General features: G+C 46.6%; 1 protein-coding gene across 1 annotated transcript; it reads right to left on the minus strand.

The window, feature by feature from the left end:
• Positions 1-541: 541 nt before the first annotated feature.
• Positions 542-36,003, minus strand: LOC146009518 (uncharacterized). The gene is made up of 4 exons (XM_083149960.1): positions 35,920-36,003; positions 14,650-14,728; positions 8,232-8,402; positions 542-4,188 (listed from the first exon to the last, which is right to left on the minus strand). The coding sequence occupies exons 1-4, from the start codon at positions 36,001-36,003 to the stop codon at positions 542-544; spliced, it is 3,981 nt and encodes a 1,326-aa protein (XP_083006086.1).
• Between the last annotated feature and the right edge of the window lie 36,086 nt (positions 36,004-72,089).

The raw sequence follows: 72,089 nt of genomic DNA on the forward strand, positions 1-72,089 counted from the left end.
CATGCATTGCAACCAGTGCTCTCCCAGCTTCATCATCTGGCAACCCCTACTCTCCTCACTGAACGCAACAGAATATCAACCAGCAGCAGTGGACAGACTAAAAAACACACTGCAAGGCTAGAAAATCCTGCTGGCAGCCAGGGGTAGGGACAGACTCAGTAAGAAACCATTTTAAACCATTTAATACTAAAACATTTTTTCCAAAGGTGCCATATACATAATATAATAAGCATACATCAAAAGCGCTCTTTTAACCCAATGTTTAACTATACAAGCTGCTATACAAACACAACAGCGCAGATATAGCAAACTATTTTCAGTAATTGAATGAAACCATAAGGTATATTTTATGGAAAGTATACTTCTTCCCACTAAATGTAAATGCAGTGGTTCTGTAATGTACATAATGTAAGGTACATCTGAATGACCACTTCTTAATGGTCTCTTCTCCAAGTATGATCTATTCTGTAGCATTTTCTGCTCCAACTAGATGTCTGCTCCATTGACCAATCAGTACAGTATGTGTTCCTTTTTATTTACCTTACTTGAAAAATAAACGGACCGCATCCTTTACTTTTTTCCCAAATGATTTTTCAGTATGGTTTTCCTGCCCATCAGGCAGCACCTCCTCTCCTTTCTGGATCTTCTCTAACAACTCTGCCTGATCTCTAACCTCCAGCAATGACTTGATTCTCTCATGATATCCTGCTTTGGCTTCTTGTTCCTCGCTCTGTATCATCAGGTCAATGTATTCAGTGGTTGACAGAGGGTTGGGTCTTAGAGCAATATCACGGAGGCGCTTCAGGCTCTTTGAGGACTTGTTAATAAGGTCATACACTGCTTGTTTCACAATAAAATATTCCATGTTTAGTTCTTTGAACAACTTTTCTGCAGTCATCACCTCTCCAGAAGCGGCTTCATAATTTTTCTTCAGCTCATCATAGGTTTTTTTTTCTGTTCTACTCACATAATCCCACTTATACTTTTGATTGAAATGCACACTCCAGACACATTTACCTGGGCACATTTTGCAGTATCCATTATGCATAGCAGCACAGCCATGTTTTTGTGAGTCATCAGGAATCATGCATGGGAAGTGACAGGTAAAATGACATTGCTGGCAGTTGGTTATGTAGGCACCTGTTATGTCTTTCTGTATAGGGATAGTTTTGGTGACCTCATACTCAAAGTCTTTATTAGCATCCATACGGTCCTTGTTCTGCTGCAGAGCTTCCTTGGTCTTTGTTATGTCATTCAGTTTCATTAGCCCAGCCTTAATCTGTGGATGCAAGGTCTGCAACATAATCTCAAGCTGTTTCCGTTCCCTGAGGACTTCCTTGGTCAGAGTTAGACTTCTGGTTTCTATTTTACACAGATCACTGAAAAATGACCTCATACTTTCTGCTCCCATGGTCCAAAACATCTCATTAAAACTCATGTTACTGGCCTTATTGTTGGAAAAAAGAGCTGAGTTGTTGAACTTGAAGTGAACAGGGTCACTATCTCCATTCAATGGACAGGGGACATCAGCAGTTATTATGGCCTCCAGTACTGGAGGTCTCTCACCATCTGAAAAGTTGATCAGGATCACGATGTTATCTCTGATATCTTTCCCAAAGATAGAAAAAATTGCACTAAAAATATATCTCTGGGTGTGCGTCAGCCGAGCCAGAGATGCCTGAACTACAAAGCACACAGCGTCTATCTGGTCAATGCCATTGTCTGCTGTAAAAAATGCATGGATGTCCTCTGTGATCTTCTTGTCCTGTGCTATTCCTCGTGTGTCTCCAAACCCTGGTGTGTCTATCACGGTGAGGGTATACGGGATTTGGTAGCCATTTTCATGGTTCATTTTGTAGGCTGTAACTACAGAGGTTTGGCTGTGAGCTTGAGATTTATTTGTAACCTCGTGGACAAGTTGGAACCTAAAGTCATCTTTCCAGTCCACACCCAAGATGTAGTTGGCCATCCCATTGATCAGGGTTGTTTTCCCTGTTCCTGTGGCTCCTACTAATAGAATCACTTTATTTGGTTTCTGTAGGTTTTCTTTTCCCAGAGTGTACTTACGGTATCCAGAGTCAGACAGATCCATGCTCAGCTGGTATAGAGAAGGCTTTCCATTTTCCCTTTCCTTTAGTAGAATGCTGCTTTCTTTCTTTTTTATTTTTAGATTAGTGGAGTTTTCTTTTGTTGTCATCACTACAATCTCATCACTGGGAGCACTGTCACCAGAGTCACCACATATGGCCGACACACGTATTATGTAGGATGTCATTGGGTTAAGCCCCTCAATAGTACAAGTTGCTTCTTTCCTTCCTGATCTATATTCCAGCCACCCCACTGCTTCCTTTTCAGCCTCCACCTTGTATTCTACTTTATACTCAGTTATTGTGGCTCCATCTCCGATTATAGTTGGTTCCTTGACATGTAATATAATATAAGTCGTGTCAGCAGTGACCACTTTGACTACTGGTGGACTAGTGGGAAGTGTTGTCTCATCTTCTGTAGCATCACTGGTGGTGCTGAGTCCTGGGTTACACACTGTGGAGTATCTGAGTTTATACTTTGTATTAGGAGTCAGTCCTGGAACTGTGACCTTCCGGTCTTTATTCTTTGTTGTACAATGTGACCAGTTCTCCTCCTCAGAAGATCTATACTCTATGTGGTAACCTTCTATGAACTCTTTCCCAAATTCTGCAGGACTGAGGATGAGCTCTATACTATCATGGGTCCTACCACTGATAATGGGGGGGTTAGGTTTAGTTGGAGGCTTAAATGTTGCACTCACTAATTCCCCACCTTCATACAGATAAATAGAAACTACAGGACTGCCCTGGTCTGGGACAGACGAGACAATAAATTGAGTTTCCAAATTAGATGCATTAGTTGAAGAAAATTCCTGAAATGCTCTCACACATCTTCTGGCCTTCATAGAGATATCTTTGTCCTTGAACCACGGTGAGATGTTTTTACTCTCATAGACAGTGTGTCCAGATGTTTGGAGCCAATTCCCTATATCAGAAATATACTTCTCCTCCTCATTTAATGATGTGAAATTATAACACACAACATAGTCAATCCTAGGGTCAGATATTAGTCTGGTCATTTCACTCTCCGTTGGTAATACTTTGATGTTGGGCAGAACTAACAGATAGGCGCTCACAGTATCCATCTCCTGCTGTTTCCTGCTCAAAAACTGTGCAATGTGGACCTTTCCAAATGGAGATTGTTTTACTTTTGTTAAAATGTCAGCAAGTGCGGCTTCCTCCGATCCCCCACCACGGATAGAGGGGAGGGTCTGTGCAAGCTGCTTCTGAAATGTGAGGGTAAATTGATCACACAGCTCTCTGAACAGTAAGATTTTATTCTTTAGATCCGGAAAGGTCTCAGCAGCCGGATGTCTCATCAGATCATTACAATGCATGGTAACGTCTATCATTTGCTCTATCACCTTTTCTGTCTTGTATACAAGATTTGCACTAATTTCTCGAACCAATTGGGCGGCTTTGCTGTCCAGTTTTCCCAGTGGATACAGCCAGACTTTCACAGGTACGGCCCTTTCTCCGTTATCTCCCAGTAGCTTTGGGAGGTCAGTATAAATTTTTACAGCATCTTCATATGTCACCGGATTTCTGTCCAGGGAAAAGTCTCCATGAAACTTACAGCTAAACGTTTTAACATCTTCCTTTTCTTTATCATTCATCTTCAGATCTCCCTTTCCTTCAATTGAAATTAGAGGTATTTTTTTAATCATGACCTGGAGATTTCCTTGTATATCCTGAGTGCTCTCTGATTTAGACACCTCACGGTCAAATATAAAGAAGGCTTGAGCACCGTACAATATACCAGTGACCACATGGGTGGCCGTCCCTTTGTCAAACACATCATGGTAGGTCATGTTCTGGACACCTAAATGGTCCATGCTCAGCTGCTCAAACCTTGTGGTTCTTGTGTATTTCAGAGTGACTCTGGCTTGGTTCTTAGATGTTTTTGTGTCATTTAGGTAACTGGCAGATCCACCAACTTCTATCAGACCAGAGAGGAAACTGGCTTTCAAAGATGCTGAGATATTCAGAGCTGACGACTTATCAGAAACCGTGTCTGATGCTATACATTCAAAGGCTGTATTATCTTGAGATGTTGATGCCACATATTTTCCTAATGTCTCACGGTTCCATAGGGTGACACCTGTATAATAACAAAATATATACACTTATACTGTGATGAATCTTCGTAAACCTTTTGGTGTAACAAACTTGCTCAACAAAGAAAACAACTATTTTGAAATTGATTGTGGTAGAGACCTAATTCCTGAACCAAGCTCAAATATAGAATATGTATCTTTTTCTCAACCTGTTTTACTGATTTGATGGCTATACTTCCATCTTACAGTCTGCATCTAAAGCAGTGGTCCCCAAACTGTGTGCCATAGCACCCAGGGGTGCCTCAGGACACGTCCAGGGGTGCCTTGGGTTGGTGAACCAGAATAATTTATATTACTGTATGTATGGGCAATGTAACAGGAAAAACCGGTGCTGGTGGCTGCCAATCATAACATATAAGTACAAACAGAAGCAAATCCTGTCCCTTACCACATAATTGTGATATAGAAACGCAATGGACTTTTAATTTGAATAAACTAAAAGAGGCGCCAATGAGTACTGCAAATATTATCTCTACCCCTTTGTTTAATGTGTGGGCTGCATCTCCAAAATACTAAGGTACTGTTTCCTTAGTGAATGCATAGCTAGTACAGAAAACAAAATTAGGAGCGCTTCCCACAAAAAGTCAACGTATTGTTTTAAAAAAAATTAAAAGATTGGGTACTTGTGTAGTTTCACGGCACCCGATATATCGGATGCGATATTGGCCGATATATCGGATGTGAATTGTCTAGTGTGTCACTTCAGCGCCCCGTGCTACTTGGATTGGTTCTGGGTTCCAGTCCTACACTGTGGTAACTATTACTTCATCGATCTACAAACCTTTACACTGCAAGTGAATATACCCTTTGAAGTAGACAGTGAATGGATTGCCACAATAGTTACACAAGGAGTTACAAAATAATCAAACTACTTTGTATCAATTATTCTATTGACTGTTCTTTCTTTTTTTTGGTTTCCTCCCACAATCCAAGAATATACTGGTAGGGTAATTGGCTCCCAACAAAATTAACCCTAGAATGTCTGTGTGTGCGTGTACATGTGGTAGGGAATATAGATTGTAAGCTCCACTGGGGCAGGGACTGATGTGAATGTTCAAATATTCTCTGTACAGCGCTTCGGAATATGTGTGCGCTATATAAGAAACTTCTAATAAATAAAAAAAATGTATGTGTATCTCTAGGAGGTCATATTGTTGAAATTTAATAACTTTATTACTATGAATTTCACATCATTAAAACAATCTTTTAATTTTTTTGAAACAATAATTGGACTTGATTGATTGATCCCATTTGTTCATTTAATTTGGCCTAGGGGTGCCTTGAAAACAGTTTGATGCTCTAGGGTGCCATGATAAAATTTTGGGAATCACTTATCTAAAGTCCTCATAAGCATGGAGATATTTCAGCTTACATTTGTACTAGATTTGGACTTTGGAGTTGATCCCTCAATCTGTTACTTCAAAGAATGCCGCATATATGAAGTAACTTACTATCAATTCTGCACTGACCTGCTGTACCAGGAACATCTGCCCCTCCCCACTTTCAGAGTTCACCCGTTCTAATTACATCTCATAAACCATCTACTATGTCACACCTTTTACTAATTGGTGGCTGTGGACTCTAACCTCTTGAGTTCCCCTCCAGTTTGCACCTGTATATCATGTTCAAGCCCAATTGTTCCTCACTAACTACTTCTTTATCTATTATAGTCTTCATGTTTTTACATGAGCACCTCCTCTTCACTCATATCAGTAACCCTTTGTAATACTATGCTCCTTCTTCAGGTTGTCCATGAGATATCGCCCAACCCAGGTCCTTCAGACATCTTGCCACCCTTGTTTACCTACACTCTTCCTTCTTCCTCCTTCCCTGTGCTTTTGGAATACCAGATCTGTCTACAATAAACTAGCCTCCATTACTCTTCATCTTCAACTTATTTAACCTCTTTGCTGTGTCTGAAAGCTATCTCTCCTCTGCTGACACCACATCTCCTGGAACTCTCTTTATAAGACTCACTTTCTTAGACACCACCAGAGTCAGAGCCTGACAAGGCAGCTGCATGGCCATTCTACCCTCTCCCTGTTTCACCTTCCAGATCATTTCTAATAGCCCCCTCACTTTTCCAATCCATGAGTTAATTCTATTAATTTCTTCTGTTCACCTTTGCATTGATCTACCATACTTGTTTCTTCCTCCTTGTTCTTAAATAATTTAGCATCCTTGATAACCCTCTTCCTATTCTGAATTACCCTCCCTTATTGGTTGGATATATCTTCTTAAATGTTCTGGCAGATGGGACATACCATATGGCCTGGGAAGGCAAGAGGAGCATAAAAGCCAACAGGAAACACAAAGTGTACCCTCGCGGGCTTGCTTGCCACACTTTGGGCCCGGCCTTCACTTGCCATCTGGTTACTAAAGGCAACCGGTGGTGGTGTGGAAGGTTATATTGATGTTCCACTGACCTTGCTGCTGCCACTGCACATGGTATGTTCCATCGGTCATGTGATCTAAACTATATTGACAGCCTGGAATCTAGCTGCTACGCTCCCTTATCTTATGTAAACAGCCATCTCCATGTAGACCTGTTACTTGATTAAGTTCTTCTGATTTGCAGGAACAAATGTAGCTTTAACCTTGGCCTCTGCCCCTTCAAAACCTATTTTCAACCTATAGCGCTCCCTTTTTGTTCAGAAACGTAATTAAAGTGGCAATTTTTATAACCAGTGGGTTTTCAAAGCTGACAATTATCAGCATCTTTGGCCACTGGATATAAAACAGCAATATCAATAAATGTGCCATAAAACAGGCCTGATTTAGCGTTGTTTCTCCTCTGCTCCGGATTTTTTAGGTGTCCTGCTTGGCTCCAACTTTTCTTTGGTTACCTCCAACCCATCCATTCCTCAAGCTTGCATAATGTTCATTATTAGGGCCGTCCTTACCAATGACACTACCAAAACTCTTATCCACGCTATAATTATTTCCTGCCTCGCCTAGTGCAAATTCCTGCTCTTTGGCCTCGCTTTCACCAATCCCTCCTTCCACCAATATATCCTCAGTGGTGCAGCACTGCCTTCCATACTTGCCAAACTCTAGACTGGCTCCAAAATCCAATTTCTAGCCCTAACTTATAAAATCCATCAGCTACTCCAACCCACAATAAGAGGGAAATACATGGGGAGCATGATTGGGTCAAATCTCGGATTGTTGTGTGATTATTGGTGAGAAGTTGAGGTGATGGTCATTGGGAGAGCGGAGATGACTTTGGAGACATAGGGGAAAATTTCCGAAGATGGGAGTTTTCATCTCCGCTCTCCCAATGACCATCACCTCAACTTCTCACCAATAATCACACAACGATCTGTCCGCCGAGACTTGACCCAATCATGCTCCCATGTATGGGATACACTCGTGTCCAATCAGGATCTTCACCAGTTTGCAAGGAGATTGCATCTTCATTAAAAACCTTGTTTGTCCTGGCCTATAATTCACCCCAGCACCATCAGATGTATCAAATCTTCTACATATATAACAGAGTTGTTGCCCATAGTGATCAATCATATTATGTCATTATACAGACTGTGCTAGAGGTATGATATCTAGGTATTAGCTGAGTGGTTGCTATGGGCAACTAATCCCCTTTAGTTCTATAGTAGGCTTGATACTGTACATCTCCCATTGTAACTAGCTCAGCTCTGTGCCCACATTCACTTTTTCAACCCCTTTTGTCTCAGCTTTTCCTCCACCATTAGATTGTAAGCTCTCATGAACAGGGACCTTTCTCTGTCTTCCTAATGCTCCGCTTATGATGTATTTGGGGTTATTTATTCCTGACTACTAGGTGTAAAACAAAATATATAGTACCCAGTTCTCCTACCCCATTGTTGGTTTGCTGTTTGCTGCTGCTTGTAATGCCATCGCCTTTATAAAGGTCAGCACCAGGACCAAAACATTGGCATGCTATTGTTTTGATTGGATTCTGGACTCATACTTTCAGGAGAAGACTGGTGAATTCTGTTTTTCCCTTTGGGGTTTTCTGGGTATATATATATATATATATATTTACCTGGGATGAGCTTATCATCACGACAATCATACAGCATCCCAAGGGAGAACGGACGTCCAAGAGCCGTAATCTCCATGGCCTGTGTATCCGCTGTTCTGTCTGAGTGTCCAGAACCTAAAGGCATTGATTGATTGGTATTCGGATTCATGGCCATTTCTAGGAGCCAGGCACCTAAATATCAAAGATATACAGAAGAAAGCATTATATGGATATATCATAAGAAATATTTGTAGACTGCAGTGGCGCAGGCAGGTGGGGTTTCTGAGTACCCAGAACCCCACCCAGGAGTCTTAGGGCCCAAGGCTGAAAGCTGAGGGTCTCCTCTTTTCATGGGTACAAGAATTTTAAAAATCGGCCCTTGGGAACCGGAGATATCTGACTTCAAAGCAGTGGTCCCCATCCAAGCCTGTTAATTGCTCTTCCCAGTCAGGTATTTCAGGTTCTGTCTGACTAAAGCCCTGTACACACGGGGCGATATATTGCCGAGCGATATATCACTCACGCTGAGCGATATATCGATCAATGTCCCGTTTGCATCAGCGACCAGAGATGGTCACTGATGAAAAAGAAACTGCCAGAGAGCCCGGCAGTGGAAATCAGCTACGGGTAGAAACCGGGAGCGCGCATCTGGCGATTTATCGCCGGTGCACACTCTCATCGCTGCCAATATGGTCGCTCAGCGACCATATTTCCAGCGATATTTGCTATACTCGCCCCCGTGTGTACGCACCATTAGAGTTTTTCTGGGGGTATATTCCAAAAGCTGGGACTCTCCCCTTTGATGGACACTAGAAGCTTGTCTCTACTGTTCCCAGAACCAGAGATATCAGCCTTCCAGCAGCTGGTTACTGCTACAGCTCCACACACCTGGTATGTAGTTTTATATACTCGTTGGCAGATTGCTCTGCCTCCTGAACTCTGATCCCCTAGTCCTCAGTACCATTTGGTAGGTGGAATTCTCTAGTTTTTAATTCCAAAATCTAAGAAATCTATTCCGGGAACTGAAGATATCTGCAGTCAAGCAAACTGTCCTCCCACCAGAAAATTATGAATAATAAGCCCACTCCACTATACACCTCTCCTCTGCATATTAAACATCCTCTACCACCCTGGAAGTTATGTATCAGGGCCCCTTCATTCAGCCCAATGCCCCCTTCTCCCATGCCATCTCCCACCATCGGTGCAGTAAAAGGGTAATTAGTGGAAATTACTGATCCAGGCCCTACATGCTGAGCGGTTGATATAATTCCCCCTACCACCCGCAGGACATCAAAGCTTCCCCCACCCCTACCACTGGAGGATCAGTAGTGGCCCCAATGCATTGCTATGACCAGCGGTCTACACTGCTGTTGACGCCTCTGTATGTATATATATATATATATGTGTGTGTGTGTGAGTATATATATAAATATATATATATATATATAGAAGGAGCTGGTGCGGCATGTCCTTAACCTGATGGCTCCGTGAGTTTTTTTGCTTCTACGATTTATGTCTGAGTGCCGCACCAGCTCCTTCTGTGTTATCCCCCATCGTGAAGGCACCAGCAAAGTATTGCAATTTCATTGGGAGTGCCTGACTAGTACTTTGTTATATATATATATATATATATATATATATATATATATATATATATATATATCTCCTATATATTTGGCTACATCTGTCACTCAAAGTGGGTGTCTGTGTCTATAACGCTCTGTTCCTGGACTTTCCTCTTAATGTGTGATTGCCTTCATCTGTGCTGAACACCTTTCTGAGAAATTAACCTGTTTAAAACAGGTGATGGCAATCATACATTAAGGGGAAGTCTAGAAACAGAGCATTGTGTCCCTCCTGGAGAGGGTCATGTTGGGAGGTATGTGACAGAGAACCAGCCCAGTGAGCCCACAGACAGTGCCAGACACCACTGCCTTCCCATGTTGCCCAGCACTGCTACTCCACAGCCACCAGGTGAGCGCCCCCCTCCCGCGATTTGCGGCAAAACCTCCCCCCCCCTCCCGCGATTCGCGGCAAAAACACCCGCTCCCCCGCGAACCCCCCTTACCGCGATTCGCAGCAAAAACACCACTGCGACCCCCCCCTCCCGCGATTCGCTGCAAAAAGAACCCCCCCGCGACCCCCCCTTGCACGATTGGCGGCACCCCCCCTGCGACCCCCCTCCCGCGATTCGCGGCACCCCCCCCCCCGCAATTCGCAGCAGCCCCAGGATTAAATGGCACATGCAAAACACTGACATGGCTATGGTCGACAATGAAAAAGGTTGACATGAGTTTTTGAAGATTTATTTTTAATTTTTTTAATTTTTTCATATTCATTGTCATGTGTCGACATGGACACCAATGAAGTGGCACACTTATGTCAACATTTACATGTGTTGACCTTTCTGTGTTGATTTTTTCTTGTGGCGATTCGCGTCACACCCCCCCCGCAAACCCCCCTCCCGCGATTCGCGGCACCCCCCGTGACCCCCCACCTCCCGCAATTCGCGGCAACCCCCCACCGGAACCCCTGTGAACCCCGCCCTCCCGCGATTCGCGGCACCCACCCCCGCGACCCCCCCTCCCGCAATTCGCGGCACCCCCCCGTGATTCGCGGCAGCTCCAGAATTAAATTGCACATGGAAAACACTGACATGGCTATGGTCGACAATGAAAAAGGTTGACATGAGTTTTTGAAGTTTTTTTGTAATTTTTTGAATATTTTCATATTCATTCTCATGTGTCGACATGGACACCAATGAAGTGCCACACTTATGTCAACATTTACATGTGTTAACCTTTCTGTGTTGATTTTTTTCTTGTGGCGATTCGCGTCACACCCCCCGCAACCCCCCCTCCGGCGATTTGCGGCACCCCCCCCGCGACCCCCCCCTCCCGCAATTCGCGGCAACCCCCCACCGGAACCCCCATGAACCCCGCTCTCCCGCGATTCGCGGCACCCACCCCCCGCAACCCCACCCCCCCCTCCCGCAAATCGCGGCACCCCCCGCAATTCGCGGCAGCCCAAGGATTAAATGGCACATGCAAAACACTGGCACGGCTATGGTCGACAATGAAAAAGGTTGACATGAGTTTTTGAAGTTTTTTTGTCATTTTTTGAATATTTTCATATTCATTCTCATGTGTCGACATGGACACCAATGAAGTGCCACACTTATGTCAACATTTACATGTGTTGACCTTTCTGTGTTGATTTTTTCTTGTGGCGATTTGCGTCACACCCCCCCCACAACCCCCACTCCCGCGATTCACGGCACAAACACACACACCTCCCCCGCGATTCTCGGCACCCCACCCCGTGACCCCCCCTCCCGTGATTCACGGCACACCCCCGCGACCCCCCCTCCCATGATTCGCCGCAACCCCCGCCCCGTAACCCCCCCTCCCGCGATTCGAGGCACCCACCCCCGCGACCCCCCCTCCCGCAATTCGCGGCACCCCCCCGCGATTCGCGGCAGCTCCAGAATTAAATTGCACATGGAAAACACTGACATGGCTATGGTCAACAATGAAAACGGTTGACATGAGTTTTTGAAGTTTTTTTTTTCATTTTTTGAATGTTTTCATATTCATTCTCATGTGTCGACATGGACACCAATGAAGTGCCACACTTATGTCAACATTTACATGTGTTGACCTTTCTGTGTTGATTTTTTCTTGTGGCGATTCGCGTCACACTCCCCCCCCCCCCCGCAACCCCCACTCCCGCGATTCACGGCACACACACACCCCCCTGCGATTCTCGGCACCCCACCCCATGACCCCCCCTCCCGTGGATTCACGGCACACCCCCCGCGACCCCCCCTACCATGATTCGCCGCAACCCCCCTCCCGCGATTTGCGGCAACCCACCCCGCGACCCCCCTCCCGCGATTCTCTGCAATCCCTCCCCTCCCGTGATTCGCAGCATCCACCCCCCCACAACCCCCCCCCCTCCTGCAATTCGCGGCACCCCCCGCGACCCCCCCTCCTGCAATTCGCGGCACCCTCCACGACCCCCCCTCCCGCGATTCGCGGACACCTAAGTTGCAATACAGGGCATCTTTCATACAATTCTAACCATATTTCTCATATACAAACGTTCACAAATTAAGGGGGCGCAGCCCCTTACGACGGTGTGAAGAGCGCCCGTAGGGCGCGATGAATCACCTAGTATATATATATAAAGTGTAACAGGGCAACGTTAACCTTATAAAAGAGACAGCAGATGCTCCATCCTAAAATCAACGCAGTTTCTCGGTGAGTACCGCCCACTCCCCACCAATGCATGGGCAAATGGGGAACAGCAGCCTACTAACCCGTTAGTCGCCCTCCTTTGCTTCTCACCATACTTTAGCACTCTCCAATTTCTTACTTCTCGCCTTTTTTTATTCCAATAACACTCTCATCTCCTCACCGAAGGATTCGGCTAGACCCTGCACTGACCTAGTGTCAACAGGGCACCCTATTCCCAATGAGAAGAAAGCAGATGTTATAACTTTACCTCTCTCTCACATTTCCTATAGTCCAGTAGACAACTATTTTTACCCATTGTCTTATTAGAGGGTCACTACAACCCGAGCAAATACAACTGGGCTTTTACTACTTGCTTTTCAATTTCTTAATTTCCTCTATAATGGACATAGGCTGCCACTGCTACATTTTGTCTGCACTGTGTAACGCCGACCTCCACAATAGTTGTTGAGGTCTAACCCACATTCCATTATAAGAATTTCTGATGTGACCATATTACAAATATAACATTTTGCTAATGTTTTGAGACTTAACAGTGTTCAATGTGCTATCACCAACTGAGAAGACCTCTGTACCAATACCCAAATTTACGGGCTAAATTTATACAGTACTCATTATCTCAGATTTCAGGTGGTAGCAAAGTGCATCTCTAACTACTATCAGCTACCCAATGCTGGATGAACTCATTTGAGTTTTGTCCTTGATGCACTCCAAATTTATTTGTTTTTGTGTTGTTTGTCAATTTGTCAAAAAACAAGTTTTTCATAGATAAATAATAAAAGTTATGTTTTAAATATTGTAACCATTATATAAATCTAAGAAATCTTTTTCTCTAAGCGTGGCCCCAAACAAAGGAGAGTACTTTTTTCTTCCTTTCATTAATTCTATGCACCTCCACAAATGTGATATTCCTTCCTTAATTGTACCAATCAATATTTCACCTTTTATTGTGAATTCAACACTAATTTAACAGAAATTACTTGATACGTCTTATACTAGATACTAGATTGAGTAAGTGCTACTTGTGCGTGGGTTCTCCACCCCAGTCCCCTTTCCCCAATCTTAGAAACCAGTGGGATCCAGGCACATCCCATCCATTGTTCGGAGGAGTCTGGCCAGAAATGGTCTTCATAAAAGAATTGTACCCAAAAAAGTCATATCTTAAACGTGGAAATAAGGCCAAGCTAAGCAACTATGCATGAAAACATAGGAACTGGGGTGCAGAAAATGGCATCAGGTGCTGTGGACAGGTGAGTCAAAATTTTAAGGGCTGAAGAGCAGCAAATAATGTCTGCAGGTAACACATGGTGGAGTCTACTTGGAAGATTTGGGATTTGGTCATCATTAATGGTGTCCTCAATGCTGAGAAATACAGGCAGGTACTTATCTATTATGCAATACCATCAGGGAGGTGTCTGATTTGTTACAACTTTATTCTGCAGCAGGATAACCACCCCAAACATACAGCCAATGTCATTAAGAACTATCTTCAGCATAATGAAGAACTAGGAGTCCTGGAAGTGATGGCATGGGATTAGATGACGAGACAGAAGGATCTGAGAAAGCTACATCCACAGAAGTACTGGGGCTAGTTCTCCAAGATGTTTTGAACAACTTTCCTGCCGAGTTCCTTCAAAATGTGCAAGTACCTAGAAGAACTTACTGTTTTGAAAATAAAGGTGGTCACACCAAATATTACTGTGATTTTGATTTCTCTTCTGTTCCTTCACTTTGCATTTTGTTAATTGATAAAAATAAAATATTAATACCTCTATTTTTGAAAGCATTCTGGTAAAGTATTCTCAATTTAGAAGCACATAACTTCCACAGTATGATCACAGCCCTGTCACAGTATGCCTCCCCCAGCACCTTCAATACCCCTTAGCACCTTCAGTATTCTTCTCAGCACCTTCAGCACCCTCCAGCACCTTCAGTACCCCTGCAGCACCATCATACCCCCAGGACCATCGGTACCTCCTAGCACCTTCAGTACTCTTTCCGGCACCTTCATTCCCCCACCCCCATTTAGCACCTTCAGTACCCCCCCCAGCACTTTTGGTATCCCTCCAGCACCTTCAGTACCCTTGCAGCACCATCAGTACTCCCCCCCAGTACATTTAATGGCCCCCGGCACCATCAGTACCTTCAGTGCCCCCTAGTACCTTTAGTACTTTCTCCATTACCTTTTAGTACTCCCCAAGCACCTTCTGTACCCTCCAGCTTCTTCAGTTCCCCCAGCACCTTCAGTAATCCTTCTAGCATCTACAGTAACACGTCTAACACCTTCAGTACTTCCCTAGCACCCCCAAGAACCTTCAATAACCTGCCTAGAACCTTAAGTAACCATCTAGCATTTCTAGTAACCCATCAAGTCACTTCAGTACTTCCACAGGACCCCCTAACACCTTCAGTACTCCACAGCCCCTTTTGCACCTCTCTAGCACCTTCAATAACCACTAACACCCTCTATAAATCCCCCAGCAGCTTTAGTGCCTAAAGAACCTTCTGTAGTCCCCTCAGAACATTCAGTACCCACAAAACCTTCAATAACCCCACCCCCCCAGCACCTTAAGGACCCCCCAGCACCTTCAGTACTCACCCAGCAGCTTCTGTACTCCACAAAGCACCTTCAGTTATCCCCAGCACGTTCAGTACCTGTCTACCACCTTCAGTACCCCAAGCAGCTTCAGTACTCCCCCAGCACCTTCTGTACTCCAACAAGCACCTTCAGTACCCCACACCACCTTCAGTACTGTCCCCAGCACCTTCAGTACTCCCTGAATACCTTCAGTACCCCACAGCGCCTTCAGTACTGTCCCCAGCACCTTCACTACTCCCTGAATACCTTCAGTACCCCACAGCACCTTCAGTATTGTCCCCAGCAACTACAGTACTTATCTATCACCTTCCATACATCCCTAGCACCTTGAGTAATCCCACAGCACCTTCAGTATTATGCCAGCACCTTCAGTAAACCCTCTAGTATCTTCAGTGCTCCCATAGCAACTTCAGTATACCCCCAGGACCTTCTGTACTCCCTCAATACCTTCAGTACCCCACAGCACCTTCAGTACCAATATTTCACCTTCAGTATTATGCCAGCACCTTCAGTACCCCCTCCCCATTACCTTCAGTGCTCCCATAGCAACTACAGTACTCCCCAATCGCTTTCTGTACTCCCTCCATCACTTTAATGACCCCCCCCCCCCCTCAACACCTACAGTAACCCCAGCACCTTCTGTACCCATATAGCATCATCATTATCCTACCAGCCCTTTTGGTACATCCTCAGCACCTTTAATACCACTCTGGCACCTTCAGTACTCCTTCAGCACCTTCATTAATCCCCCAGCACCTTTAGTACCTCCTAGCACATTTGTTACTCCCCTAGCAACTTTAGTACTCCCACAGCACCGGCAGTACCCATTGCGACCTTTGCGCGGCGTAGCCGAGCGTCAAAAAGAGGGCGTGGCCTCATAGGAAGGATTGGCATCACAAAAAGGGGTGTGGTATTACACTTTAGACCATACACAGTAATGCCCATTACACATTTTAGCAAACTCCGTAATACCCATTACATATAAAGCCACACACCGTAATGCCAATTGCACATAAGGCCACACACCATAATGCCCATTACACATTGTAAAGAGAGGAGGTGGGGGACCCGCACCAAATACTTTAATAGGAATTTGCAATTTGTGGGTGGAAAGACTGTCAGTCAGGAGGGAACTTAAGCATATATATTTCCCTGCTGGCTTAGGGTGCTGTCTACTGATTTAGATATACAGTAGGAGCAAGTTTCATCTTTGCTCCTTTGGCCAGAACAATAGAATAGCCATGGCTAGAAATGGCCAAAGGAGCAAATATGAAACTTGCCCCTACTGTATATCGTACACAATAAGATAAAAGGAAAGAAATCAGTTTATTCAGACGCACTCCTCACCCACATAGTCTTGAATGACTTAAAAACAACAATGTATCATACCTAAAGAGGTGTATATTTTATTAATGTATATTCAACTCTATAGCTAGCAGGCCATCAATTTAATTTATATTTAATCATTTTATTAATTATATATGACCTGGTAATCTATTCCCTGTGTCAGGGATTAATAGTAAAACCTATAAAATTCAACATTTTATAACTTGCCACACAAAAGGGGTTGTATATGTCTTGCAATGCGAGTGCGGGTTAGCATATGTCGGAAAGACATCCCGGCAGATGAAAGCCCGCCTTGCAGAGCACGTATATAACATTAAAAAAGGTTTGATGACACATACTGTGTCGGCTCATTTTAAAAATATTCATGCCTGTAACCCATGCAAATTATCAGGTTTTTGGGGAATTGACCAGATTTCGCCAAATTGGAGATCAAATGACATGGATAATCGTTTATCAAGAACAGAAATGAGGTGGATTCATCGTTTGGGTACCCTGGTACCACAGGGACTCAACGGTGAGTTCGAACTCAAACCGTTTTTGATTTAAAAACATGGTCGCTTTTCTCCTATTCCTTTTTTTCTGTTTTTTATATTTGTTTTTATATTCATTGTATTTTATATATGTTGACATTTTTTGTCTTTTACTTTTAGAACCGCAAAAGAAAATGTCTCTTTAAATCTCTGTTTAAATGCACACTATGCCTAGATGCGAAAGCAAGATGGCGGTAGCATCAAAGCATACAGACATTCATTATTGGCTTGACTGACACGCATACCAGTGGAGCGCACATAACATCGTGCTTCCGCGTTCCATAGAAATCTGGACCATGACACGCACGGCCATCTTGCTTCCGCTGGATATTACATCATGCCGTTAGAACGCCTGTTGTATACCGGGACTTTTCACTAATTGCGGGACTATTTAAGAGGGTATTATTCCCTCTGAAAATCACACTCCTGAGGAAGGATTCTATCTGAAACGCGTTGAGTGTTACATCGGAGGTGCCACGGAGGACAGAAGACGCTGGCTATCGCAGAACCTTGAGTGCCGCTGAACCCCTGCTCCGGACGGGAGATTGGTTGGACTCTTTTGGACCTGCCTGTTAATCATCTTTGCCGTGCTGCTTTTGCCCCTGTGGAATACCACCCATGCTGTTTTTATTGTCTGCAGATTGTAAGTGGACATCTGTATTAAAAATTTCTTTTAATCAAGGATAACCTGCACTATTTGTGTACTCTGCTTTGTCACCCCTGTCATACTATCCGTGTGGAGGGGTGTATTCTCATTACAGGTTACCTGAATGCTGACACCTATTTAAGAATGTGTCCAAATCAATGGTGATATAAAAACCTATTGTTTTACTTGTTGGTTATACACTAAGCGCTGTTACTAGTCACCATTTGTCTTCTACTTTAGGGATTAATATGGCGAAAATTGTTAAAAAAAAGTATGGAGAAAAAGAAAATTCGGGTACTTGTGTATTATCACGGTACCCGTCGGGGGTTGGTCACATGCCTTAAGTTAAGGTACTTAAGGCATGCGACCGACGCGATGGACCCGATTTTCTGTCATTTTCCAGCTTAATTGCCGGTAAAAGAGAAAATCGTGTTGATTGCGTTGGTTGCGGCCGTTATAAGGGGCCGCGACGCGACCAACACGATTTTCCCATAGAGAATAATGTTAAAGTGAAAATCGGGTTGATGAAGTCGGTCGCGGCCCATTATAATGGGCCGTAATGCGATCAACGCGATTTCACATAGGTGACAATGTGAAATGGGCCAATGTAGTCCAAATCACATTGGATATGTGTATAAATATGTTTAATGCCCCCCCCCCCATTGTTAACGCCACCGTACTATTAACGCCAAGCGTGGCGAGCGCAGCGAGCCCGCGAGGGGCGGCAGTACGCGTCCTCCGACCTTTTCATACCCCTACTATCCACGTCGGCGTGGAGTTGAGAATAGAAAGTGAGGCGAGCGCAGCGAGCCACCGAGCCCGAAGCGCGTCGAGCGCAGCGAGCCCCGCGAGGGGACACGTATACCTGTAAAGTTATGCGCGTCCCCTCGCGGGGCTCGCTGCGCTCGCCATGCTTCGGGCTCGGTGGCTCGCTGCGCTCGCCACACTTTCTATTCTCGACTCCACGCTGACGTGGATAGTAGGGGTATGAAAAGGTCGGAGGACGCGTACCGCTGCGCTCGCCACGCTTCGGGTTGGCGTCAATAGTACGGTGGCGTTAACAATGGGGAGATTTCAAACATGAGGGGGGCTTTTGGATGCAAATGGGGGGTTTGGGGCATTTTTACATTGAAACCTATGTAAAATCGGGTCTCAGGGACCATTTTACATTGATTTTAATGTAAAAATCGCTCTCGGTCGCGTCAGTCGCATCGCATGCAATTTGGTTGGCATGCGATGCGATTGACGCGTTTTTTTCCGACCCGATGAATGCGATCCAAATCGCGGGCGCCGTGATAATACACAAGTACCAAAATTCGAAAGATTAAAATTAGTCCCTGTATTAGTTTCAATTTACATTAGGAGGGCTTTGTTACAGTGGCGTCACTACCCAGGTGCGGGGTGTGCGGGCCGCACCGGGTGTCACCAGTCTCTAGGGTGACACCCAGTGCTCTGAGTCTCTGTCTCGGGCCCCATCCCTGGCTTAGTCAGTCACTCTCAGTGACAGACAGCCAGGCCAGGGCAGCGAGCGGCGCATAGACCGGGAGGGGGGAGGGAGCCGGGACTACAAGTCCCAGCATTCTCAGCACCAGCACGTCTATCTAGCAGCAGCACCTGACCCGGGCCGCACGGCGCAGTGCACACACAGCAGGGGGAGAGGGGGCGGGTCGGCATAGCATGATGTGCACTGCGCATCATGCTATGCCGACCCGCCCCGCTCTCCCCCTGTTGTGTGTGCGGTGCGGTGCGCCGGCCCGGGCGAATTACGAAGGACGGCTGGCGGCGGCGTAGAGCGGGTGCCTCCCCCCTACTGTGTGGGGATTGGCCACCCCAGGGGACGGAGGGAAGCACCTTGTTTGGGCGCGCACTGCGCAGCAGGACCACTGTGACACTCAAGGGGGGAGAGGGTGGGCGCAGCCTCATCGAATCCGCGGCCAGCGCCATTTTAGGTTGCGGCCGTTGCGCAGCGCACTGGCACACACTGTGTCTGCTGGATTACTGGCTGAAATTGAATACCTGAAAAATCCACTTCGAACGAACCCAACCCATTCCCAACGGTTGCAGTGCAGCAGGTGAGGCTTCTGGCACTGTGGGGGCGTATATAGGGGCAGTATATATATATATATATATATATATATATATATATATATATATATACATATATGTTACTGGAATGCTGTGTACTCTATATCTGTAACTGGATGGAATACTCATTGTACTTACTACATCTGTCACTGTAATGCTGTCTATTGTTTATCTGTAAATTACAGATAATTGCTATGCTCTTTGCATTGTATTTGTATTATATCTCATTTGAATGCTCTATGTATTGTGTGTTTGCCATTGGAAGGCTCTGGCTTCTGGCACTGTGGGGGCATACAGTATGATATCAGAGTCTGTCTGGCACTATGGGGCATATGTGAGTGAAATGGCCCAATGGGCATCATGGTGTCGGGTATATGTCTGGCACTGTGGGGGCATATCTGGCACTGTGGGGCCGGGGCATACAATATAAATGTCTGGCACTATGGGGGCATGGTGTGGGGTGTAATGGGCAGCATTATGGTATGGGGAGTATTGTGTATTAAATAATTACCATCACAGTGTGGGGTGTAATGGGCATCATGGTGTGCAGTGTAATGGGCATCACGGTGTGGGGTGTAATGGGCATCATGGTGTGCAGTGTAATGGGCATCACGGTGTGGGGAGCATTGGGTAATTGCCATCACAGTGTGGGGTGTAATGAGTATCAAGGTTTGCGGCATAATGTGTAATTAGCATCACAGAGTGCGGTGTATCGTGTAATTAGCATTGCGGTGTGGGTCTTAATGTGTAACTGGCATCACGTGTGCAGCATTATGTGTAATTGGCATTACCTCATGTGTAATGGGTATAGTTCGCTAAAATGTGCAATCTGCAGGTACACAATACAATCATGGTACAGACCACTCCCCCTTCTGATAGGCCACACCCCCAATTTTCCAGCGCGCCAGAGGCGCGCACAAGCATCCCTTCTCCGTCTTCCAGAAAGTTGGCGGGGGGGGGGGGTGACACCATGAGTTCCTAAACCGGGTGACACCAACCCTAGTGACGCCACTGCTTTGTTATGCCCTATCAAATTATGCGTGCCAATGTGAGTAATCTTACATAGACGTTATATGCCGCGCAAAGGTCGCGCGCAAAGGACGCAAAGGGTACTGACGGTGCTTTGGGAGAACTAAAGTTGCTAGGGGGATAACAAATGTGCTAGGAGGTACTAAAGTAATCTTACATAGACGTTAAATGCTGCACCACTCCTGCATTATGCTGTGTGCTCAGGGGTTTCTTTTGTCTGTGACATGTCTGTTACTGTACCACCAACATTCTCTGTATTATGTGCATTGTTTTTTACTGTCTGTAAGCGCCTTGAGTCCTGCTGGAGAAAGAGCGCTATATAAATTTTACTTACTTACTATATTGCGTCAATCAAAGAAATGTATTTCAGCCAGGTTCTCAGATCATATAATGATTCCGGGTTTCTCTGTAGTATTATCCGTTAACGTGAATAGTATATACTCTTCACATTTGCAACATTTGTATCTCTGTGTCTATACTCAGCAGAGATATATTGTAGCTATTGCATAAATGTGTCTAATTCAGATGTAGGTGTATCCTGTGATCATTTTTGCTTGTATGATTATGTCACAGTGGGTAAAAAATATATTGCAATTTGGTTTGTGGCTATTACCACACTGCATCCATACTATAATATTACCTCCGTGTCTGGTATGCACGAGGAGGATACACACTTATTCACATATACACAGATATTATTAGTGCATATAAGCACAGGTCTGATCTAGTAACAGTAATTCAGTACCTCACGCTATGCATGCTATTATCCCCCCATAGGTGGGGTGTATTCGCATACAGTAATCAGAACGCTGATAGGAAGTGTGTGTGCGTTCAGCCTATCACCCTTCCCTCTGTGTCTGCTTTTTAATAATATATAATGCGTTGTCCAGTGGCAAACACAGGATTTTCAGAAGGGGGTTTCCAGAGGGGTGGAGCAAAGCATGGAGATGGACACTTAGGTGACCCAGTATATGCCGGGTCAGTTAAAGTATTATAGATAGACCAAATTTATATAAATAATAGTAATAATAATATTAAAAAAAATACAGGGGCGTCAACAGCAGTGTAGACCCCTGGGCATAGCAATGTATTGGGGCCCCTACCGATCCTCCAGTGGTAGGGGTGGGGGAAGCTTTGAATGTCCCCCGGGTGGTAGGAGGTATTATATCAACCGCTCAGCATGTAGGGCCTGGATCAGTAATTTCCACTAATTACCCCTTTACTGCACAGATGGTGGGAGATGGGGTGGGAGAAGGGGGTATTGGGCTGAATGAAGGGGCCCTGATACATAACTTCCAGGGTGGTAGAGAATGTTTAATATGGAGAGGAGGGGTGTATAGTGGAGTGGGCTTATTATTCATAATTTTCTGGTGGGAGGACAACTTGCTTGACTGCAGATACAGTGGCGTAACTACATTTTGGGCGCCCCCCCGCCATTAAAGGGAGGGCGCCCAGCTACTCACCCACCGCTCCCCCAGGTAGCCGTAAATGCAGGTGGGGGGGACGGACGCTGCGGGGGACACAGAGGCGGCAATTACTTACAGCTGAGCCGGGCAGGGGGAGCCGGGAGCTGTCAGTACGGAAGGAAAAAAAAAAAAGCCCATACAATGAATGGGCAGCCTGTGATTGGCTGAGCGCTCTCTCAGCCAGTCAGCAATTGGCTGAGAGAGCGCTCAGCAGCCAATCAGAGGCTGCCCATTCATTGTATGGGCTTTTTTTTCTTCTTCAGTACAGACAGCTCCCGGCTCCCCCTGCCCGGCTCAGCTGTAAGTAATTGCCGCAGCTGTGTCCCCCGCAGTGTCCGTCCCCCCAGCCGCCTCGCAGCGTCCCCCCCACCTGCACAGGTAAAGACTGGGGATGGTGCGGCGGGGTGTAACGTAACTATAGCACCGCAGCCCCCGGCGCCCGCACATGCATAGCCCCCCCCCCCCCGCGGTCGCGGGGGCTGCGGTGCTATAGTTACACCCCTGTGCAGATAGCTTTAGTTCCCGGAAATAGATTTCTTAGATTGTAATGGAATTAAAAACTAGAGAATCCCATGTACCAAATGGTATTGGGGACTAGGGGATCAGAGTTCAGGAGGCAGAGCAATCTGCCAACGAGTATATAAAACTACATACCAGGTGTGTGGAGCTGCAGCAGTAACCAGCTGCTAGAAGGCTGATATCTCTGGTTCTGGGAACAATAGAGACAAGCTGCTCGTGTACATCAAAGGGGAAGAGTCCCAGCTTTTGGAATATACCCTCAGAAAAACTCTAATGGTGCGTACACATGGGGGCGACTCAGAAACCCCCCCTGCGTGCGCTACTGTTGTCTACACACTGTGCAATTTCAAGGCGCGAGTCAGATGTTAGATCAGTATTGTGGCATTTATGTGAAGGTATTCTAGTACCCAAAGCCTGGATAGTGCAGCAGGTTAGTGCCCGGGGCATGGATTTTATATTTTCACACATGCTGTGGCATGTACATAGAACAATGTGAGTAATCACTGCAATGTTTGTGGCATATAGTTTGCACACTCATAGATGATGATAGCCGGGGCATTGGATTAGTGCTCAGAATTGTGCTAGTGTAGATTATTCTTTTATAAACTTTATATACACACTGAGCAATTTAGACTATGAGACAATCAAGCAGTTATAAAACCGGGGCAAGAGCCTAATCCTTGTCCGGTCACACAGGTATATTTATAGCAATAACTATCTTTAGGCAGGGATTTGTTCCTCTCTTTAAACAATCATGCGTACTGTATATTAAGTGGTATGCTGTGATACTGGAGGAGCAGGTTTCTGTCGGTGCATGCAAAACACCGCAATCGAGTTACAGGGATCTGTCAGGGATCAGTTCCCTTTCAGGCAGCATGTGCTAGCGCGTGTTGTGTGCGCTTGGCTGCAAAGACCTTCCACTGCCTTATAGACACTTATTAACACGGACTGACAATACATATACACATGTAGTACATTGGCTACATATAACAACGGATTTACAGGGAGAGAATGCCGATGCGCATTTCGCCCTACAGGCTTTTTCAAGGCTCTAACTAGGTGTCAGACCCGCCCCTCTTGGGCTATATTTATGTGATCCACGCTCCCAGGGCGTTATTTCATGGAGCCATTCCAAATCCCTGCTCTTACTTTTCAAATGGTATTGATACTGTGATTGGTTCTCTTATGATTAACAAGTGCTGCTTGTATACATATGTCATTACTCGTAATGATTGTTATTGTGTCACTTGTCATAAAATGTAAAGATCTTCCTTCTTCTTTATATAGATGAGTGTCCCCACATACTGGTTCATATTAGCAACACATGGTTTTATTATAAGGCATGTTGTACTTCTTCTGATTTAATTCACGTAGTTACCTACAGTACATGCCCTGTTACGATATGTACTTAGAATAAAGTTCAACTCTCTCTGTAATAAATACCGCAGAGTCAGAGGCTATATGCACGCTTTTATGTTGTTCAGAATTGCCCATTTAGAGTTATATGTTCCCAGGAAAATTCTTTGTGTACTCACCGGTGAATGTTTAATTAGCATAACTTATATTAGTGCATGAATAAAGAGCATCTTAATCTATACTATTATTGTCCCCTGTGTGTTGCTGGGGTGTGAATGATCTAAATTCAAAGAAATATTGAGATAACCAAAATACGTGTATGTGCTCAAATAACTAAAAAATGTGAGAAAAAGTGAAAATGGGAAACATGCAGGTGTGAAGTGAATATACATGGTATTCTCCATATATAAGATAGTGATGCTGGATTGCTATTTAGTGATAAGCTGCTATAATGATAATAATAAATATATCTTCATAGTGAATAATGCTGTTCAGTGAAGTAGAATAGGGTGAAGAAAGGTTTTTGACACTGGAAACAATAGACTACCCTGTACATTGTGTACCTATATATAGAGGAAAAGGAGGGGGTATAATGTATTCTATATTAAATGTATACAATATTCCTCTTATTAAACACAGGGACATATATAATTTAATTAGATTCTTAATAGTACTTATGAGTGTGCCTGTTCAAATCATATGATTTGATATATCTATATCATGTGATAAATGTCTCTTATGCCCCTTTCAGACCGCACTTTTGAACCGGTATTTTGCCGTTTTTTTAACCGTTTCAAAACGGTAATGTGTGCGGTCTGAAAGGTGCAGAGTGATTTTACCGTTTCCAAAATACCGGTTTCTGGAAACGGTAAAAAAGTAGGGTCCTACCCCTTTCAGACCCGTTTTTTTGGTGTCTCAAAGGGTCTGAAACGGTAAAAGTACTTGTCTCACCTCCTCGTCTTCTTCTTCCTCATTCTTTTCCCCTTTGCACCGCTGTCCTCTCTCCGGTTCCCCTCTGCACCGCTGTCCTCTCTCCTGCTCTCCCCCTTGGCGCATCCCTCCAGTCACAGTCAGTGCTGCTGCCCACAGAATTCGTCTTCATGCCCCCCTCAGACAGAGTCTGTGAGCCCGAGGAGGAGAGTGATTATGAGGAGGAGGCGGTTTCGCAGCCGCTGCCCCAGCTCCCGGACACTTTGCAGTCCATGTCACTGGGCAGCGTCACCTGCGCTCGGGCACCGCCGCTCGGGCGCCACCGCCTGCGTACACTCATGGGCCGGGGTCAGGTCGCTGGGGGTGCGGGCACAGGGGAGATGCTGTTCCAACGCGTCATGCCGGGCAGCGAGATGCGCCAAACCCTCTATCAGTGCACACATCTGGAGCCCTGCACCGCCGCTGCCGCTCAACCTATCCTGAGTGTGCTCCAGCCAGCAGCAGCCTCCTGAGTACGGCACCTGGGGACGGTGCGAGCAACAAGTCTCTGGGGGCAGGAGGCGAGCACCTAGCAGGAGGTAAGGAGTGGAGCGGTCCGCTCGTATGGATTGGTGGTGGAACAGCCACCTGAGCACAGCAGTGCTGCAGTGTCCATTGAGCACACCGTGCTCCAGAGAGACGCTGCCAGTAACCCTTGCCAGTGCAGAGGCTGGTGCAGAGTGTAGTGTGTTGGAGGGATAGGGGAACACTGCACACTGCAAACTGTCACAGGGAACACTGTTTGGGGAACCCCATATACATACGCTCCTGCACGGGTTCCCTGAAACGTACTGTATGTACAAAAAACGCCAATATACCGTTTAATTAATGCGGTGTGAAAGGGGTTGTTACCTGGCAGACCCGTTTTTTAAAATGTTTTAAAATACAGGGTCAAAGCCAGTTTTGCGGTCTGAAAGCAGCATTATTGATGTAATTCCATGTGTGGATTATCAGGCAAATCGATTATACAGTAGATTATCACCGTCTCTCTGCTTTTTGTCTCAGTATGTTATGATAAGTAACGTTATCCAGTGAGATCCCTTTAGACATGAACCGGTGGGGATTTGACTATGACATATGTATGGGAAAGGCTTTATATGGTATCACGAATGGGTCTGATGCAGGGTATATGAGATCAGGTTGATGGTAATCTTTTGTATGGATATTCTGGGGATAGGAGGATTTGAGAATATGTCATGACTAGAATTATCGATTCTATTTGTACCGATGGTGGATAGGCGATGGAACTCCTAATGACCTCCTTCATTAGAATATCATGTCTCCAGGATTGCCCATAGAAATGCAGAATATTGTATCTCCTCATTAAGTCCATGTGGTTTCAGGCTGTTCATGAGGAAGATATGCTCAGATTCTTTTTTCAGTTTCCGGGCGGCGGGGCAACGGGAACCCTGTCCATCTCCGCTTCAGGGAGAAGGACAGGGTTAGGTAGGACAGCGGGGAGGTGGTGGGGACCTCGGGTGACCGCCGACAAGCCGGCGGGGACCCGGGGGAAGTGCCCTTGGAAGGGGATGTGCGCGTGCGTCCCCTTTCACAAAACAGATGGCGGCTGGCGATTCTTCCGCCATCCCTTGCAAGGCTGAGCCCTTCTCCATCTGTACTTTGTCCATTCTATTTACCTGCTGCCTCGTGTCCTGACCACCCCTGCCATTCTCACTTCTTGCCTCAGGTCTCCTTCCCTGCACCTCATGTCACCTGTCTGTCTCCCCCTCCCTCTGGATCGGGCGTGTCCAGCCTCGGGCCCTCCAGCTGTTGTGGAACTGCACGTCCCGGCATGCCTTGCCATAGTTTTAGCATTCCCTAAGTCAAGACTGTGGCGGGGCCTTCTGGGATGTGTGGTTTTGCAGCAGCTGGGGGGTCGCAGGTTGGACATGCCTGCTCTAGATTGTAAGCTCCTTAGAGCAGGGCCTTCCTCCCTCCTGTTCTCACGGCACTCTTCTTGTATTTCAACTACAGCTCTCTTACTCACCTACAATCTACACCTGCATCTATTCTCATTCACTTCCTTATATCTCAGCTGTATTGTGTACTAAGACTTGTGCTTTAATTGTGTTATGCCTAGTTCTGTGTACCCTGTACTGTTCTTTTGTGTTCTATATGTACGGTACTGACTGGGGCAATCACCATGTGGTGCCGCTGATTGGCTGCCTGGGTGCTGCACAGCTCAGTAATTATATGTTCCCCATGTCTGTGTCCCTCATTAGAGTACATCTAGTATATGTATATCTGTACTGCCATTGTTGCCTGTTCCTTGTACTGATAACTTTGTATTGCAGTATGTGCATTGTTATTTATAATGTCTGTAAAGCGCCTTGAGTCCTGTTGGAGAAAGTGCGCTACTGTATATAAAAAAAACTTACTTACTTTAAAATATCAGAACATACTATACTACAAGGTATAAACTACTATAAACATAGGTTGAACTAGATGGATGCAAGTCTTTATTCAGCCTCACCTACTATGTAACTATATATATATATATATATATATATATATACCATAGAATGAATTACTCCCATATATACTATACACTGAGAGAGTTACGGTCATATATACTATACACTGAGAGAGTTACTCCCATATATACTATACACTGAGAGAGATACTGTCATATATACTATACACTGAGAGAGTTACTCCCATATATACTATACACTGAGAGAGTTACTCCCATATATACTATACACTGAGAGAGATACTGTCATATATACTATACACTGATCAATACTGCCATATATACTATACACTGAGAGAGATACTGTCATATATACTATACACTGAGAGAGTTACTCCCATATATACTATACACTGAGAGAGTTACTCCCATATATACTATACACTGAGAGAGATACTGTCATATATACTATACACTGAGAGAGTTACTCCCATATATACTATACACTGAGAGAGTTACTCCCATATATACTATACACTGAGAGAGTTACTCCCATATATACTATACACTGAGAGAGTTACTCCCATATATACTATACACTGAGAGAGTTACTGTCATATATACTATACCCTGAGAGTGTTACTCCCATATATACTATACACTGAGAGAGTTACTGTCATATATACTATACCCTGAGAGTGTTACTCCCATATATACTATACACTGAGAGTGTTACTCCCATATATACTATACACTGAGAGAGTTACTGTCATATATACTATACCCTGAGAGTGTTACTCCCATATATACAATACACTGAGATAGTTACCCCATATATACAATACACTGAGATAGTTACTCCCGTATATACTATACACTGAGAGAGTTACTCCCATATATACTATACACTGAGAGAGTTACTCCCATATATACTATACACTGAGAGAGTTACTCCCATATATACTATACACTGAGAGATACTGTCATATATACTATACACTGAGAGAGTTACTCCCATATATACTATACACTGAGAGAGTTACTCCCATATTTATTTATTTATTTATTAACAGTTACTTATATAGCGCATACATATTCTGCAGCGCTGTACAGAGAATATTTGAACATTCACATCAGTCCTTGCCCCAGTGGAGCTTACAATCTATATTCCCTACCACATGTACATGCACACACAGACATTCTAGGGTTAATTTTGTTGGAAGCCAATTAACCTATCTGTATATTTTTGGATTGTGGGAGGAAACCGGAGTGCCCGGAGTAAACCCACGCAAGCACGGGGAGAATATACAAACTCCGCACAGTTAGAGCCATGGTGGGGATCGAACCCATGACCTCAGCGCTGTGAGGCAGTAATGCTAACCATTACACCATCCGTACTGCCCCGTATATACTATACACTGAGAGATACTGTCATATATACTATACACTGAGAGAGTTACTCCCATATATACTGTACCCTGAGAGTGTTACTCCCATATATACTATACACTGAGAGAGTTACTCCCATATATACTATACACTGAGAGAGTTACTCTCATATATACAGTATGTGCCTATGCACATCCTTGCTGGCGGGTCGCCAGAACGTACGCGCTGGCGACCCGCCAGCAGCCTCGCCAGCGAGGAGACTGAGACGCGCGTGCGTCTCACGCGCACGCGCGTCTCAGTCTCCGTCGCTAGCATGGCGGAAACCCTGTCCGTCTCCGCCTCAGGGAGACGGACGGGGTTAGGGGGGGTTAGGGGGGATGCGGGCAGGCGGCGGGGACCCCGGGTTACCGCCGGCAAGCCGGCGGGGACCCGGGGAAACGTTTGGAAGTGCCGTCGGAAGGGGGCGCGCGCGCCTCTCGTGCGCGCGCGTCCCCTTCTCACGATCGCCATGGCGCTGGTGGGGGATGGCGGCTGGCGACGCAAGCGCCATCCCCTGCAAAGATGGGAAAAGACCCATCTGTACTATACACTGAGAGAGTTACTCTCATATATACTATACACTGAGAGTGTTACTCCCATATATACTATACACTGAGAGAGTTACTCCCATATATACTATACACTGAGAGAGATACTGTCATATTTACTATACACTGAGAGAGTTACTGTCATATATACTATACACTGAGAGAGTTACTCCCATATATACTATACATTGAGAGAGTTACTCCCATATATACTATACACTGAGAGAGATACTGTCATATATACTATACACTGAGAGTTACTCCCATATATACTATACACTGAGAGAGATACTGTCATATATACTATACACTGAGAGAGTTACTGTCATATATACTATACACTGAGAGAGTTACTCCCATATATACTATACACTGAGAGAGTTACTGTCATATATACTATACACTGAGAGAGATACTGTCATATATACTATACACTGAGAGAGATACTGTCATATATACTATACACTGAGAGAGATACTGTCACATATATACTATACACTGAGAGAGTTACTCCCATATATACTATACACTGAGAGAGTTACTGTCATATATACTATACACTGAGAGATACTGTCATATATACTATACACTGAGAGAGTTACTCCCATATATACTATACACTGAGAGAGATACTGTCATACATACTATACACTGAGAGAGTGATTCCCATATATACTATACACTGAGAGAGTTACTGTCATATATACTATACACTGAGAGATACTGTCATATATACTATACACTGAGAGAGTTACCCCCATATATACTATACCCTGAGAGTGTTACTCCCATATATACTATACACTGAGAGAGTTACTCCCATATATACTATACACTGAGAGAGTTACTCTCATATATACAGTATGTGCCTATGCACATCCTTGCTGGCGGGTCGCCAGAACGTACGCGCTGGCGACCCGCCAGCAGCCTCGCCAGCGAGGAGACTGAGACGCGCGTGCGTCTCACGCGCACGCGCGTCTCAGTCTCCGTCGCTAGCGTGGCGGAAACCCTGTCCGTCTCCGCCTCAGGGAGACGGACGGGGTTAGGGGGGGTTAGGGGGGATGCGGGCAGGCGGCGGGGACCCGGGGAAACGTTTGGAAGTGCCGTCGGAAGGGGGCGCGCGCGCCTCTCGTGCGCGCGCGTCCCCTTCTCACGATCGCCATGGCGCTGGCGGGGGATGGCGGCTGGCGACGCCAGCGCCATCCCCTGCAAAGATGGGAAAAGACCCATCTGTACTATACACTGAGAGAGTTACTCTCATATATACTATACACTGAGAGAGTTACTCCCATATATACTATACACTGAGAGAGATACTGTCATATTTACTATACACTGAGAGAGTTACTGTCATATATACTATACACTGAGAGAGTTACTCCCATATATACTATACATTGAGAGAGTTACTCCCATATATACTATACACTGAGAGAGATACTGTCATATATACTATACACTGAGAGTTACTCCCATATATACTATACACTGAGAGAGATACTGTCATATATACTATACACTGAGAGAGTTACTGTCATATATACTATACACTGAGAGAGTTACTCCCATATATACTATACACTGAGAGAGTTACTGTCATATATACTATACACTGAGAGAGATACTGTCATATATACTATACACTGAGAGAGATACTGTCATATATACTATACACTGAGAGAGATACTGTCACATATATACTATACACTGAGAGAGTTACTCCCATATATACTATACACTGAGAGAGTTACTGTCATATATACTATACACTGAGAGATACTGTCATATATACTATACACTGAGAGAGATACTGTCATATATACTATACACTGAGAGAGTTACTGTCATATATACTATACACTGAGAGAGTTACTCCCATATATACTATACACTGAGAGAGATACTGTCATATATACTATACACTGAGAGAGATACTGTCACATATATACTATACACTGAGAGAGATACTCCCATATATACTATACACTGAGAGAGTTACTGTCATATATACTATACACTGAGAGATACTGTCATATATACTATACACTGAGAGAGATACTGTCATATATACTATACACTGAGAGAGATACTGTCATATATACTATACACTGAGAGAGATACTGTCACATATATACTATACCCTGAGATTGTTATATACTTTATGCAATGAGAGATCTAATGTCAGTCCTACCTTACAGACTAGAGAAGGCAGCAGGCAGTGGAAGGATCACTGACTGGTAGTGAATATATATAGTATATATAGTATATGAGGGAGGGGATAAGAAGTGTGCACTGCAGCACTTTCTCTTTTGTTTCCAGGAATTCTCAACCATGTATCTAAAAGTACTGTGAAGAAACAGGGTTAGTCTCACCAGAGAGTGGTGTTTTTTCTGTGGTCACAACTACCCTGTAATGGAGAAAGAAATGTACAATAGTGTGATGCTGGGGATCCGGTCGATGTGTCGACCATAAGATGGTCGACAGTCATGAGGTTGACAACGTTGGGTCAACATACTGGAAGGTCGACAGGGGTCTAGGTCGACATGGGTCAAGGTCAACAGGTGTCTAGGTCGACACATATGTTAGGTCGACAGTCAAAAGGTCGACGTGGGGTTTCTCACTGTTGTTGAGCAGACATGTGACGACAGGCGGTATTTCATGCCCTACCATCCACTAAGTTGTGGTGAGAGAATAAAATACTGTGCCCGAAGCATGGCAAGTGCAGCGATGGGATGGGCTGCACTTCAAACTGTGTCCATGTCAACTGTCTTGACATTCGGGTAAAAAAAAAAACTGTGAAAAACCCCATGTCAACCTTTTGACTGTGGACCTAACCCATGTCGACCTAACGCATGTGTCAACTTAGACACCTGTCGACCTTGTCCCATGTCGACCTAGACACCTTTTGACCTTGACCCATGTCGACCTAGACCCCTGTCAACCTTCCAGTATGTCGACCCAATGGTGTCGACCTAATCACTGTCAACACCAATTCCTGATACTGTAACACCTTATGGGGGAAATTTACTAAGATGTGTATTTTACTTCACATGTGATGTTTCTATGGCAACCAATCAGAATCTACTTATTTATTTAGCACCCTCTAGAAGATAGTAGACAGGATCTGATTGGTTGCCCACAGCAACATCACATGTGAAGTAGAATACACATCTTAGTAAATTTCCCCTTATAACTTAAAAAATAAAATATAATACTGTGACTCGTACCAATAGTATATGTCTACGTTTGAGGTAGACGTATGAGTTTACAGTAATTGAGGGACATAATCCATCACCAATGGACTCCTCCTTCCTCCTCCTCAGAGATGTGATAACTCAAAAGGATAGGAAAAACATCATGGGGCAATAAATCTTAATAAAATCCATTTTCCACAGGCGAAAGACATAAGTTTGAACGCCTGCGTCTCTCCTGGACTTCAACTTCCGGTATTTATCAGGAAGCGGAAGTGACGTTTGAGTGTCAGGGAGCTCACTTCCAGTTGCGGTTCACCATGTTTCTCTTCGGATTTGCTTTCACCAGGTCCGGCAACCATTATAGAAGTTCCCTATCAATATTCAAGTGCACAATGCAGTCATTTTTGGACCGTTTCCTCAAAGTAAATAGAGATGTATAAATTTCATATAGCGCATATAAAATATATACAACATCATAAAAATATTGCAATAATTTAAAGAAGCCATTTTGTTTCGAAGTCCTTATTGAGTCCACTAGGGGTCAGAGTTCTATAATTAAAAATAGTACTTGTGTAGTTTCACGGCGCCAGTAAATCGCATCCGATATCGCATGCGATTTGCATACGATTTACTATCCATTTCATTACCCCACTATCCAAGTGGGCATAAAGTTGATTTTATATAGCCTGGCGAGCGCAGTGAGCCACCGAGCCCGAAGTGTGGCTAGCGCAGCAAGCCCCGCGAGGGGACACGGAATGTATTTGATGGAATTGCATGCAAATGGCACGCTTCGGGCTCGGTGGCATACAGTTGATTTTATATAGCGTGGCGAGCGCAGCGAGCCACCGAGCCCGAAGCGTGGCGAGCGGACATGGATGTTATTTCAAAGCAACTGACGATATTGCATGCCATTTGCATGCAATTCCATCAAATACATTCCGTGTCCCCTCGCGGGGCTCGCTGGGCTCGCCGTGAAACTACACAAGTACCCCAAAAATCATTACCATCTCACACTTGCCTAGTTTTTTTGCTAAAGCTCCGCCTCTTACATTTGGGACCACTTTTTGTAAAAGTTTTTTATACCCAAAAACATTGCACTGGTGACAGGAATTAAAATGTGCTGAGAGGGCATGTGTCGCAAGGCCTCTTCGAACGTTTCTCACATGCTCCCCTAGTCTAACCTTAAATGGTCTGCTCGTTCTACCTATATAGAACTTGTCACAAGTGCATTCGATTGCAAATATCACACTAGAAGAATGAGTTGTCACAAAATGTCTTATTTTGAATGGTTTCCCATTGATATTGAGATCTTCAATTTTCATTCCAAAGTTGTTTGGTATGTTTTTACACCCTATACAATCCCCACAATGATAGAAACCTTTAGAGGTTGTAACATATTTTTGGGGGGGAGATGGGGCCCATACTTTGCACTAGTTTATTTTTAAGATTGGGAGCCCGTCTGAATATTAGATTCGGTACCGCAGGGATTTCATTTACTATAATGGGATCTTTTTTGAGAAGATCCCAGTGTTTCTTAAATATATTTTTACCATGTGAACAAACCTTAAGATGCATAGTCCAATCACTCCATTCCTTTGAGATTACAAAAGGCCAGATATTTGAGTAGCTTATTAACTTTTGCTTTTACAATTACACAGAAACAAAAACCAAAGATCTGTAAAACCAAAAGTATAGTCTATATCAGGGCTGGGCAACACCGGCCCTCCAGATGTTGATGAACTACACATCCCAGCATGCCTTGCATAATTTTCAGCATGGCCACATAGCAAAACTAATGCAAAGCATCCTGGGATGTGTAGTTCATTAACATCTGGAGGGCCGGTGTTGCCCAGCCCTGGTCTATATTGTGCTGAAAAGCAATTTGTACGTGATATGAAAATGCCATAATTAAACCATTATAAACATGTCACTGTTAAAATAGTGGAAATCTAAAAAAAGAGGAACAAAGGAGTGGAAGGGGGAAGAGAAAGTGAAGCAAGGTATGGAGAGGGTTAGTGGGGGAAGGAGGAATTGGAAGGGGGGTGTTGAAGAAAATGTCATTGTATCTCAAACAATAAATTTAGCTTATAATAAAAAGGAAAATGCACTAATGCCATTAATCTCACCTTGGTCTATAACAGTGCTTGTAACTCTTCGATTTTTACATTGCACAATAAAGAGAATTTGAGATATCATAACGAGTTTGTATTTTCTTGTACAAATACCAATCAGTGTTTTCAAACAACCTAAAAATAATAGTGTGTGCTTTCAAGTAGATAGTGTGGCAGAGTCAGCGTTCCCCCACTTAAATTACTGAGGAGGATCCGGGCCAGGTTTTGTTAGCAGTAGCAGAATCCCAGGTGTAATCAGCAGCACCTGGGATGTCCTGATATAAGGCTTCACTGTAATATAAGGTCTGACCCGCGCTCAGCCTGTACACGTGGGTAAGATGGACTGGGAATGATATAGAGTAAGTATATATTTATTAAAACAGTACTAAATACACATCAATACGTAAAAAATGAATGTACATGTGGGTCACAAACACTAATTCTGGGCTGCAGACCTGCTGCCTTACTGTAAGGAACAGTGGGTAGAGCTCTCGGAGCACTGAAGGTCCAATGGTTAACCTCAGATTAGTGAGTCCATAAGGCTTCCCAGGGCAGAGTCTCTTTGCTCTCGATGGTGAACTATTTGCCTGAGTGATAGGCTGGGGGTGAGGGTTAGACTAAGGACCATTGGAGCCTGTTAGGAGTCTGCTATGCCTGTATGCTGCTACTGCCTGTGATAACAACTGTATCTGAATATCACCTGCTATGCTGTACCTCCATTGCAGGGATCTGTGTAGTGTTGTTACCGTTGCTCCTGGGAGCATGCAGCGAATAGCCGGAAGCACGCTGCCCGAACTTCCGGTCTGAGACCAGACGGAGAACTTGGGAGATGGAGACGCAGAAGCAACAACTGTGACAACACTACACAGATACCTGCAATGGAGAGGAGGTATTGTAGGGAAAGTGTAGGTTCTGTCACACCTGCGTGATCCCCGGTGCCACCAATACCAAGATAAAAACCGAAAACCCAACCACAGTAACTCAAAAAAGCGCTTCTTATCCCCCAATCTTCTTGTATCACAAGCAGAGTCCTCCCTGATCCAGGTGCTGGTGCAGTTGGAAGCCTGAGAGATCAGGGCCCTGGTGGATGCCGGCAGTGAACTCAACATAGTTGCAGCCAACGTGGTTTCTCCAGGAGCTGACAAGGTCCAGCCTGCTGTCAGGTTGCTGTGCATCCATGGCAATTTGGAGGAGTGCCCACGTGCCTACTTACCTCTGACCGTACAAGGTCGGTCATTAAAGGTGGTAGCGGTGGTGACCTCCGGACCACATTACCAGCTGCTCCTGGGCTTTCCATTGTTGCGGGAGATGGTTACCTGGCATGACACCAACAAACCATCAGCCACTGATGCAACTCAGGGGCCAGAGACCAAAGACTACCAAAGTTTGGCATCCAGGAGAGATGCTGCAAGTCCTGAACCACCTCAAGAGACTGGGGCATAGTGGAAGCCAGTTGGGGAAAGGATATCTCTACAGGACTTTGGGAAAGACCAACGCTATGATAGCAGTTTGGTACATGCCATTAAGACTGTTAAAGTGGTTAATGGCAGGGTAATTGATGCTTTACCATCAGAGGGTGTACCCTACTTTGTTTTGAAAATAATTTGCTATATCGTGTTGTTACTGTACGAGGGGAAAGGGTAGATCAGCTCTTAGTTCCCTGAAAAATGGAACGGTTGGTATTAGAAGTCACACATATGCATTTGTGGGGTGGCCATCTAGGGGAGGAGACAATACTCCAATGCATCCAGCTAAGGTTCTTTTGGACCTGCATCTATGCTTCCATAAAGAGTTTTTTTCAGAAATGCCCAGTGTGCCAGAGGACGGCCCCACGGCCAGAGTTTAGGGCTCCACTGGTACCCCTCCCTATCATCCCCATGCCTTTTGAACAGATTGGTATGGATCTGATACAGCCAGTGGGTAATTCATATTGGTGGTAGTTGATTATGCCACCAGGTACCCAGAGGCTGTACCACAAAGCAATATGAAACCTGACACCATTGCCAGAGAGCTAGTAATCATGTATACCTGCTTAGGGATAATGAAAGAGTTCTTAACAGGCCAAGGTACCCCTTTTGTGTCTAGACTCATGAAGGAATTATGCCGGTTGCTAAAAGTAGACAGGATTCCCACCTCAGTGTACCACCCACAAACAGATGGCCTTGTAGAAAGATTTAATAAAACCCTTAAGCAAATGATAAAGAGGGCAGTGTCTCAAGAAAAAAAGAGATTTGGATCTTCTCCTACATTACTTGATGTTTGCAGTCCCCAATCCTCTACAGGGTTTAGTCCCTTTGAGCTCCTCTATGGGAAACAGCCCAGAGGAATTTGAGATATATTAAAAGAAGGGTGGGAAGACCAACCATGCCAGAACCCCAATATTTTTCAGTTTATGGCCCAGTTATATGGCCATCTAACACATGAAAAGGGCCCAACATTGTCAGAAGCAAAGGTATGATGTTACCTCAGTCAACCGGTCCTTTAACCTGGGAGACAAAGTCTTAGTGCTGGCTCGCCACAGAAAGCAAAATGTACGCACAATGGTTATTGGCAGATTCCGTTAATAGAAGCTACAGATGTAGCGCCTCTCATCATTGCTGCCAGCTCGCCGTGGCGAAGGTTTTGGCGTTCCAGCTTTCTTCTTGCGCTCCTGTCCGCAAAGGGGCATGGGTGCACACCATGCAATACAAACCACCTCCACTGGGTGGCTAATGCTCCATCAATCTAGCAATGAAGTGATATACTGTACTGTGCCAATGGTACCCCGCCATTAGCCGAGCAGAGCGCGCTTACAATGGTGAAGTGTAGTGGACAGCTGCGCAGCTCTGTACTCTGGAAAGCCGTGTTCGAATACAGTGTCAAATTTATAAATAAATAAATAATACATTTTTGTTTTTTTATTCAAATATATTGGAAAGTGATATTTAATAAAACTAGACATACTGTACATATAACCTTTTTGGTTCCATTCCTACTGTCTTTTACGCATTTTGCACATGGTGACCCAGATGAACTGAAGCAGCCTCATAAATTGCATTACAGTATCTTCCAGCGAGTAATGTGCATTCAGCTCAAGTCAACTCCCTCCCCTCCCCCAAGGGAGGCGGGGGTTGACTTGAACTGAATACAGCACATTACTGTACAATACTTTACCTCCAACAGAGCTAATCACAATCGTCTTAGACACTCATGAGACTCATGTTTGCCGTGGGAGTGTCTGAGTCGCTGTTGCGACTCAGATACAGTATTTTTTTTTTTTTTATTGAAGATAAAAGTTAAAGGTAAAAGTTATATTTAATAAAACTAGACAAAAATGTCTATACAAGTTGCATCTCCCCCATCCCTCTGGGTACAAGGGAGAGGCCAGGAGGAAAGCTCCTGCATCGATGTGGGTCGCCAGCCCTGCGAGGGCCAAAATCAACCTCCTGCCCCTGGCCTCACTGACTGACTGACTCTCCCTCACTGTCTCCCCCTCTTCTTGCATGCTGCCCCCCCTCCAGCCTGGGCCGCGAGAATGGTCTGTTGAGCCCTTCTGCTGCTGTTCGTGAGCAGCATGATGTGTCACACAGCCATATGTACCTCCATGCCTCCTGTCTCTAAATGTACTGTCCCTGCATAACTGTTACCTATCTGGCTGCTGTGGCGACCAGTGGCACCGCTGATGGCTGCCTAGGTGCTGTGCAGCTCGGCGGGTATGTGCTCCCTTTGCAATAACTGTACTGTCTCTGCTTATATGGCTCCCTACCTGGCTGCTGAATGACCAGTGGCACCACTTATTGCTGCCTAGCTGATGTGCAGCTCGGCGGGTATGTGTTCCCCACATGTAATGTCTTACTGCAATGTATGTAATGCCCCCCCCCCCCCTGCTTGATGCTGAACTGTAATCTGCGAAAAATTCCTAGTGTGCGCAAGCATACATGGCCAATAAAGTTGATTCTATTCTATCTCATAAGATTGTACACACAAAACAGCTTCCATAACTACTCTACAGTAGTCGGCATAGTGATTCAGTATGTTAAAACTCTTTCAAATAAAGTTTTGGGATGCAGGATGAAAGTCATGTGTCGCACACAGCGTGTGACTAGGACGCCTGCTTCACCATTTTGAGACTACTATATGCTGTACAGCGGGTGACAGTACCAAGCCCATACAGTACACGGGATCTTAGGCACCTGGTGCGCTGGTGAGACGTTGCTCTCGCCAGCAATAAAGAGAAATTGCGGGCATACATGCACGTGCTGCAGCACACGTTTTATGCATGTGCAGTGAAAATCTGGTGGATGATCACTGGTATTGCACTCATCCGGAGACACCACTGTGATTCGCCAAGCTTTTAAAATGTATCGCAACACCTTGCGCCATGGCCCGCCATGGCAGGCTGGTGGTACTTCCACCATAGGTGGGATGAATGAGCGGTGATACATCTGTATTAAGAAAAAAACAGCCTTCTCTACCCCAGAGGGCTTATTCCAGTGTAAAATACTCCCATTTGGTTTACATGGTGCCCCAGCAACCTTCCAGATAGCTATGAATAAGTTGCTGCGTACCCTAGGGGGGGTTATTTTGTAAGGCAAAAAATAAAATGGTACATTTGGTACATTTTTGCAGACTTTGCTTACGCCCCGAGTCTTAGTGATGTAAAAGATAAGTATGCCAAAATTCATGAAGATTGGATAATATTTAGAGGTTGCACACTTTGATCAGTTTTGTAAAAGTAGGCAAAAATAAGATTTTTCAATGTTAATGACTTTTATTGGGGAAACTAGAAATCACAAACTTAAAATAATACTTAAACTAGACACTTAGATTAATAGGTAGTATGATAGGCAAAAAATTGTGTTATATTAATCAACTTTGAACGATGCAATCCTTTTTTTAGTCGCTTGGTGCCGACATTTCTGTGATGCTCGACTACTCTCAACAAGAATTTTTTTGTTGTTCGTCCCTGACCGATTCGTTAAACTTTTCTATCAGAGCAATTCCTCTTCCTGCGGTATCATTGACCACCTTAAGAGCGTTCACATGGCTTATTAAATAATCACTGCAGTATTCTGTCTCATTGTGGATCCCAAACAATTCAAAGAACGTCTTTGTTTTATTAGTAACGAAGTGGCTCAGGTCTTTTCCTTCAAAAACTAGCTTTTACCTAGTTTCATTTCCTTTTTCTTTGCAGGTTTGGTTTTCTTAGCAACTGCGAGAGCACTGTTTTTGATTTATGCTTCTGTGTAAATGCTCAGAAGCTGTAGCATTTCCAATTCATTCTTTGGAGCCCATCACTTACAATTGGCTCATGCCAAAAGTGAACATACTGTATATGAGGCTGAAAAAAATGTGCAACCCCTTTTATTCCTTTCAATTCTCGTTTAGGAATATTCAACTTTTTAGTGAAGAGGACAATTTTAAGTACATATATAGCCTTTGCCACCCACCTTGCTTGATGCAGAGCCCCTGGGATCCTGAAACTGAAGCCATTTTCAATCAAAAGACATACTGATGATATTGTCATGTAGGCCTAATCATCCACTTCCCAAATAACAACTTCCCAGTAGATTTGACAGACTGGATGAGGCTACTGAGCATGCTACTTCAGCACTGGAGGAGCCAGATGTGACCAACTTGTCTAGCAACCAGGGGACTGGCACACCAAGGTTGTGGTGGTAGGCAATTCTATCATCCGACAGAGTGGTCAATCTGCTACCGGGACCGCAACCGCTGTACAGTCTGTTGTCTTCTGGGTGCTCGGGTATGGCACAACGCGGACTGGGTGGACAGAATACTGGGCGGGGCTGGGAAAGAACCAGCATTCATAGTACATGTTGGCACAAATGACTGAGTTAGTGGCAGATGGGGTGTCCTTAAAATGATTTCAGGAATCTAGGCCTTTAGTTAATGCAAGGACATCAGGGTAATTTTTCAGACATATTGGGTGACATTCTATGGGATGCGATTTTCGTTATTTTGCGGTAATTAGACCACAAAATGGCGATATCGCATTTTCCCATGAAATCGTTTATTTAACCCCTTCCCGACATTTGACGTATATATACGTCATGGCCGGGATGTACTTCCCGACACATGACGTATATATACGTCATGACTTCAAAGTGCCACTGCGTCTAGAGACGCAGTGACAGAGGGACGATGTCTGCTGTCCCTGACAGCAGACATGTCCCTGCATGCCCAGGGGGGGCGGCGATGCTGCCCCCCCGTCGGCGATCGCTGTGATTGGCTGTTCAATGTGAACAGCCATTCGCAGCGTTTTCCTGTGTTACCGGCGAATCAGACGCTCTGTAACACAGGTGTCAATCACCGCCGGGTGTGAGGGGGCATGAGGGGGTCATCGGTGACGACAACACCTCACCCCACCTGCCCCCAAGGCTGTGATTGGTCCGTCGGACCGACGGACCAATCACAGCCAAGGCGCGCCATTTAAACTAACGGTGACTGCGCTGCAGACGCCATTCCGGTCTGGAATTGCGTGCAGAGCGGTCACCGGCCACTCTGTCGTGATATACATACCTGAACCTTGCCTGATACTTACCTGATCACCGCTGATCACCGCTGGTAGCGTGCTGCCAGCAGTTGGATGCTTCCTGGATCTTGTGACTTCCTGTGTCCTGCTGCTGCAGTGTCATAGAGGCCCTTATTCTGATCGGTGCGGATATTCCCGAATTGTTACGGTGCGGGCCGCACGCAACGCTGTGCGGCAGCGTGCGGGCATCGTCCGTAGAAACGCCCACGTGTCCTCCGCATTCGGACGGAGTCACTCTTGAAAAACAGGGCGTGTGTACGGACGACATACAAACCGTGCGTGTGCGGGGGAAACGTACAGATTCTTGCACGGTCTTCCCACACAAGCACGGTCTTACCGCGTGAGAACGGACGGAAAGCTGTCCGTACGCCCCGATGCGGAGTATTTACGCACAATCCAACACAATTGTGTACTGAGTACACACAGCGATCACATGACCCACTTAGGCTATTACGCAACCTCCTGCAAAAGGGATTGTTAGCAATTGCAATCAATTAAATGCTCATCTATACTGACCCACATTCCTACTACATTCATGACACACATTAACCCTTACAGCATGTGACCCAAATATACATCTATATACACTATGTACATTTTTGCCCATTTTTGCCCACAAATGTCTGTATTAATTTAGACATGCAGAAGTGGCATGTGTATTAGTATTAATATTATTAAGTTGTGTGCATTATTTGCAGTGTTAAAGTGTGTGACAAGTGCAGCATGTAATGTTCCCTTTAAGCTGCAATGCTTCCAATTGTAGCAGTGAGAAGCGTGTAATTAACAAGTCATGGGTAAAGTATGTGATTGTATTGGGTTCAGGTGACATTGGTTGAGGTGCGTCCGTCCTGATTAGGCGTTCCGATTGCCTAGCGCATGACCGAGTGGTGTCCGCAAAGCAAAAGTAACCTTTTGGACACCGCACATTTCTTCCCTTTTTGTTCGCGTGCATTCGGCGTGCTGTCCGAATGCACGCCTACCAATATATGTGTACTCCCCCGTGTCCGCCCATGTTTCCGCCCAGTTTAGCCCACTTTGAAACTACGCCCCTGTGTCTTTCCGCATGACGCCCATAACACACCCCTATTGGCCGAATGTATGCGGTGCACAGTTCTGTACGGGATTAGTGAGAACAAGTACGGAGACCATGCGTGGCACATGCGCCTAGCGATCGCCACGCATGCGCAGACGGCTAAAAAACGCCATCCGAAAGAATTCGGGAATATCCGCACCGATCAGAATAAGGGCCAGAGTCACAGATCGTGACAGATAGTGACAGAGAGTGACAGAGAGTGATAGAGAGTGCTATATTTTGTGTCTGCTGCACCCCTTTTGTGCTGATCAGTATATCTGTGCTGATCAGCAACTTTTTGGTTTTTTTTTTTTAATATATATACCTGTCAGTTGCACCAAAGGTTGTGCTGCCTGTGCAACTGACTGCTGCCCCCCCTTTTGTGCTGATCAGTTTAAATTAATTAACTGATCAGCAACTTGTTGGGGGTCCAGGTTTTTTTTTTTATATATACCCTGTCAGGTTGCACCCACAGTTGTCTGCCTTCTGCCCCTCACTGCTAATCAGTGTCGCATCACTGCATCACTGATCTGCAGTTTTTTTTTGGGGGGGAGGGGATTGCAGTGGGGTTTTGTTTTTACACCCACGTTGCTTTTGTGGGTGCTTTTGTGGGTGTCCTGTGGCCGCTGATCAGTGACGTACATCACTGAACAGCATTTTTGGCACAGGGCTGATATCATTTTTTTTCTGCAGTTTTTTTAAATTGTTTTTTTTTTTGGAGAGTGCTGTGGTTTATTACACCCACGTTGCTTTTGTGGGTGTCCTGTGGCCGCTGATCAGTGACGTACATCACTGAACAGCATTTTTGGCACAGGGTTGATATCATTTTTTTTCTGCAGTTTTTTTAAATTGTATTTTTTTGGAGAGTGCTGTGGTATTTTTTTTTTTAAATTGTTTTTACACCTGTTGCCTTTGAGCGCTGTTCAGTGACGGACGTTACTGACCAACATCTGTGCTCAATTTTTGGCGCAGGACCTTTTTTTTTTTTTTTTAACCCCTTCAATTTTTTTTTTTTTTATTGGGATCAAATTCCTGTATAAAGTATTTTTTTTTCTGCACTACATACACACTACACACCCCCCGTGTTGAAATAAAGTTTGTACCCCCCCAACACTATACACGTGTTGAAACATTACACTTACAGAAACACAAAAATAAAAATGTCATCCCAAATGTCATCCCAAATGTCATCCCAGTCATCCAGAAGAATGTATTCAGCGGAGGAGGCATATGCCATGCTTGCCTCTGACTCTGACACAGCCAGTGATGCAAGCGGGGAATTTGAAGGATTCGTCTTAAGCTCCTCTTCCTCCTCTAGTGATGAGGGACCCCCTCAAAGACGCCCCCGTAGAGCAGCTGAGACCCCCCCAAATGATTGATCCCGTATGGACCCCACCACCAGACAATTTTGAGCCCCAGGTTCCTGAGTTTTTGGCCATCCCAGGAATCCAATTTGATTCAACAGGTCTCAGAGAAATTGACTTTTTCAAATTATTTTTCTCTGATGATTTTATAAATTTAATGGTGGACCAAAGTAATTTATATGCCCAGCAGTTTATTGCTCAAAACCCCACGTCATCATTTGCTAGGTGGACCCCTGTAGATGCAGTAGAGATGATGACGTTTTGGGGTCTGGTGTTACATATGGGCATAGTAAAAAAGCCAGAAATTAGGCAATATTGGAGTACAGATGTTCTGTACAGCACCCCACTTTACCGTATGGCCATGACTCGGACTCGTTTTGAGATAATCCTTAAATTTTTACATTACACCGATAATGCACAGTGCCCACCCAGAGATGATCCCACCTTTGACCGGCTATTCAAAGTCAGGCCGGTCATTGATCATTTCAGTGCCAAATTTGCAGATATGTACATCCCTGAAAAATTTATTTGTATCGACGAGTCCCTTATACATTTTAAAGGAAGGGTTAAATTCCGCCAGTACCTTCCCAGTAAGAGGGCAAGGTATGGCATAAAAATGTATAAACTGTGTGAAAGCACCTCAGGGTACACCCACAGGTTTAGGGTATATGAAGGGAAGGATTCAAGAATTGAACCGCCAGAATGCCCCCCCTCCCTCGTAGGTGTTAGTGGAAAAATTGTCTGGGATTTAGTGCACCCCTTCCTGGATAAAGGTTATCACCTCTATGTGGATAACTTTTACACTAGCATCCCCCTGTTTAAGGCCCTTGGTTCAAGAGGTACAGCAGCTTGCGGTACTGTGCGCAAGAACCAAAGAGGCCTCCCAAAAACGCACGTTGCCCAAATACTGAGAAGGGGTGAAAGCAGGGGAATATGCACTGAAAATATGTTGTTGGTCAAATATAAGGACAAGAGGGATGTCCTTATACTGACAACAATTCATGGAGACAGTACCACCTCCATCCCTGTACGAGGTACCAGTACCCACACCTCAAAACCTAATTGTATCCTAGATTACAATAAGTACATGGGCGGAGTGGATCTTTCAGATCAGGTACTGAAGCCGTACAGTCCCCTGCGGAAAACAAAAATCTGGTACAAGAAGCTGGCCGTGTATATCATCCAGATGGCACTCTATAACGCTTACGTGCTATTCCGTTCTACCAGCCAGAGGGGGACATTTATGCACTTTCAAGAGGAAGTCATAAAGGGCCTAATATTTGGGAACCAGCAGGCAGAGGGCCCCAGTACTTCTAGTACTGGCCCCCGTATTGTACCAGGGCAGCATTTTCCTAACGAAATCCCCTCCACTGCAAGAAAGGGCAGGACACAAAAAGGTGCAAAGTTTGCTATAAAAAGGGAATAAGAAAGGATACTATTTTCCACTGTGAAACTTGCCCCGACAAACCCGGCCTATGTATAAAGGAGTGTTTTAAAATATACCACACATCTATGGATTATTAGGTTCATCATTTCACCGTGCTTCGGGGGTCTTGCTAATGCCACATAGCACCCACCATTCATTCCACCAGAATCTGAGCTGCAAAATCCAAAAATCACTCCTTCCCTTCTGAGTCCTGCCATGCACCCAACTGGTATTTTTTGGTCACATATGAGGCATTGCCATACTCGGGAGAAATTGGGGCACAGATTTTGGGGTGCTTTGTCTCCTTCATTCCTTGTGAAAATGAAAAATTTGGAGCCAGAACTGCATTTTTGTGTAAAAAATGTAATTTTTCATTTGCACAGCCCAGTTGTATCAAAATTGGTGAAACCCCTGGGGGTTTGAAATGTACACTATACCCCTAGATGAATTCCCTGAGGGGTGTAGTTTGCAAAATGGGGTCACTTGTGGGGGGGTTCCACTGTATTGGTGCTTCGGGGGTCTTGCTAATGCGACATAGCACCCACCAACATTCCACCAGAATCTGTGCTGCAAAATCCAAATATCACTCCTTCCCTTCTGAGTCCTGCCATTTTTTGGTCACACATGAGGCATTGTCGTACTCGGGAGAAATTGGGGCACAGATTTTGGGGTGCTTTGTCTCCTTCATTCCTTGTGAAAATGAAAAATTTTGAGCCAGAACTGCATTTTTGTGTAAAAAATGTAATTTTTCATTTGCACAGCCCAGTTGTATCAAAATTGGTGAAACCCCTGGGGGTTTGAAATGTACACTATACCCCTAGATGAATTCCCTGAGGGGTGTAGTTTGCAAAATGGGGTCACTTGTGGGGGGGTTCCACTGTATTGGTGCTTCGGGGGTCTTGCTAATGCGACATAGCACCCACCAACATTCCACCAGAATCTGAGCTGCAAAATCCAAAAATCACTCCTTCCCTTCTGAGTCCTGCCATCAGAGGCGGGCTGGGCCGGGGGGCAGAGTGCCACATGCCCCCCAGGCCGGTATGACTATCTACTGGCTGGGCCGCTGTGTGCATCTTGCACACGCTGCCGCAGCCCAGCCATCACCGCCGCAGCCGCCGGCCACCTCGCTCCGTGTGTTGTTCAGCAGCTTCCTGGCCGCACGAATGTAAGGTGACGGCCTCTCCCAAAATGGCCGCCACCTTATAGGAGACAGATACTAGAGGTACTGCTATACCTCTAGTGTCTGTCAGAAGAGACAGTGCGGCCAGCGCTACCCGGAAGTGCGGATTCGGGTAGCGCTGGCGCGCTATTTAAATCTGGCTTGCCTCTTGGGACTAGGGTGACCAACTCATCCCTTTAATCCGGGACACATATTAATTACACAGGTTCTGTGGCTGGCTTTCACCTGGTTTTAAACTGCCACACCTCAAGACTCCATTTCACCTGGTTTTAAACTGCCACAGAACCTGTGTAATTAATATGTGTCCCGGATTAAAGGGATGAGTTGGTCACCCTACTTGGGACGTTTGGGAGAAGCAGAGAGCTGACAGCCAGGGCTTGCCTCTGCTACTTCCCGGAGGCTGGCCCCGCCCACCACAAACACTGAGCACGGCAGGAGGCTCAGGCTCTATCCATCAGGCAAGCCCTGCTCTCTGTCCCTGCTCCTATGCTGCCTCCCTCAGACCTTCTCTAGGAAGTCCCTGCTCCTCCCAGGAAGGAGCAACACAGACATGTGAGTGTGCACTGGGGAGAGGGAGGCTGTGTATAATGTGTGTGTGTGTATAATTTAATGCACAGGGGGGAGGGGAAGGGTGTATAATGTATCACTGTGTGTGTGTGTGTGTGGGGGGGGGGGTTTGTATAATGTATCACAGTGTGTGTGTGTGTGTGTGTGTGTGTGTGTGGGGGGGGGGTGTATAATGTATCACAGTGTTTGGGGGGGGGAGTGTATAATGTATCACAGTGTTTGGGGGGGGGGGAGTGTATAATGTATCACAGTGTTTGGGGGGGGAGTGTATAATGTATCAGTGTTTGGGGGGGAGGGTGTATGATGCATCACAGTGTGGGGTGGGGGGAGGGTGTATAATATATCAGTGTGTGTGTGGGGGGGGGGCAGGGGGCTGCATAATGTAATATAATGTTATGTTTATGTGGACAAGCTGTAATATGGGGGGGCTGGTGTGCATAATGTATTGGCTGTAATATGGGGGATGTGTGTAATATAATGGTACTGTATATGTTCTGTACTTTTTAAAAAAAATTTTAAGAGGCCTGTGATTGATGTTTATAATTGAATGAGGTGTATGTATGTTTTTTAAAGTGACAGAGGTGTGTGTGGGATGTATTCAATGCTGTGGGCAAGCGGCGACAGCGAGCAGGGCTTCCTACTCGCTGTCACCACTCACCCTGTCAGTATTAAACTCACCCCACTCATACGCCAATTCCCCCTCGCTCAGTTTTTTGAGTGAGGGGGAATTGGCGTATGCAGCTGCAGAAGCAGTGAGACCCGCGGCTATATACAGCGGGTTCACTGCATTAGTGAGGGGGAATTGAGGGGGTCTCGCTGTTTGGGGGAATCCTCGCCGTCCTGTGATGGCGAGGATTCCCCCAGAACGTTGAATAGGGCAATCGACTGGCGAGGGGGTTAAACAGGGATGATCGCTGGATTTCTGTGATCCTCACTGTTTAACCCCCTCGCCGGCCGCATTGAATACTACCCTGTGTGTGTGCAGTGAAAGGTGTATGTGCATGTGTGTTTTTAGTGAAACAGGTATGTGGTGTATTTAAGTGAGGGGTTTTTAAGTGATAGAATGATGTGTGTGTGAGTGTGTGTGTGCATGTACATGTACATGTTAACTGAAAGAGGTGTGCATGTGTCTGAGTGAAAAAGGTGCATGTGTTTGTGTTGAGTGGCAGTGGCGGATTTAGAGGGATCACCAATGAATGTGCCCCTCTGTCATTTAGGTGATTTTAGTTTTACATTTTTAACAGCCGACCCACATACCACCTCTAACAGGAGCCAGACGACCCGCAAGCCACCTCTCACAGTAGCCAGACGACCCACAAGCCCCCTCTTGACACACATCGGGAGCTGTGACACATCATTGGGACAGAGGTGTGTGTTTTTATTGAGTGACAGAGGTGTCTATGTGTGTGTATATAGATGCTGTATACATTGGTGAGGGGACTGTGGTAGACCAACATTTATTTGCCTCCGGTCAAGGACCACTGATGGCGCATGCAAATGGTCGCCCTTTCTCCCTCACACTCTCTCCCTGTCTGTCTCTCTCACAAACTCTCTCTTTTCATTCCTCCCACTCTCCCTCTCACACACATTCCCACTCTCTCTCACACCTCTGTCTCACACACTCCGCCCCACTGTCTCTTAAGCTGTGTACACACGGGGCGATATTTCGCACATATTGCCAGTGATTTCATGTGCTATGGGCGATAAATTGCCGGGAGCGCGCTCCCGTGGCCAGCCCTGCAATGGTCGCTTGTCGCAGGAGCATGCTCCTGCCACCAGCACTTACCCCGGCTGTCAGCTGTTTCCCCCAGTTTCTCCTTCTCATCAGCGATCATCTCTGGTCGCTGATGAAAAGGAGACATTGAGCAATATATTGCTTGAAAACAGGACACTGAGCGATATATTGCTCTATATATTGCTCCGTGTGTATACAGCATTACACATGCATTCTCGGTCTCTTTACTTCTCTCTGTGTCTCAGGATAGGCAGCAAGAGAGTAAGAAATATTTCCTTTAAAACATATAATGCAGTGTTGCATACAGCAGCATCGACATCTGAATCAGGCCCAGAGTTTTCTTCTGCTACTGTAGGGCACACCCCCTAGTGGCAATAGGTACGTCTATAGGTGGAGTTAGACACACCCCCTGGGCGGATCATGACTCACGCTCTCAGTGGCATGGAGCATTCCACTAGCAGCTAAAATCTCCCTGAAACTAGTTTTCAAAAGTTGGCAAGTATGATTTAAATGGATCCCCTTGGCGACGAGTATGTACCCTGGCTCTCCCCTGCAAAAAATCCCCATGGCAAGAATGAAACACCTGGCAAGAAGCATGTAACCCCTGGCAACAAGCGATATAGGTAAGCAGCATTTATATGGTATAATTATTTCGTTTAATGGGCATTACGGTATTGGCATTATGCTTAATGGGCATTATGGCATTTGGCATTATGTTTTATGGGCATTACGTTGCTGGTATTATGTGTAAAGGGTATTATGGTGATGGCATTATGTGTAATGGGCATTACGGTGTTGGCATTATGTGTAATGGGCATTTCGGTGTGTGGCATTATATGTAATTGGCATTAAGGTGTGGCATTATGTGTAATGGGCATTACGGTGTGGCATTATGTTTCATGGGCATTACGGTGTGTGGCATTATGTTTAATTGGCATTACGGTGATGGCTTTATGTGTAATGGGCATTACTGTGTTGGCATTACGGTGTTGGCATTATGTGTAATGGGCATTTCGGTGTGTGGCATTATATGTAAATGGCATTAAGGTGTGGCATTATGTGTAATGGGCATTACGGTGTGGCATTATGTTTGATGGGCATTACGGTGTGTGGCATTATGTTTAATTGGCTTTACGGTGATGGCATTATGTGTAATGGGCATTACGGTGTTGGCATTATGTGTAATGGGCATTACGGTGTGTGGCATTATGTTTGGGCATTACAGTGTGGCATTATCTTTAATTGGCATTACGTCTGTGATGGCTTTATGTGTAATGGGCATTACGGTGTGTGGCATTATGTGTAATTAGCATTACGGTGTGTGGCATTATGTGTAATTAGCATTACGGTGTGTGGCATTATGTGTAATTAGCATTACAGTGATGGTCTTATGTGTAATGGGCATTACGGTGTGTGGCATTATGTGTAATGGGCATTACAGTGATGGCTTTAGGTGTAATGGGCATCACAGTGTAAATTTTTGTGGCGCGCACTTTCCCCATTTCTGTTGTATGTGTGTGTGTGGGGGGAAGGATTGTTTAATCCTTGCTGCATACTAGACGGGAGAGGATAGGGTGGTGAAACGATGGCGATGGTGATGGGCCACTTGCTTGTGTTGCCCCCCAGGCTGAAAGTTGCCAGCCAGCCCCTGCCTGCCATGCACCCAACTGGTATTTTTTGGTCACATATGAGGCATTGCCATACTCGGGAGAAATTGGGGCACAGATTTTGGGGTGCTTTGTCTCCTTCATTCCTTGTGAAAATGAAAAATTTGGAGCCAGAACTGCATTTTTGTGTAAAAAATGTAATTTTTCATTTGCACAGCCCAGTTGTATCAAAATTGGTGAAACCCCTGGGGGTTTGAAATGTACACTATACCCCTAGATGAATTCCCTGAGGGGTGTAGTTTGCAAAATGGGGTCACTTGTGGGGGGGTTCCACTGTATTGGTGCTTCGGGGGTCTTGCTAATGCGACATAGCACCCACCAACATTCCACCAGAATCTGTGCTGCAAAATCCAAATATCACTCCTTCCCTTCTGAGTCCTGCCATTTTTTGGTCACACATGAGGCATTGTCGTACTCGGGAGAAATTGGGGCACAGATTTTGGGGTGCTTTGTCTCCTTCATTCCTTGTGAAAATGAAAAATTTTGAGCCAGAACTGCATTTTTGTGTAAAAAAATGTAATTTTTCATTTGCACAGCCCAGTTGTATCAAAATTGGTGAAACCCCTGGGGGTTTGAAATGTACACTATACCCCTAGATGAATTCCCTGAGGGGTGTAGTTTGCAAAATGGGGTCACTTGTGGGGGGGTTCCACTGTATTGGTGCTTCGGGGGTCTTGCTAATGCGACATAGCACCCACCAACATTCCACCAGAATCTGAGCTGCAAAATCCAAAAATCACTCCTTCCCTTCTGAGTCCTGCCATGCACCCAAATGGTATTTTTTGGTCACATGTGAGGCATTGCCGTACTCGGGAGAAATTGGGGCACAGATTTTGGGGTGCTTTGTCTCCTTCATTCCTTGTGAAAATGACAAATTTGGAGCCAGAACTGCATTTTTGTGTAAAAAATTTAATTTTTCATTTGCACAGCCCAGTTGTATCAAAATTGGTGAAACCCCTGGGGGTTTGAAATGTACACTATACCCCTAGATGAATTCCCTGAGGGGTGTAGTTTGCAAAATGGGGTCATTTGTGGTTGGGTTCCACTGTATTGGTGCTTCGGGGGTCTTGCTAATGCGACATAGCACCCACCAACATTCCACCAGAATCTGAGCTGCAAAATCCAAAAATCACTCCTTCCCTTCTGAGTCCTGCCATGCACCCAAATGGTATTTTTTGGTCACATGTGAGGCATTGCCGTACTCGGGAGAAATTGGGGCACAGATTTTGGGGTGCTTTGTCTCCTTCATTCCTTGTGAAAATGACAAATTTGGAGCCAGAACTGCATTTTTGTGTAAAAAATTTAATTTTTCATTTGCACAGCCCAGTTGTATCAAAATTGGTGAAACCCCTGGGGGTTTGAAATGTACACTATACCCCTAGATGAATTCCCTGAGGGGTGTAGTTTGCAAAATGGGGTCATTTGTGGTTGGGTTCCACTGTATTGGTGCTTCGGGGGTCTTGCTAATGCGACATAGCACCCACCAACATTCCACCAGAATCTGAGCTGCAAAATCCAAAAATCACTCCTTCCCTTCTGAGTCCTGCCATGCACCCAAATGGTATTTTTTGGTCACATGTGAGGCATTGCCGTACTCGGGAGAAATTGGGGCACAGATTTTGGGGTGCTTTGTCTCCTTCATTCCTTGTGAAAATGACAAATTTGGAGCCAGAACTGCATTTTTGTGTAAAAAATTTAATTTTTCATTTGCACAGCCCAGTTGTATCAAAATTGGTGAAACCCCTGGGGGTTTGAAATGTACACTATACCCCTAGATGAATTCCCTGAGGGGTGTAGTTTGCAAAATGGGGTCACTTGTGGGGGGGTTCCACTGTATTGGTGCTTCGGGGGTCTTGCTAATGCGACATAGCACCCACCAACATTCCACCAGAATCTGAGCTGCAAAATCCAAAAATCACTCCTTCCCTTCTGAGTCCTGCCATGCACCCAAATGGTATTTTTTGGTCACATGTGAGGCATTGCCGTACTCGGGAGAAATTGGGGCACAGATTTTGGGGTGCTTTGTCTCCTTCATTCCTTGTGAAAATGAAAAATTTGGAGCCAGAACTGCATTTTTGTGTAAAAAAATTAATTTTTCATTTTCACTGCCCAGTTGTACCACAATTGGTGAAACCCCTGGGGGTTTGAAATGTACACTATACCCCTAGATGAATTCCCTGAGGGGTGTAGTTTGCAAAATGGGGTCACTTGTGGGGGGGTTCCTAACTTTTAGCATCTTATGGTGCCTAGAAACCTACATGGTGCCTAAAAAATAATCTCATAAAAAGGAGGCTCCAAAATCAAGTAGGTGCTCCTTCTATTATGAAGCCTGTGGTTTGGTCAACGTGCACACTAGGGCCACATATAGGATATTTATGAAAACAAAAGAATTGGGGGAATCAATTTTTAGTCACATTTCTCTAGTAAAATCTACTGTGTTCCTTAGAAAAATGTATTAAAATTGCAAATCTGCAAAAAAAAATGAAATTTTGAAATTTCACCTACACTTTGTTTTAATTCCTGTGAAACACCTAAAGGGTTAACAAACTTCCAAAATGCTGTTTTGAATACTGTGAGGGGTGCAGTTTTTGAAATGGCATCATTTATGGGGGTGTCTCACATACAAGTCCCTCAAAGTCACATCAGAACTGAACTGGTCCCTAAAAAAATCAGTGTTTGAAATTTTCTTGAAAATTTGAGAATTTGCTATTCATATTTTAAGCCTCCTAGTGTACAAAAAAATTAAAAGGATGTTGAAATAATGATGGAAACATAAAGTAGACATATGGTCTATGTTAGTTATTAACTATTTTGAGTGGTATGATTATTTGTCTCACAAGCAGAAAATTTAACATTTTGAAAATTGCTAAATTTTCCATTTTTTTGCGACATTTTGGTATTTTTTACAAAAAAACACAGACTGTATCGACCCAAATTTACCACTAACTTGAAGTACAATGTGTCACGAGAAAACAAACTCAAAATTCCTGGGATAAGTAAAAGCAAAAAAAAGTTATCCCCACTTAAGTGATACCTGTCAGATTTGAAAAAAGGGGCTCTGTCAGGAAGGCAAAAACAGGCTGCGGCGGGAAGGGGTTAATGGGATGCGCACAGGGGCTGAAATCACATATTATGTGCGTTAAGGTCTGGTGAATAAAAATGCGAGATTAATTCGCATTTTTATCGCATCCAGATGTTTTCGCACAGAAAAGTATACAAGTCGCTTATTTAATGCAATGCGCATTTGCACATCGCATTTTTTAAGTGACTAATTATCGCACTTATTTCAGACCTGGGTCTGTTAGGCGAATTAGCCAGAACCCTGCACAGATCGCAATGTTCCGTGCAGGGTTCTGCTGTAAAAAATAAAAGAAATGGTTAAATACAAAAAAAAACGAGCGCGGGGTCCCCCGCCCGAGTCTAACCAGCCCCGGGCTCACTGAGCCGGTGCTGGTGACATAAAATCAGGGTCCCCGACAAATAGGGGTCCCCTTGATTTTATGAAACCAGCACCGGGCTCAAGGTCCGGCGCTGGTTCTTAAAATACGGGGGACCCCTAGTCACTTTGTCCCCCGTATTTTGGGAACCAGCGCCGGACCTTGAGCCCGGTGCTGGTTTCATAAAATCAAGGGGACCCCTATTTGTCGGGGACCCTGATTTTATGTCACCAGCACCGGCTCAGTGAGCCCGGGGCTGGTTAGACTCGGGCGGGGGACCCCGCGCTCGGTTCTTTTTTTTACAACCTTGCGCTGTCCTGCAAATGTGCGATTTTCAGACATGAAAATCGCACATTTTCAGGACTAAAAACAGCGCACCACTTCGCTGCAAATCGCCCCTATTCGCACTTTTCAGCCTCCAATGCGCATCACATTACATATGCGCATTTAGGCTGAAAAATGCGATTTTAAAATAGGCGATTTGCGGCGATGTGGTGCGCAAATAAAACATGCGCATTTAGCGCATAGCATAGAATGTCACCCATTATCTGTGGCGCGAACTAGACCAGATGAGACAGAGGGAACTTAGGGAGATAAATGTGTGGCTAAGGAAGTGGTATAGGAAGGAGGGGTTTGGGTTCTTAGAGCACTGGTTGGACTTCTCAAACTGGGGCAATCTATACAGCACAGACGGTATGCACCTGAATAGTAAGGGGGCAGCCATGCTGGGAGGCAGGATGGTTACAAAGTCGGAGGATTCTTTAAATTAGACATAGGGGCTGGATACAGCAAGAAACTATGGGCTAGAAGGACAGGGAGAAATACTAGAATATTTAAGATAATCAGTAGCACATAAAGGACCTTATTCAGGTCCTTTCGCTCGCATGAGAATTTGCATGCATGCACCCAACATTGGGGGTGGGGGCCGTCCATTAGCATATGCGATGCGACCCAATTTTTAATTGTACAGACACCCTGATGGGTGATTACTATGTTAAATGCCCCCCCCCCCCCATTATTAACGCCACCCCCACTATCAACGCCAACCCATCAGGGTGTCTGTACAAGTAAAAATCGGGTCGGAACGCATCACATGTGCTATTTTGTTTTGCATTAGGCAATATGACATTGGTTCAATGAGAATGTAATAATATTAAACATGCTGCATAAAGTTGGTTACACAATGTACTTTACATTGAACCTGTATTTGGTTTACACTAGGGTGCAGGAGTGGATTGTAGTGTAGCCTATTGTGCATGGTACATGGGTGTGTGTACTGTATGTGTAATGGTTTTGCACTCATTTTTCTTACCTGCAGCCTCAGCATCAAGGCGAACCCGAAGCGTGGCGAGCCCGCGAGGGGCGGCGGTACGCGTCCTACGACCTTTTCATACCCCCACTATCCACGTCGGCGTGGAGCTGAGAATAGAAAGTGTGGCGAGCGCAGCGAGCCTCCGAGCCCGAAGCGTGGCGAGTGCAGCGAGCTCAGCGAGGGGACGCGGATACCTTCACAGGTATCCGCGTCCCCTTGCGGGCTTCACAGGTATCCGCGTATGCTCGCCACGCTTCAGGCTCGGTGGCTTGCTGCGCTCGCCACACTTTCTATTCTCAACTCCACGCCCACGTGGATAGTGGGGGTATGAAAAGGTCGGAGGACGCGTGCCGGCTCGCTGCGCTCGCCACGCTTCGGGTTTACGTTGATCGTGGGGTGGCTTTAACAATTGGGGGGCCCAGGGTGGATATTTTTGGTCTGTGGGCCATTTAACATTGTTCCCTATGTAAAATCGGGTCAATTGGGCCATTTAACATTGTTCCCTATGTAAAATCGCGGTAATCGCATCGATCGCATGCGCTTTTTTGGCCGCATGCGATGCGACCGACGCGATTTACATTTTAACATGCATTTCTATGTAAAATCGCGGGCATCGCATCGGTCGCATCGCATGCCATTATAATGGCATGCGATGTACATGTGATGCCCGCAATGGGCGCCGTTCTAGGTAAAGAGTACCGTTTACTTATTTCTCCTAGGTAAGCATCTCTTGTAAGTATTCAGGAGGATGGCCGAGTCATTCCAAAGATTTTTTATAGTATAAAGACATTTTTATAGTACAAGTATAATTAAGATTAAGTTGCCAAAGGATATTGGTATATTATCAAAATTGATTTCTTCTATACCGGCCAACCTCCTAGATACAAAGATCATAAGCTGCATTGTATTTATTTATCTAGTAATGCTTTTAAGTAAGATGGCCGTGCCGTTATATTAAGGCCTTTATCACGATACGTTCCAAATGAACGCTTATGTGAAGCGGTAATCTATCTTGCTTTGAAATTCCTAGGCAAGATACAGTACTTGTGCCATTAATATGCGCCATATTTGATGCTTCTATGACTCTGCGTTCCAAAGGGCACTGTGACACGCACATCCATATTTCTTTGACCTGTATGACACGCATACTATGACCATTTCCGGGTTTTCGATACCAGACATCCGGCACTTGCCGGCTAAGTACATCTGATACAGGTGTGGGCGGTCTTTAGGGTATAAAAACATGCCCTGGGACATACCGAATATACACTCCTGAAGAAGGACATGCCGAAACGCGTTGAGTGTTGTGAGGACTTCCCCAGGAAGAAGAGGCTGATCGGCGGTCGTACTGGCATTGCAGCTGCGGACTCCATTCCTTAGTTCCGGACTGGTATATGGACCTGCGACTGTGTGTGTGCCTTATCCATCTGACTGTTAGCAGTTTTGCCTTGTTGGGGATGTTATCTCATGCTGTTTTTAAAGTCTACTCTTTGTAAGTGCGGTCTTGTATTCAGTGCTATTTTTGTAGGAAAATAGGTTCAGGAACTGTGGGCGGGGGCAGAAAGTGGGCGGTGATATGGGAGGAGCTACAAAAGGGGTGGGGCCTTGCATTTAAAAAAGAAAATTCACATTGTCACACAGATTGAGCTAAAATTCACATAATGCCACATGGATTGAGCCACAATTCCCATAATGCCACACGGATTAAGGAAAAATTCACAATAAACACCAGAAATGCGTAATTGCGCGCCGGAGGCGCGCCAAAAATTTACACCAGAAATGCATAATTGCGCGCCGGAGGCGCGCCAAAAATTTACACCATAATGCTCATTACACATTAAGCCACACACCATAATGTCCATTACGTATTATGCCAAACACCGTAATACATATGACAAATTATGCTACATAAGTGCTGCTTACCTACATGCTGTTGCCAGGGGTTCCATGCTCAATGCCATGTGGGTTTACTTGCTCGTTGCCATGTAAGATTACATGCTCGTGGTTATGTGGGATTACATGCTCATTGCCAGGGAAATTAAATGCTCGTTGCCCAGGGGGAGAACATGCTTGTTGCCAGGGGGTTTAAAGCCTTGTTTCCAGGGGATAACATGCTAGATGCCATGGGATATTAAACATTCATTGCCTTGGGGATAAATGCTGTTTGCCAGGGGAAATTTTTATGCTTGTTGCAAAGGGGTAGCCTGGGCATCTCCCCAACTACAGTAGTGGGAGCTGACTGGGGACAGCATGCCAGAACATACCAAGCTGTCCAGCTTCCCCAGTCCTTCCCCTCACAGTCTCCCCCCGCCTAACAAGAATTTTGACAGCCACGGAGCCGCTGGGACAGAAATTCGCCAGCAGAGAGTACCACTGCAGAAAGGGGGACATGGAGAGGCAGTGAGTGATATCAGGCAGAAGGTGACAGGGAGAGTAAATTTGTCCTAACCAGGACTTTAGACAGGTTTACATACAGAGTGACATTTAACTGGATGAAGGAGGGGGCAATTAAACTGAATAGAAAGGGAGGCAGTAAATATGGCAAATGGAGGTGGGAGACTACAAATACAGCATGAGGGTACACTGTGATTGGACTGGCTGGGGGGTTCTAGCAGGGAAACCATTAGATGGGGCAGTGGACCAGTTAAGGAGGGAAGGGGGGGGGCTGAGCTGGCTGGGTGGAAGATACATTGATAGGTGGTCAATTAAATATTGGGGGACACTGGGGTGGATGGGAAAATGGGGCAGTAATATAGGGGCGGGTAGGTTGAACACTAAGGTGGAGAAGGGCTGATTTGAAAGAGGGGTGGCACTGACTGGGGGGTTCAAAGTGTGGGGCTGAAAGATGGGTGAGTTGCTGGTTGGATGGGAGAAACTAGATGGAGGGGACAGTGGGCTGGAGAAAAGGCAGGCAGTGGTATAGAAGCAATGACCTGGGGATGGTGCTGGTCTTCCATTCCTGGCATACCTGGTCAGTAGCTGTGTTTGAGCAGCCCCTTGCTGGTAGTCTTGCAGGCACTCAGTCTCCGTCAGTCGGAGAGGTGAGGAGACGAGCTTCTCTGCAGCCGGGGCTTCTGACAACAGACTGTTACAGCACTGTACTGTAACGCTGTCTGCAGCTGCAAACCGGCCACCGCTCCTCATGATCCCTACTGCCATTGCTCTCATGCGCCTTCCGGCAGCTGCTGCCAGTGCTCCCCGTGAGACTAACCACTGGCCGCCCGGCATCCATAACTCACTAGCGGTGCGCGGGTGCACGGTGACGTCACCCGCGCACTAGCCACAATTCATACTTGGGACCGATGCAGGTTTACAGGTGCCCCCCCTCCCCCTAAATCCGCCAGTGGCAGCGTCCCCTCCTCCACTCACACCGCTATCCGACTCGGAGGAAGCGGCGTAAAGAGAGGGAGGAGGCGGGTGCTGCTGTACACAGGCACACACGTACCGCACTGTAATAATGTGCTGCTGCCCGGCAACAGCCTGTGTCAGCGCTAGGCGCTGCTGGCACCGCGGCAGTCAGTTTCACAGTTACACAGTCAGTCACAGATCCGATCTGCGGTGGGGAGATTCATATCTCCCGCTGGACCGCCAGCCAATAGGTGCTCGCGGTCCAGCAGCCACCAGTTGATTGGCTGCTGGATCGCAAGCGCCCATTGGCTAGCGGTCCAGGGTGAGACGTGAATGTTACATATCAGCACGTCTCTCCTGGAGTCCGTAAACAGTGGGCAGGGTAGCGGGGAGCAGGGAGCGGGCAGGCGATGCTGGTGACGGGCGGCCTGGAGCAGGTTCCGGAACGCCGTTCCTGATGACGTCATTTTTAATTTGAACTTCAGGAACGGCGTTCCGGCCGAAAAATAGCCCTGCTTGTATTAAATTATTTTTTAAACAAAGGATAATTTGCACTATATTGTTCTCCTACTCCACCTACTCACATGAATTGTGAGATTTGGTGGCTATCATTTCAGGTCACAAAGCCTGCCTATTGAATCCTTTGGAACCAATCGAAAAATGGTGATATCTGTTTAAATTATTACTTATCTGTCCTACGAGGTTATACATTGAGCGCTTTGTGTGAAACACCTCCTTCTGTTTCTACTAAACATAGAATTTGACGGCAGATAAGAACCACTTGGCCCATCTAGTCTGCCCCTTTTTTAAACATGTTACCTCAAACCATATTTGATCCTTATTTGTTTGTAAGGATATCAATATGCCTATCCCAAGCATGCTTACATTGCACTACTGTATTTGCCTCTACCACCTCTGTTGGGAGGCTATTCCACTTATCTACTACTCTTTCTGTGAAATAATTCTTCCTCGCATTTCCCCTGAATCTTCCTCCCTCTAGTGTCAGTGCATGTCCTCGTGTTCTGCTGCTCCTCTTCCTGTGAAGAATGTCTCCCACCTGTACCTTCCTCCCTCTAGTGTCAGTGCATGTCCTCGTGTTCTGCTGCTCCTCTTCCTGTGAAGAATGTCTCCCACCTGTACCTTCCTCCCTCTAGTGTCAGTGCATGTCCTCGTGTTCTGCTGCTCCTCTTCCTGTGACTAATGTCTCCCACCCAGGGCAGCCGAGAGGAATGTCGGGCCCCGGTAAAATTTTGGGGGCGTGGCCTAAGTGTGGGAGGTGTGGCCACCTCCCGCACTTAGGCCACACCCCCAAACTGTTTAGAGGAGGGTGAAAGAAACCTCTAAAAATGCTAAACTTGGCAGCACACACCTATAGCATGTGCTGTGCTGACAGTAGGCTCAGAATGAGCTCACTCGCTGTAAGTGAGACACTCATGCTGAGCCTGCTATCAGCACAGCACATGCTGTAGAAGTGTGTGCTACTGTTGCTACCTGAGAGAGACGGAGCAGGAAGGGAGGGGTCGGACCAGGGCCCTTGCAGGGCCCCTCCAGCAAGCCTGGGCCCGGGTAATTAGTACCCGCTCCCCCCCCCTCTCGGCTGCCCTGCTCCCACCTGTACCTTCCTCCCCCTAGTGTCAGTGCATGTCCTCGTGTTCTGCTGCTCCTCTTCCTGTGAAGAATGTATCCCACCTGTACCTTCCTCCCTCTAGTGTCAGTGCATGTCCTCGTGTTCTGCTGCTCCTCTTCCTGTGACTAATGTCTCCCACCTGGACCTTCCTCCCTCTAGTGTCAGTGCATGTCCTCGTGTTCTGCTGCTCCTCTTCCTGTGACTAATGTCACCCACCTGTACCTTCCTCCCCCTAGTGTCAGTGCATGCACTCGTGTTCTGCTGCTCCTCTTCCTGTGACTAATGTCTCCCACCTGTACCTTCCTCCCCCTAGTGTCAGTGCATGTCCTCGTGTTCTGCTGCTCCTCTTCCTGTGACTAATGTCTCCCACCTGGACCTTCCTCCCTCTAGTGTCAGTGCATGTCCTCGTGTTCTGTTGCTCCTCTTCCTGTGAAGAATGTCTCCCACCTGTACCTTGGTAAAACCCTTGATATATTTAAAAGTTTCTATCATGTCCCCCCTTTCCCTTCTCTGCTCTAAAGTATACATATTAAGATCTTTTAGTCTTTCCTGGTACGTTTTGTGATGTAGGCCATGCACCATTTTAGTTGCCCTTCTTTGTACAGTCTCTAATGTATTTATATCCTTCTGGAGATATGGCCTCCAGAACTGAACACAATACTCTAGGTGAGGTCGTACCAATGACCTATACAGTGGCATTATTACTTCTTTCTTTCTACTGCTGATACCTCTCCCTATGCAACCAAGCATCTGACTTGCCTTCTTCATTGCTTTGTTACATTGCCTACTTGCCTTTAAGTCCCCTGAAATAGTGACACCTAGATCCCTCTCTTCCTCGGTAGTTTCCATTATAGTGCCATTTATACTATATTTAGTCTTTGGATTTTTGCAACCCAAGTGCATGATTTTGCATTTTTTGGCATTCAACTGTAGTTGCCATGCTCTTGACCATTCCTCTAATCTACCTATATCATCAAGCAGAGGCGGATTGGGATGCCGGGACACCGGGTATATTCCTGGTGGGCCGGTCCCTCACCCCCGCTAATTAGGCTGCCGCAGCCTGCCTAGGCTGCCTGTCAGGCTGCGGTGCACTGCAGGCTTGGCCAGCTTCACAGGGACCCGGCGGAGGGCGGAGCTACACGGACTCGGCGGGGGCGTGGCTACACGGACATGGCTGGGGTGGAGCTACACGGACATGTGTCCAACAAAGGACGGCTCTGGGAGTAGAATGCTGCAGTTACTGCTGATTGCAGTACTGTCAGGAGTCACTAGATGCCCCCATATCCATGGAGCCACCTCATCACCTGTCATGAATCAGGAACAATAGAGAGAGTGAGAGACTGCCCTGGACCAGTACAGACTCCAGAGGAACTAAGTGAGTTTATTTTGAGTGATTATATATATATATATATATATATATATATATATATATATATATATATATATATATATATATCTGTCTATCTATCTATCTTTGTGTCTGTGTCTACATAGCTATGTGTCTGTCTATATATCTTCTATCTTTGTGTCTATCTATCTATCAGGGACACGTAAATTGAAATTTTGCGCCCCCCAGCCAATAAAGCCTCTGGCGCCCCCCTCCCATGCATAATATAATTTTTGGTACTTATGTAGTATCTGGGCTGCCGATTTCTAAATCGGGTACATCGCATCGCATCGCATGCGACCATCGGATGCGATGACCCGATTTTTCCATAGGAATCAATGTTAAAGTGGACTGAGTCCATTTTAACATGGAATTCAATGGGAAAAAGGGGTCCTTTTCATACCCCTACTATCCAAGTGGGCATGGAGTTGGATATAAACCTGTGGCGAGCGTAGCGAACCACCGAGCCCGAAGCGTGGCGAGCGGACACAGAATACTGTTTAAGAAATCAGCATTCGCTCGCCACGCTTCGGGCTCGGTGGCTCGCTATGCTCGCCACAGGTTTATATCCAACTCCATGCCCACTTGGATAGTAGGGGTATGAAAAGGACCCCTTTTTCCCATTGAATTCCATGTTAAAATGGACTCCGTCCATTTTAACATTGATTCCTATGGAAAAATCGGGTCATCGTATCCGATGGTCGCATGCGATGCGATATCGCATCGCATCGCTTCTGATTGTATGCCTTAACTTAAGGCATACAATCAAAAAATCGGCAGCCCAGATACTACATAAGTACCTAATTTTTTTGGTACTTGTGTACTAGCACGGCGCCCACGATAATTAGTCGCCCGATTTTTTATCGCATTGCATGCCATACACCCGATGGCATGCGATGCGATTTGACCCATATACGATATTAAATTGTATAAGCACCCTAATGGGTGCTTACAATGCTTAAATGCACCCCCACGCCACCCCCCAAGTGTAAACGTGTACCCGAAGCGTGGCGAGCGGCGGCGCTACGCGTCCTATGACCTTTTCATACCCCCACTATCCACGTTTGCGTGGAGTTGACTTTATAAAGTGTGGAGAGCACAGCGAGCCACCGAGCCCGAAGCGTGGCGAGCCCCGCGAGGGGACACGGATACCTGTGAAGGCCGCGAGGGGACGCGGATACCTGTGAAGGCCGCGAGGGGACGCGGATACCTGTGAAGGCCGTGAGGGGACGTGGATACCTGTGAAGGCCGCGAGGGGACGCGGATACCTGTGAAGGTATTCGCGTCCGCTCGCCACGCTTCGGGCTCGGTGGCTCGCTGCGCTCGCCACACTTTAGAAAATCAACTCCACGCCGACGTGGATAGTGGGGGTATGAAAAGGTCGTAGGACGCGTACCGCCGCCCCTCGCTGGCTCGCTGCGCTCGCCACGCTTTGGGTTCACGTTTATACTTGGGGGGTGGCGTGGGGGGGCATTTAAGCATTGTAAGCACCATCGCATTGTATGGCATTGTATGCCATATACAATGGCATACAATTTTAAAATTGTATGCCATTTTAGAACATCACCCGATATCGCGTCGCATCGTATGCGATTTGGTCTGCGATGAGATGGGCGCCGTGCTAGTACACAAGTACCATTTTTTTACACATCTCCTTCCTATGCCAGTACAATTATCCCTCCTATGACCCCATTACACGCAGCGTAGTTCCAGGGACACGTAGCGTAGTTCTTCTCTGAATCTGCCACTGGCTGAAATGTAGCATGCTGCAGCCAGTAATATGGGAGGGCTCCAGCCACAGCACAGGTCAGGTGGCAGCAAGAGACAGGGCAGAGGCAAAGCAAAGCTTTCTGGACTTCTGCAGCAGTGCAGCATCCAGGGCCGGCGCCACCACTAGGCAAACCTAGGCATTTGCCTAGGTCGCCGGCCACTGGAGGGCGGAAAATGCGGCCCGGGTACCTGTCCTACCGGCGCTGTCTATTTCAATCTGGCGGCGGAGGCAGCGGGGGTCCCTGCAGTCTATTAAAAATCACGAGCGCTATCCGCCGGGCTATGCGGAAGCGCTTCTAGTGTGAAAACTCTGGCAGCACGGCGCACGCTGATCTCAGCCAATCAGCGTGCTGCCAGAGTTTTCACACTAGAAGCGCTTCCGCATAGCCCGGCGGATAGCGCTCGTGATTTTTAATAGACTGCAGGGACCCCCGCTGCCTCCGCCGCCAGATTGAAATAGACAGCGCCGGTAGGACAGGTACCACCCCACACACACCACCCACCCACCACCCCCCCGGCACCGGGGCGCCCCCAGCCCGACTCGCCTGGGGCGCTCCGGTGCCTTGCACCGGCCCTGGCAGCATCATGATTCTCTGCATCTGCGTGACCCTGAGGACTTAACCAAGTGACAGGGTAAGTACTGTGAGGTGGTAGGGTCAGGCTGCTCTGGTGCTTCCACCAGCAAGTGGGGCGGGTCACTGAGCGTCCTCACATAGACAGCCAGAGGCAGAGTAGAGTATCCTTATTGGCAACTGCAGCTCACGCAGACCTCCTGGCTCCGGCTCTGTGAGAGCGCCGCAACCCTGCACCCGGGGGCAAAAAACTGGTTCACAAACTTGACAAAGGGGCTACGGGCCCCGAAACATTGGCCATATATATATCAGTGTTTGAAGTGGGGCATTATACAGTGGAATGGCATACCGCCACTCCGAGCACTGGCATGTCACCTATAGTGGGAAGATTCTCTGTGGGGACAATTGTCACCTGTGGCCCCATCCCCTAAGTGCGTTACCCATCACAGCTTTGTTGCTTTACAGAAAGCCCGCAGGTACAGAGTTAGAGTGAGAAGAGGCTCCAAGCCCCAACCCAGCAGAAAGGAAGCACCGCATCACCAGTGATGCCGTGCACGTCGGATGAAGAACAGGTCCGTGTCCGGCAGTACAGTAAGTTAAGCACTGCACTCCCAGCTGCCAGCCTGCCACATTTGTTACAAGACAGGTTTGGTATGATTTACCGACGTGCAGAAACCAAGATGTTAGGAAACCGATATAGGAATCCAGACAGTCGAAGTATCGTCAGCGGTACATCGAGTCCCCTCTGTGCGCTATGTGCTGTGTAATGTGAACAAGATTGTGCTACTGTATGGAGTCATTTGAATTGGTACTATTGTGTGGCCACACCACCTGTTTTTTTGTGGCGTGCAACTTTGGCGTGCATTGTCCCTTTATTAAGTATGGGAGAGGGGGCGCAAATTCATAGTTTGCAGGAGGGCGCCGAACAGCCTTGCACCGGCCCTGGGCGGAGCTACACAGAACCGGCTTGATTCCACAGCAAGAGGGAGAGAAATGGCTGCACAGCTGTCTTTGCACTGCTGCCATATTTTGTTTTCTGTCTGCATTAATAAACTAAACTAGTGTGTGGCACATGTAAATCAGCCAAGGGTGATGAATTAGGATGCGGTCAGGCTTAGGCTGCAAGGAGGGTGGGTAAGGCTGCGGAATAAGTTAAGGTTAGGGATTGCATGATAGAGCGCAGGCCGCAAAGGGAGGGAGTGCATCAGCATGAAAGATTGCAGGCGATGGGGTGAGGGAGCGTGTCTGTTGATAGAGTGCATCCCAGGATGAGGGAGTGCATCATTATGATATAGCACAGTCCACATGGTGAGGGAGCGTCAGTGATATGTAGTGCAGACTACTGGGTGAGGGAGTGCGTCAGTGTGATAGATCGTACGTCTCGGGAAGAGGGAGCACGTCAGTGTGATAGAGCACAGACCACAGGGTGAGGGAGCATGTCGCTGTGATAAGAGCGCAGACCCAGGGCCGGCGCTACCCGCTCAGCACAGCCTGCAAAGCAGGTAGGCGCCGGCCCTTAAAGGCGCTTCCTCCCCTCCTCTGACACTGCAGGTGCGGGCTGCCGGATGCCGCAGCCTGCGCCTGTCAAAGTATATGGCAGGCAGCGGCGCCGGCAGCAGCCTTAGCACATCGCATCGGCAGCCAGGTCAGGTGCTGGACAGGGGAGCACTTAACTCAATTTGTGCATCGCCCACTCTTTTCCGCCCACTGCAGCCTCCCAATTCCGAGTCCCGCACTGAGTGACACTGACCGACGCCTGTCCGGGTCATGGTGCGGGGGGGACCTTGCGACTCCCTGCCTTCCCCCTGTCAATTCGGGCAGGGGAGGTGATAAATATGTTGCCGCGCACAGCTGGTAATGCGGAGAGGTGTGGTGAGGGAAACACAGCAGGAGCCGCCCGGGACACAATCAGGGAGGCCACGCTGGTAGGTCTAACACAGGTACGTGCTATGCAGGGGCGAAAGCTGCAGGTGACGCTGAATGTCTGCTGCTGCTCCGGCACTCAGTGGCTGCTGCTGCCTGTCACACTACAGGCAGCAGCGGCAGCCAAGTCTTGGCTCCACTCCCATGTCCCAAACCCCCCCATTAACTACATCAGTGCCAGCAGACACTGGAAAGGGGGCGGAGCTACACGGAAGGGATGGGCGGAGCCACCCGGGTCGAGGGGGCGGAGCTACACGGGAGCACACTCACAGCAGTAGTGATGGAGAGATTGACACAGATTTAAGGTAAAAAAAAAGTGTGTGTGAGAGGGAGTAATACCAGCAAACTGTGTCCAGATGGAGCCATTTGAATTGTACCTGTCCCTGGCATGCCAATAACTGCAGTGCACTGGGGATCCTAGCATATGTGTGTCTCTCATGCTTTTCCTCCCCATTCCCGGCAATGGACATGCAAGCGTCCGAGACCCTTGCGTGTCCATGTATGCTGGCGGGCCGCCCGCCAGATCGGAGCATCTGGCACGCCAGCAGCAACAACAATGAGGCTGGCTCCATCTGTAAAAGCAGCGTAGTACTGTCGGGAGCTGGTGCGGGCGTTACATATAGGCAGCGCTACTGTCGGCAGCTAGTGTGGGTGTTACATATAGGCAGCGATACTACTGTCGGCAGCTAGTGTGGGTGTTACATATAGGCAGCGATACTACTGTCGGCAGCTGGTGCGGGCGTTACATATAGGCAGCGCTACTGTCGGCAGCTAGTGTGGGTGTTACATATAGGCAGCGATACTACTGTCGGCAGCTGGTGTGGGTGTTACATATAGGCAGCGATACTACTGTCGGCAGCTGATGTGGGTGTTACATATAGGCAGCGATACTACTGTCGGCAGCTGGTGTGGGTGTTACATATAGGCAGCGATACTACTGTCGGCAGCTGGTGTGGGTGTTACATATAGGCAGCGATACTACTGTCGGCATCTGATGTGGGCGTTATATATAGGCAGCGCTACTGTCGGGAGCTGGTGCGGGCGTTATATATAGGCAGCGCTACTGTCGGGAGCTGGTGCGGGCGTTATATATAGGCAGCGCTACTGTCGGCAGCTAGTGTGGGTGTTACATATAGGCAGCGCTACTGTCGGGAGCTGGTGCGGGCGTTACATATAGGCAGCGCTACTGTCGGCAGCTAGTGTGGGTGTTACATATAGGCAGCGATACTACTGTCGGCAGCTGGTGTGGGTGTTACATATAGGCAGCGATACTACTGTCGGCAGCTGATGTGGGTGTTACATATAGGCAGCGATACTACTGTCGGCAGCTGGTGTGGGTGTTACATATAGGCAGCGATACTACTGTCGGCAGCTGGTGTGGGTGTTACATATAGGCAGCGATACTACTGTCGGCATCTGATGTGGGCGTTATATATAGGCAGCGCTACTGTCGGGAGCTGGTGCAGGCGTTATATATAGGCAGCGCTACTGTCGGGAGCTGGTGCGGGCGTTATATATAGGCAGCGCTACTGTCGGCAGCTAGTGTGGGTGTTACATATAGGCAGCGATACTACTGTCGGCAGCTAGTGTGGGTGTTACATATAGGCAGCGATACTACTGTCGGCAGCTGGTGTGGGCGTTACATATAGGCAGCGATACTACTGTCAGCAGCTGGTGTGGGCATTACATATAGGCAGCGATACTACTGTCGGCATCTGATGTGGGCGCTATATATAGGCAGCGCTACTGTCGGGAGCTGGTGTGGGCATTACATATAGGCAGCGATACTACTGTCGGCAGCTGGTGTGGGCGTTACATATAGGCAGCGATACTACTGTCGGCAGCTGGTGCGGGCGTTACATATAGGCAGCGATACTACTGTCGGCAGCTGGTGTGGGCATTACATATAGGCAGCGATACTACTGTCGGCAGCTGGTGTGGGCGTTACATATAGGCAGCGCTACTACTGTCGGCAGCTGGTGTAGGCGTTACATATAGGCAGCGCTACTGTCGGCAACGGATGTGGACGTTACATATAGGCAGCACTAGTACTGACAGCAACTGATGTGGACGTTATGTATAGGCAGCGATACTACGGACGACAACTGTTGTGGGCGTTACATATAGGCAGCGCTACTACGGTCGGGAGCTGGTGTGGGCGTTACATATAGGCAGCGATACTACTGTCGGCAGCTGGTGTGGGTGTTACATATAGGCAGCGATACTACTGTCGGCAGCTGGTGTGGGTGTTACATATAGGCAGCGATACTACTGTCGGCAGCTGATGTGGGTGTTACATATAGGCAGCGATACTACTGTCGGCAGCTGGTGTGGGTGTTACATATAGGCAGCGATACTACTGTCGGCAGCTGGTGTGGGTGTTACATATAGGCAGCGATACTACTGTCGGCATCTGATGTGGGCGTTATATATAGGCAGCGCTACTGTCGGGAGCTGGTGCGGGCGTTATATATAGGCAGCGCTACTGTCGGGAGCTGGTGCGGGCGTTATATATAGGCAGCGCTACTGTCGGCAGCTAGTGTGGGTGTTACATATAGGCAGCGATACTACTGTCGGCAGCTAGTGTGGGTGTTACATATAGGCAGCGATACTACTGTCGGCAGCTGGTGTGGGTGTTACATATAGGCAGCGATACTACTGTCGGCAGCTGGTGTGGGTGTTACATATAGGCAGCGATACTACTGTCGGCATCTGATGTGGGCGTTATATATAGGCAGCGCTACTGTCGGGAGCTGGTGCGGGCGTTATATATAGGCAGCGCTACTGTCGGGAGCTGGTGCGGGCGTTACATATAGGCAGCGCTACTGTCGGCAGCTGGTGTGGGCATTACATATAGGCAGCGATACTACTGTCGGCAGCTGGTGTGGGCGTTACATATAGGCAGCGATACTACTGTCGGCAGCTGGTGCGGGCGTTACATATAGGCAGCGATACTACTGTCGGCAGCTGGGGTGGGCATTACATATAGGCAGCGATACTACTGTCGGCAGCTGGTGTGGGCGTTACATATAGGCAGCGCTACTACTGTCGGCAGCTGGTGTAGGCGTTACATATAGGCAGCGCTACTGTCGGCAACGGATGTGGACGTTACATATAGGCAGCACTAGTACTGACAGCAACTGATGTGGACGTTATGTATAGGCAGCGATACTACGGACGACAACTGTTGTGGGCGTTACATATAGGCAGCGCTACTACGGTCGGCAGCTGGTGTGGGCGTTACATATAGGCAGCGATACTACCGTCGGCAGCTGGTGTGGGCATTACATATAGGCAGTGCTACTGTCAGCAGCTGGTGTGGGCATTACATATAGGCAGCGATACTACTGTTGGCATCTGATGTTGGCGTTATATATAGGCAGCGATACTACTGTTGGCATCTGATGTGGGCGTTATATATAGGCAGCACTACTGTCGGGAGCTGGTGCGGGCGTTACATATAGACAGTGCTATTACTGTCAGCAGCTGGTGTGCGCGTCCCTTTGTAAAGTATAAGAGGGCGCAAATGTAAAGTTTGCAGGAGGGCGCCAAACACCCTAGCACCGGCCCTGCGCAGACCACAGGGTGAGGGAGAGCATCAGTTTGATAAAGCGCAGGATGAGGGAGCAAGCGAGTGTGATAAACCTCAGGGGGCAAGGGGAGGGAGTTTGTCAGTTTGATAAAGCATACGCCTCGGGGAGAGGGAGCGTGTCAGTGTAATAGAGCATACACCTCGGGGAGAGGGAGCGTGTCAGTGTAATAGAGCATACACCTCGGGGAGAGGGAGAGTGTCAGTGTGATAAGGCGTGCGCTTTTGGGATAGGGAGAATGTCAGTGTGATAGGGCGTACACCTTGGGGAGTGGGAGTGTGTCAGTGTAATAGAGTGCAGGCCGGAAGGTGAAGGAGAACATCAGTGTAATAGAGCACAGACCGCAGGGGGAGTTAGTATGTGATAGAACGCAGGCCGTGGGCAAGAGAGTATATCAGTGTAATAGAGTACAGAATGCAGGATGAATGACAGTGGCGTAACTAGAAATGTAGCTCCCCCTGCTAAAATAAATTCTGGCTCCCCCCCCCCCTCCCAAACACACTGACAGCACAGGTGCAGAATGAACAGTACCTGCGCTGCTTTAATCTGTCAGTGATGCCCAGGAGGAGAGTATCCTGAATTCAGCAGCAGGCTCTCTACAGCGGCTGGCGCCCGCTCTCTGCAGCACGCAGTGAGAAAGGGGGAGTAGCAGACAGGGTGTAAGGGGGAGCTCTCTGGCTGTCTGTATGAGGATGCTCAGTGACACGCCCCACTGAGCATCCTCACACAGACAGCCAGAGGCGGAGAAGTCTGCGTTTGATAATTGGCTGCTGCTGCAGAGCTCAGGCCGCAGGTGAGGCTATGTGATATAGCGCAGGGGTGGGAAAGTCCTATAGCGCAGTGGGACAGAGTGTGTGATAGAGTACAGGCTTCAAAGGGAGGGAGTGTGATATAGCGCAGGGGGAGGGAGTGTGATATAGCGCAGTGGGAAGTGGTGTGATATAAAGTACTGTAGAACATGGGAGAGAGTGTGGGGCCGCTATGTTTTAATCATTCCAGTCGGGACCAGTGTGCTGCGAATATGTCCAACTAAGGCCACATGAGGAGGGATCCTGCCCCTCTTGACAAACCCCGCCCCTAAACAGATCCCGCCTCCATTAGAGCTGCTCCCAGAAATTTCCCGGGCTGGTTTTTTCATCCCAATCCGCCCCTGTCATCAATCATTTGTTTTACCCCTCCTGGTGTGTCTACCCTGCTGCATACCTTGGTGTCATCTGCAAAAAGGCACATTTTACCCTCAATTCCATTTGCAATATCACCAATAAAGATATTAAAAAGCACCGGTCCAAGTACAGATCCCTGGGGCAGGGGCAAACGCAGGATTTTCAGAAGGGGTTTCCAGAGGGGTGGAGTAAAGCACGGAGATGGACACTTAGGTGACCCAGTATATGCCGGGTCAGTTAAAGTATTATAGATAGACCAAATGTATATAAATAATAATAATAATAATAATATATATATATATAGGTATATATATACATATATATACACACACACACATATAGGGGAAGCGGTCATCTATTAGAATGAACTTAGGTCTACAGTCATTAGGTCGACCCCACTAGGTCGACTGGCAGGAAGGTCGACCTGACTTAAGGTCGACATGGGCCAAGGTCGACATGACTTAAGGTCGAATTTGCATAAAGGTCGACATGAGGAAGGTCAACTGGTCATAAGGTCGACATGGGGGTTTTCACTGTTTTTTGAGCCGACATGTGCCGACAGGCGGTATTTCATGCCCTACCATCCACTAGGGCGTGGAGGAGGTTATTAAAGCTGTGGCGAGCGAAGCGAGCCACCGTGCCCGAAGCATTGCGAGCAAAGCGAGCGATGCGAGGGTCCGATTCTCATTGCCAACTGTGTCGACATTCGGATAAAAAAACAGTGAAAAACCCATTTCGACCTTATGACCAGTTGACCTTCCTCATGTCGACCTTTATGCAAATTCGACCTTAAATCATGTCGACCTTGGCCCATGTCGACCTTAAATCAGGTCGACCTTCCTGCCAGTCGACCTAGTGGGGTCGACCTAATGACTGTAGACCTAAGTTCATTCTGATAGATGTACCGATTCCCACATATAGATATATACACACACATATATATATATATATATATATATATATATATATATATATACATTTTAGCTTATCACGCATGCCTCCTCTGGCGCTTAACTACACCGATCTCTCTCTCTATATATAAAACACAGGCTAATATACAGCATCTATAGTTACTGTTAATACAGTGCACCCTCCGGACTACATGGCAGCCAGTGACAAGTATTATCTCAGGACCTTATCCCCCATAATTGTCTGGCAGCAAGCGGCACTGATCTCGCTGCCCGGTTCCCATGGCAACCGCATGCACCCCAAGCAGCGGAAGTTGGGCGGCGCTATGCGTTCCAAGGACCGGAAACTCAGACATAGACAGACGCCGCTGACAGCCACACACCCCGTGGGGAGGTTCATTCATAAATTTGGCTCGCTCTGATTGTATTTAAATCCGGGACCCGGCGGCAAGCCAGTAGGTCACTGGTAGCTTTTGTGGACGGACCTATTCACCGGATTCTCTGTTGCCTTTTTTGAAGCCTTTTACTTGCTGACTACCTCCTTGATAAAGATCCAGGTTATTGGATCGAAACATCGGAGCTTTTTTCTTTGGCTTACAGCTACACTTGGTTTGTGTTTTTTTCTTTCTATTTTTGCAAAATAAAGCATAATTATAATTTTTACCAATAGTGGAGAGTGCTCCTTTGTCCCCTTCCAGGGACGCTGGTGGTACATTTGACACACTCAGGTGCGTCTTTGGGGCACCTCACCTCGCTGACAAGGTTGTGTGCGAGTGCAGGTACACCAAATATTATATATATAT

This window comes from Crinia signifera, chromosome 6 (assembly GCF_055691185.1).
Source record: "Crinia signifera chromosome 6, ASM5569118v1, whole genome shotgun sequence".
Lineage (NCBI taxonomy): Eukaryota > Metazoa > Chordata > Amphibia > Anura > Myobatrachidae > Crinia > Crinia signifera.

Coding starts and splice junctions, on each gene's coding strand:
- LOC146009518 (XM_083149960.1), bottom strand. CDS start 36,003: ATGGAAAGCCCAGGAGCAGCTGGTAATGTGGTCCGGAGGTCACCACCG. Junction 8,403..14,649: donor TGCTTGGGGAGTACTAAAAG/GTAATGGAGAAA, acceptor TTTGATATTTAG/GTGCCTGGCTCCTAGAAATG. Junction 4,189..8,231: donor TGATGATAAGCTCATCCCAG/GTAAATATATAT, acceptor GTTATTATACAG/GTGTCACCCTATGGAACCGT.